This window comes from Pituophis catenifer, unplaced genomic scaffold (assembly GCF_029215685.1).
Source record: "Pituophis catenifer annectens isolate HBS135680 unplaced genomic scaffold, rPitCat1.0.hap2 SCAF_10, whole genome shotgun sequence".
Classification (NCBI taxonomy): Eukaryota; Metazoa; Chordata; class Lepidosauria; order Squamata; family Colubridae; genus Pituophis; species Pituophis catenifer.
Window position 1 is genome coordinate 22,134,103 of NW_027256890.1, and position 54,479 is coordinate 22,188,581.

The 54,479-nt window shown below is 45.2% G+C and overlaps 3 protein-coding genes across 4 annotated transcripts in view; 2 read left to right on the top strand and 1 right to left on the bottom strand.

The window, feature by feature from the left end:
* The first annotated feature begins 2,733 nt into the window (after positions 1-2,733).
* On the top strand, positions 2,734-15,209 carry FIBP (FGF1 intracellular binding protein). 2 transcript variants are annotated; one of them, XM_070950422.1, is made up of 11 exons: positions 2,734-2,770; positions 4,171-4,319; positions 5,567-5,765; positions 6,627-6,753; positions 7,655-7,755; positions 9,062-9,195; positions 10,797-10,905; positions 12,261-12,324; positions 12,911-12,997; positions 13,757-13,854; positions 15,056-15,209. In XM_070950422.1, exons 2-11 carry the CDS (start codon positions 4,235-4,237, stop codon positions 15,123-15,125), a joined length of 1,074 nt encoding a protein of 357 aa, XP_070806523.1. In that variant the 5' UTR covers positions 2,734-2,770; positions 4,171-4,234; the 3' UTR covers positions 15,126-15,209. The 2 variants fall into 2 exon arrangements, with proteins under 2 accessions (XP_070806523.1, XP_070806524.1); XM_070950423.1 differs by lacking the exon at positions 2,734-2,770 and adding an exon at positions 2,787-2,851.
* A 2,589-nt stretch (positions 15,210-17,798) lies between these two features.
* On the top strand, positions 17,799-40,458 carry EFEMP2 (EGF containing fibulin extracellular matrix protein 2). The gene is made up of 12 exons (XM_070950421.1): positions 17,799-17,856; positions 22,986-23,071; positions 23,470-23,518; positions 24,981-25,217; positions 25,668-25,790; positions 26,715-26,831; positions 28,958-29,077; positions 30,046-30,165; positions 33,557-33,683; positions 34,861-35,056; positions 37,179-37,393; positions 40,007-40,458. The coding sequence occupies exons 1-11, from the start codon at positions 17,853-17,855 to the stop codon at positions 37,338-37,340; spliced, it is 1,341 nt and encodes a 446-aa protein (XP_070806522.1). The 5' UTR covers positions 17,799-17,852; the 3' UTR covers positions 37,341-37,393; positions 40,007-40,458.
* Positions 40,459-43,799: 3,341 nt separating this feature from the next.
* The window catches only part of MUS81 (MUS81 structure-specific endonuclease subunit), a 22,164-nt gene continuing 11,484 nt past the window's right edge, over positions 43,800-54,479 (bottom strand). Inside the window, 6 exon segments of the mRNA XM_070950670.1 lie at positions 43,800-44,257; positions 45,731-45,814; positions 48,245-48,348; positions 49,994-50,116; positions 52,113-52,208; positions 53,593-53,709. Of these exon segments, the coding sequence (XP_070806771.1) occupies positions 44,191-44,257; positions 45,731-45,814; positions 48,245-48,348; positions 49,994-50,116; positions 52,113-52,208; positions 53,593-53,709 (591 nt within the window). The 3' untranslated portion in view covers positions 43,800-44,190.

A 54,479-nucleotide genomic window follows, 5' to 3' on the forward strand; every position in this document is an offset into this window, starting at 1 on the left:
CTGATTGGCACCATGGTTAGCCAAACTATGGTTTAACCTTGTTAAACTACAGGTAAACCTTGACTTGAGTGACCGTTCAAAGTTCTGAAAGACACTGAAAAAGTGACACACGACCGTTTTTCACACTTAATGACCATTGCAGCATCCCCATGGTCGTAATCAAAATTCAGATGCTTAGCAATTGATTCATATTTATAACCGTTGCAGTATCCCTGTCATGCGATCCCCTTTTGCGACATACTGAAAATCAACGGGGAAGCTGGATTCATATAACAACCGTGTTACTAATTTTAACAAGTGCAGTGACTCACTTAACAACTGGAGAAAGAAATAGCGATAGCCCTTAGACTTATATTCCGCTTCACAGTGCTTTTACAGCTGTCTCTAAGCGTTTTACAAAGTCAGCCTATTTGCCCCCAACAATCTGGGTCCTCATTTTACCGAGCTCGGAAGGACAGAAGGCTGAGTCAAGGTCGTAAAATGGGGCAAAAACTCACTTCTCAAAGGTCTCGTTTAGCAACAGAAAAGTTGAACTCCATTGTGGTTGAGGACTATGGAGTTCTTGGCAACACGCTGAAGCCTAAACTCTGCCTTGGGCTCCTTTTGCTCCTCCAAAACTTGGCCTCGATTCTTAGCACGCTGCCAAATTTGCCTCTGCACATTTCCCATTTTTTTTTTTTTTTTGTCCCTGTCGTCGGGAAAAAGACGGATAAGCGCGATTGCACAGGCAAGACACTTTTAATTTGTTTTTCTCCGGGGTTGCCAAGGTTCAAGAGGATGCGAGCCAGGCCAGAAACCTTTAAAAGAAAGGGAGCGAGAAAAATCCAATTTTATTTTATTTTTTTGACATGCCTGGGTGCCCTGCCAAGTAGAACTCAGTGTCTTCCTAGATGCTTTTGACTCCGGAGGGTTTTGACAGTTCTGGCATTCAAAGGAAAGCAGAAAGGAATTCCTGCCTGGATGGGGGATCTGCAGGCAGATATATAGGGCTGGGGGTTCGAAACACGGAGACCCCAATTTTGCTTGCGAAAGGGAGAAGATACCAGATGGTTCTACCGATGGACGGCTTGGGCTGTGTTGATTTACCATGCTCCTCTCCGGCTCCATCAACACCCCAGTTGTTAACTAAAAGCCACACGCAACCAGGCACCGCATAAATACAGGTTAGTCCTCGACTTACAACAATTGATTTAGTGACCGTCCGAAGTTACAATGGCACTGAAAAAAGTGACTTACGACCAGGGTGGGCTTCAAAAATTTTAGCAAGGGGTATTCTGCCCGGTTGCTGGGTGGATGTGGCCAAGGTGGGCATGGCCTAGTCAGGTGGGGGGCATTTTTGCCCTCCCCAGGCTCCGGAGGCTTTTCTTGAGCCTCCGGGAGGGTGAAAACGGCCTCCACAGGCTCCGGAGGCCCTCTGGAGCGTAGGCCCGTTTTTTGCCCTCTCCGAACCTCCACACGTATCCTGCACTTACCTGCATCCAAAACGGGCCGCGTGGGGAGTCCTAGGAGGGGAGGGGAGGGGTGGGTGGGACCAGCCAGAAGTGGGATTTGGGGGGTTCTCCAAACTGCACAGAATCTTAGCTAGAGGTTCTCCCGAACCCCTGCGAACCCCCCTGTTTACGACCACTTTTCACACTTGTGACCATTGCAAGCATCCCCATGGTCACGCAAGCAAAATGGAGACACTTGGCAGCTGTCTCCTATTTATGATGGTGGCACTGTCATTGTACTCTGTGTACATTGGCTGAGGATGATGGTCCTTGTAGTAGTGGTAGTTAGGGAAATCCCTATTTGCAAAGAACGGTGCTTATTCTGTGGATTACAAATGCAATACTTGGTTATAATGCGAGTAGCCAAAACTCGGGATGAGCCTCATGCTAAGAGATGGCAGAATAAGTGATGAATAAATGAGGTTTTATTTAAAAGCACGAAGGGATCGATGTTCTTCGATGCTCAAAACAATGAATTAATCATGCTTCTAGTCCTCAGCTTCACTATTTCCACTCCCAAAGCCCAAAGGGATTCACCTTTTTATAGGCACAAAACAATGAATTAATCATGCTTCTAGTCCTCAGCTTCAGCACTATTTCCAGTCCCAAAGCCCAAAGGGATCCACCTTTTTATAGGCACAACACAATGAATTAATCATGTTTCTAGTCCTCGGCTTCAGCACTTATTTCCAAAGTGATCCAGTTTTTTATATGCACACAACACTGAATTAATCATGTTTCTAGTCCTCAGCTTCAGCACTATTTCCAGTCCCCAAACCCAAAGGAATCATTTTTTTAAAAGGGCACAAAATCATGTTACTAGTCCTGTTATTTTCCAGTCTCATTTTAGGTCTCAAAATGTGCGTGTATACTTTATTTTATTTTATGCTGCTCCTTCCAGAAGGCTTAACCACGCTAAGGAAGCCTCCTCTGAAATGCATCGGATCACAACACCCATAAGCCCCATCCTAGGCTTATAGTTATGACCCATATATGAACTATAGGTATGGACGGAGTTTGCGCATGCGCTGCCTTTTCTTTTCCTCCCTCCCCGCCGTATTATCGGTTTCCATCTTTATCACTGGCAAGCGCGGACTAAGGTCTTCGTCAACCAGCCGTCTGTGCCAATAGTAAAGATGGAAACCGAGAATACCAGCCAGGGGGGGGGGAAAGGAAACGCATGCGCAGATCCCATCCAGGCTGGCGGCGACCCGGAAGAGATTCTGCCCGGAGTTGGTCACGTGAAAGGGCTCTATCTAAACAGTTGCAAATGGCTGCTGGTGGGTTTTTTGCAGCTGGAAAGGGGAGAAACGGATGGATATCGAGGGGAGCCGTTTGGGGCTTGGCTGGCCGGGCTTTTTGTGAGGAGATGGGTTGCTGAACGAGCCGGGAAGAAACGGGGAGACTCTATCTAGCAAGAGGGTGGGGGGGGGGGGTTCTGTCTTCCAAGGCTTGGGTGCCTCTGAGCATGTACAGAGTGCCTCGCCTCTTCCCTTTCTCAAGGGAGCAGAGAATGGCTGGCCAAGCTGTGTAAAGCGAGGAGGGGAATAATAATAATAATAATAATAATAATAATAATAATAATAATAATAATAATAATAATAATATAATATTTTAAAATATTAAAATAATAAAGCTGTAAAGCGAGGAGGGGAATAATATAATATATAATATAATAATGTTTTAAAATATTAAAATAAAGCTGTCAAGCAAGGGGAATAATAATATAATAAATATAATATATAATATATATAATATAATAATTTAAAATATTAAAATATAATATTAGCTTTTTAAATTGTCAATGGGTTTTAGTTTGAATGTTTTAAATTTTGGGCCAAAGTCATATAATTCTTTTTTAAAAAATTTTAAATTTTGTATTGGTATGTGTTTTAGTTCTGGCTGTGCACCGCCCTCAGTCCACTTAGAGAAGGGCGGGATATAAATTGAATGAATGAATGAATGAATGAATGAATGAATGAATAAAATAAAGCTGTCAAGCAAGGGGAATAATATAATATAATTAATATAATATAATATATAATATTTTAAAATATTAAAATAAAGCTGTCAAGCAAGGAGGGGAATAAATATAAAAAGAATAAAAACACAAGAAAAGAGGAAAAAAATGGCTATTGTGAATATGAATCAGATTTTTAACTCCTTCTATTAAAATAGCATTTATTAAAAATAAGACCTGCGCCTTTCCTAGAGTGCATTTTTTTTCATGTGACTGAATCTCCATCCCTTTCTTCGGAAAATAGGTTTTTTTTTAAAAGAGGTCCATCCCCCAAAATGTGTAAAAATTGAGCAGGATTTTGACGACTCTGCTGTGAACATGCACTGTTTTAAATGAATATTAAAAAAATAATAATAAATCTAATACATTTCGACACCGCTTGTGTTTGCTTTCGGACACAGGTTTCACCATCCTCCCATCTTCCTTTCTGTGGAGATTTAGAGTAGTTTTATTTTTAAAAAATATCCATCCTTCAGTTCAATATTTTGGGGGGCCTTTGTCTTTTGAATTTCCCCAAACACCCATAAAACACAAGAACTTAACAACCAGGCTGGGAAAACTTCCAAACTTCTTGGATGGAATTTACTATGGCTGGGAAGGTCTCGGAGAGGGAAAAAGAGCATGTGGACTAGAAACTTGACTTCTCTGCTTTCCTTGCAGGCTGTGAGGTGCAGCTTGATGCTAGCAAGAGATTCCATGCCAGAAGAGCGGGACTCCATTAATCATGACCAGCAATCTGGATATTTTTGTGGGCAACACTACCTTGATCGATGAAGAAGTCTATCAACTGTGGCTAGATGGATATTCTGGTAAGTCTCGGTCCTTCACCTCCGTTGTCTGTTTCTCATGAAAAAGACAATTATGAAACGGTGTTTCTCATCATTGGCAACTTGAAGATGAGAAGGACTACAACTCCCAGAATTCTTCAGCTGGTTAGGGGAACTCTGGGAGTTGAAATCCACCCCTGTTAAAGCATGCTGGCTGGGGAATTCTGGGAGTTGTAGTCCTCCCATCTTAAAGCATGCCGGCTGGGGGATTCTGGGAATTGAATTTCACCCATCTTAAAGCTGCCAAGGTTGAGGAATCCTAATCTAAGGCAGGGGTCCCCAACCTTTGCAATTTTAAGACGAGTGGACTTCAACTCCAAGAATCTCTCAACCAGCATGCTTTAAGGTGGGAGAACTTTATCTCTTAGAATTCCCCAGCCAGCAATTGGAAGTCCACCCATTTTCAAGCTACCTGTTGTGACCTAGGCTTCCCCAAAAAGCACGAAGCAGAATCCTGGTCCCGACAAAATCCTTTTTATTAAACGAACAATGAATTCTCCTCATTCACATCCAGCCAAGTCTTTCAAGGGAGAATTTAAAGTCACAGACCTCATCTGGCTTGGAGAGCTGCCAGGCCTGATATCTTCAAACCTTGGCAAGGAGTCTCGGAGAGTCACGAACCAATTAGACGAAGTAATTGTCTCCTGCAAACTCCACTCCCCTTTCGCTCCTCTTTTATTCCCTCTGGGAGGGGCCATTCATCGTCCACCTGTGGCTTTACTCCTGAGTCGACCCTTGTTCTTTAGTTCTCTTCGTCTGGCAATTCTGAGCATGGGCACACTGGGAACAGGTTCCAGCTATTCCTCTGCCTCACTGATGTCTGACTTCGAAGGCAGCTGATAACTGGCATCCAGCCCTGGCCCCCTCTCTGCCTCCGACACAGAGCCCTCATCAGAGCCTTCCCCAGACTCCAGGACTGGCCCAGGTTCCTCCCCAACCTCCTCACTGTCCGAATCTACTGCCAGCTCCGCTGGCCGCTGGCGGGCCACAACACTACCACGTTTGAGAAACAGTAGAATAGATGATCTCGAAAGTCCCAATCCTGGTAACCTCGGAGAACATGAACTGGATTCTTGCATGTGTTTCCTTGTGGCTCTGTGCATGCTTTTTCTTGGCTGTGATTAGTTACATTCGCCTTAACGCCTGGCAGAAATGTTTGCAGTCTATAAATCTTCCCTGGTGTGAATCTCACTTCTTGAGACAAACTTTTCCCTCTTGGCTTTCTCCAGTCGATGATGCCGTCTCTCTTCGGCTGCGTTCTGGCATCCTGGAGCAGACCGGCGCCACGGTTGACGTCCTTCAGAGCGATACCATGGACCATTACCGCACCTTCTACATGTTGGAGCGTCTCCTCCATTCTCCCCCCAAGTTGCTGAACCAGCTGCTTTTCCAGATCCCGCCTTGCCGGCAGACGATGCTGATCGAAAGGTGGGCTGGCAAATAGTGGGTAACATGGCCCCTGGGTCGGATTTGGGCCACATACTCACTTAGATAGACTGTGGCAACTCAGCTGTTGTTTAGAATAGAATAGAATAATAGAATAGAATAGAATAGAATAGAATAGAATAGAATAGAATAGAATAGAATAGAATAGAATAGAATAGAATAGAATAGAATAGAATAGTAAGGAATGGAATGGAATGGAATGGAATGGAATGGAATGGAATGGAATGGAATGGAATAGAATAGAATAGAATAGAATAGAATAGAATAGAATAGAATAGAATAGAAGAATAAGGAATGGAATAGAATGGAATGGAATAGAATAGAATAGAATAGAATAGAATAGAATAGAATAGAATAGAAGAATAAGGAATGGAATAGAATAGAATAGAATAGAATAGAATAGAATAGAATAGAATAGAATAGAATAGAAAAATAAGGAATGGAATGGAATAGAATAGAATAGAATAGAATAGAGTAGAATAGAATAGAATAGAATAGAATAGAATAGAATAGAATAGAATAGAATAGAATAGAATAGAATAGAAAAATAAGGAATGCAATGCAATGCAATGCAATGCAATGCAATGCAATGGAATGGAATAGAATAGAATAGAATAGAATAGAATAGAATAGAATAGAATAGAATAGAATAGAATAGAATAGAATAGAACAGAACAGAACAGAACAGAACAGAACAGAACAGAACAGAACAGAACAGAAGTGAAGTGTGAAAAACTCATAAGTTGCTTTTTTTCAGTGCCGTCGTAATTTTTGAACGTTCACTAAACGAACTGTTGGAAGTCGAGGACTACCTGTCGTAGCAATGTTTTTATTCCTTCCCAGGTACTATGCCTTCAATGCTGCTTTCGTCCGTGAGGTGCTGGGAAAAAAGCTATCAAAAGGAACCAAGAAAGATCTGGATGATATCAGTGCCAAAACTGGCGTGACTCTTAAAAGTTGTCGCCGGCAGGTAAGTTGGCGGCTGAATTCCCAAAACTAAGAATTTTTTCTCTGCTTTCTGTAACTCTTTTAACAGACTGGCGTGAAAGGCAAATACTTTTTCCAGATGCTTGATGATCCAGAATCTTGTAAATACAGGGCTTTTTTTTTGTAATGTTCTGACCTAGACTTCCTTAGAAAGTATAAAGCACAATCTTAGTCCTGCAAAACCTCTTTTAATTCATACAGCTGTAAATTCCTTTCATTTACAGTCCGCATAAAACAGTCTTTCAGAGGAAGGTTATCAACACCCACTTTATCTTATGTGGAACGCTGCCAGAGAGCTAATTTCCAGACACAGGGCAAGGCCAAACTTGGCACAGAGTCACAAACAGAATTTTCAAATCTGGAATCGGCCAGATGAACTAACTGCTTCCTGCAAAAGCTCACGCCCCGTTTGCTCTTCTTTTATGTCTTATGGGAGGGGCCAATCATCTCCAAGCCTTACTCCCAAATCGACCCTGTTTCCTTAATTGTTTTTGTCATCTGGCAGCTCTGTGCATGCACACACTGGGAACAGGCTCCCGCTGCTCTTCTGCCTCGCTGATGTCAGACTCCGGAGGCTGCACATAACTATCAGATGGCCTTGTCCCCCTCTCTGCCTCAGACGCAGAGCCCTCGTCCGAGCTTTCCCCAGCCCCCAGGACTGGCCCACATTCCTCCCCCACCTCCTCACTGTCCGACTCTGCTGCCAGCTCCTCATGTAAGAAGGGTGGGATGCAAACAAAATAAAATTGGTTAGTCGGACCAGGTGCAGGCCCACTCCTGATGGATTTATTTATTTATTTATTTTTGCAACCCCAGACTAGCGTGGTTTGTCTCCCACGGTGGCGTAAAGTGTTGTGGGTTTTTTTTTCCCCCTTCCATTTCAGTTTGACAATTTCAAGCGTGTTTTCAAAGCCGTGGAGGAACTGCGCGGGTCGTTAGTGGAAAACATTCAACAGCATTTCTTGCTTTCCGATCGGTTAGCCAGGTACGAAAATAAGCACGGGTGATGTAATTGTGCTCAAGGTAGAGTTATTAGGACTCTTACTTTGGCGGGGGGGGGTTGGACTAGAACAGGGAGCGGGCGAGGGGGGACACACGCACGCGTGCCCACATCCATAATTCTATGCGCCCTGCCCCACCCCTCATGCTCCCTCTGCTTTTGACACGTGATGGCACAGTGGGCTCAGTAGGCCCATTTTTTGCTCTCCGCAGAGTTCCCAGAGCCTTTCTAGGAGCCTGGGGAGGGCAAAAACAGCCTTCCCCACCCTTCCTAGAGGCCCTCCGGAGGCTGGAAACAACGTGTTTCCTGACTTCTGGTGGGCCCAGAAGGCCTGAAAATCAACTGGCCGGCGCACGCATGCTTGCCGGAGCTGAGCTCACGTGCCCACTGATATGGCGCCACGTGCCACCTGTGGCACCCATGCCATAGGTTCGCCATCACGGGACTAGAAGATCTCCAAGATCCCTTCCAGCCCTGCGATTCTATGAATCCCAGATTCTGGGCATCCAGTCCACCAGAACATCTCTGCTTCTCGCACATTCTCCCTTCCTCCCTCCAGGGATGAAATGCTACCAGTTCGCATTGGTTCAGAGAACTGGTAGCGGCGGCAGCGCGAGACTCCGCCCCAACCCCACCCCCGCCTGGACGTTGTTACTTCCTGGTTTTAACCAGGAAGTAACCTGTTTTTTATCCTCTGGAATAGGGAAATCTTTTTTTTTTTTGCATCTAAATTGCAGCTTGGAGAAGGAAGCCATTTTGTCTCTTAAGCAGAAATACAGCTTTTTGCGCGCAATGGACCTGCCGCAAAACACAAGACTTTGGGCCGATAGATCAAGGCTCTTTCCCTTTATCCTTGCTGACCAGCTGTCCTATTTATTTATTTATTTATTTATTTATTTATTTATTTATTTATTTCTATACCGCCTTTCTCCTGTAGGACTCAAGGCGGTGTACAGTCAAGAAAAAATATAGATACACAAACATCATAAAATTGCTAATTAAAATTATTATTATAACATAGTTTGGCCCAATTAAATAGGACCCAAAATTAGATAACATTTTAAAATCATTCACACGTTCATATGTTTAGCCCCGCCTGTTGGAACATCAGGGTCTTGAGGGCACGGCAGAAAGCACGGAGATCAGGGATATTTCGTATCTCAGGGGGCAGTTCATTCCAAAGGGTTGGAGCCCTCACAGAGAAGGCCCTCCCCCTAGGAGTCCTAATGGTTAAGCTGGCCTGACTTAAACCACCAAACTCTTCTCCACCCACCCCCCACCCCACCCCCAGGGACTACGCCGCCATCGTATTCTTCGCCAACAGCCGCTTTGAGACCGGGAAGAAGAAATTGCAATATTTGAGCTTCGAGGATTTTGCCTACTGCGCTGAGCAAATGATCGAGAATTGGACGCTGGGGGCGATGGGTAAGAGGGCAGATCCTTCAGGGTATGGGGTGAAGGGATCCTGGAGGAGACCAGGCCCTTCTCCAGTGGGAATTCAGGTTCTGTTGCACCCATAGCGATGGATTGCTGTAATCTTAAAAGCAGCACTGACCCCATTCTCAATCTCTCTCTTTAATTTTAGGGAGTTTTTTCATAACTTGCGTCAGCTTTACCAGACAGGAAATACGGCCAGATAAACTACCGTATTTTTTGGACTATAAGACGCACCTACATTTAGAAGAGGAAAAAAAAAAAAGTTTTTGACCTCTGTGCGCCCCATTTTTGGCCCTTTTCCAGCCTTTTGTTTTGTTTTGTTTTGTTTTGCCCGTTTTCAGAGCTTTTTTGGCCCTTTTTTTGAGAATTTTTTGGCCCTTTTTTTGAGAATTTTTTGGCCTGTTTTTTCTGAAAAAAACAGGCCGAAAAAAGCCTTGAAAACAGATCAAAAAAAGCCTTGAAAGCAGGTTAAAAAAAGCCTCGAAAATGGATTTAAAAAGCCTCGAAAGCGGGCTGAAAAAAGCCTCAGAAACGGGCCAAAGAAGCCCCGGAAATGGGCCAAAGAAAGCCTCAAGAACAGGCCGAAGAAAGCATTGAAAACGGGCCAAAAAAAGCCTCGAAAATGGACTGAAAAAAGATCTGAAAACAGGCCAGAAAAAAGGCCCGAAAGGCAAAAAAACAGCTGCTGGAGGCTTCAACAATATTCGGTCTATAAGACCCACAGATATTTTCACCCCCTTTTGGGAGACAAAAAATGTGTGTCCAAAAAATATGGTAATTCTGCTTTATTGTAAAGCTACATTAACAGAATCGTGCAAATCTGAAAGTACGATTCTTCCCCCTCGCCCCAATAATAACCTGAGAAACTTGGGAGGGTCCCTGCTCAGCATTTGCCCTACCTATAATCAGGGGTGGGATTCAAACATTTTAGCAACCGGTTCTCTGCCCAGTTGCCGGGTGGGCGTGGCCTACTCAGCCTCCTGCAACACAGCAGGGGAGGGCCGTTTTTTCCTTCCCCAGGCTCCGGAGGCTTTCTTCGAGCCTCCAGGACAGTGAAAATGGCCTCCCCGGGCTCCGGAGGCCCTCCAGAGGCCAGAAACAGGCTGGTTTCCCAAACTTCCGGGAGGCCCGATTTTCGCCCTCTCAGACCCTGCACTTACCTGGCATCCAAAACGGGCCACGTGGAGACTCCTGAGAGGGGTGGGGTGGGCGTGGCCAGCCAGTCCTTGCAACTACCGGTTCGGCGAACCGGATGTAAAAGTAGCAACCGATTCTCCTGAACCGGCTGAATCTCAGCCCTGCCTGTAATGCAGCTGAAGGCTGAGTAGTCTTTTATCTGACCATTCCACCATTCTTGTCTCCCAAGGTCTTCCCCACTTACACATCCCTGCACACACTCTGAACTCTTTCCATAGATCTAGATTCTCTCCCCCCTCCCCTCCTTTACCGCCTGAGAAACTAGGGAGGGTCCCTTCTGAGCCTCCTGAACATCCGTCATCACTTACGTTCATCGCCTCGGGTTCCTTCTAAAGGCAGAAAAACAAACAAACGGACCGATAATTGACTCACTTTTTAATCTGTCCTGGCAGATACCAACGTGGACGATATGGACGTCGATTTGGATAAAGAATTTTTACAGGGCCTGAAAGAGTTAAAAGTTCTGATTGCCGACAAAGATCTGTTAGATCTGCACAAGAGGTATATATATGGGGAGGGGTCCTGGGAAGAGGGCTTGGCAGGATATTCAAAGCTTTGGCGCAAGGCAAATGATAGAGCTTTGCACTTTTCCCGTAAGGCAGGCGAATAAGTTGTTAGGAGCTGGCCGGAGGCGCTACGAATTAAATATCATTTTACAACGTTTCATTCACTCTCAAGACTTTTGAGCGGTTCACCTCAGCCATAGAGGAAGGTAACAAAGCTCCTTAGCAAGCTGAGGGCAGTCTCATTTCTCGGAGAATGCTGAGGACTAGCGACTTGTCCCTCAATTTGGAGAGACAAAGAGCAGAACGCCGGGTCGAACTCCTCGACTTAACGACTGGTCCTTTTAGCAACCCATTCAGAGTTAAGGGACGTGGTGGCTCAGGGGCTAAGATGCTGAGCTTGTCGATCAGAAAGGTCGGCAGTTCAGCGGTTCGAATCCCGAGTGCCGCGTAACGGGGTGAGCTCCCGTAACTTGTCCCAGCTTCTGCCAACCTAGCAGTTCGAAAGCAGGTAAAAAATCCAAGTAGAAAAACAGGGACCGCCTTTGGTGGGAAGGGAACAGCGTTCCGTGAGCCTTTGGCGGTGAGTCATGCCGGCCACATGACCACAGAGACGTCTTCGGACAGCGCTGGCTCTTCAGCTTTGAAACGGAGATGAGCACCGCCCCCTAGAGTCAGGAACGACTAGCATATATGTGCAAGGGGAACTTTTACCTCAGAGTTATGACCTGCCTGATACTTACGACTTGGATCTGACATTCCACACAATTACCCTTTGAATGCCGAGCAACAAAGTCCGTCTTGACGGACATTTGCTCTGTCCTGCATTCGCGCCACAGATTTTGCCAAATAATCCGACTTTTCGGCAAAACCACGCCGTGGAGAACAATAGCTTTCCTCAACGACTGCCACACAAACACATTGTAAAATCATTGGTGGCCCTACAGCCAATCCCGTTTTACAACTGTTTCGAACTTACAACCGAAGCGGGCAGCCCCTGTTACAAGTCGTAACTTGAGGATCCCTTGTATTTTAACCTTTGCTGGGGGAGAATTGCCACCTTGGAGGGTTACACGTTTTGGGAGGAAGCTTGCGACGTTTTAAAATACTTTTTAAAATGTTTTTAAATAATTAACTAGTGGAACTGCTTGCCACCAGAAGTTGTGGTACTCCATCACTGGAGGTTTTTAAGAAGAGACTGGACAGCCATTTGTCTGGAACTATACAGTGAGCAGGGGGGTGGACTAGAAGACCTCCAAGGTCCCTTCCAACCTTGAAATAAGCACTTGGGTGGGGAGTTTAGAATTTCTCTAAAATTTCCTGCATTCTTCCTTTTTATACTTCACTCTACAGCCTGGTGTGCACAGCGCTGCGGGGCAAAATCTCGGTCTTCAGTGAGATGGAAGCCAATTTTAAGGTGGGTCCTGCTGGGACTCAGGCCCAGAGTTTGAATCCTGACACACCCCACAACCTCCTTGTTAGGTGGTAATAGAGAAAAAACCCCGGACAGAATCGGAGGTTTTCTCCAAGAATCATATAAATCGGGAAATGCTTGTGAGCTGTTATTTATTGGCTGGCCACACGGGGGAGCCATTGCGCTTTGGAGGGGGGGAAAATGTGGATTTTGTAGAAAAGAATTTTTTAAAAAATGCTTAAAAGGGTTTTCTGGTGCAGTGTGTCAAGATGGGTGGACTTCAACTCCCAGAATTCCCCAGCCAGCGTCCTTTAAGATGAGCGGACTTCAACTCCCAGAATTCCCTAGCCAACATGGCTGGCTGGGGAATTCTGGGTGTTGAAGTCCACAGATCTTTTAAATTGTTAAGGTTTGGGAACACTGTCCTAGTGATTCCCTTGTTTACATTATATTTTATTTTATTTTTATATATTTTTAAAATTTTACTTTATACGTTATTTTATGTTTATTTTACTTCACGTTGTTTAATTTTGTTTCATTGTTTTAATCAAATTTATATAGCCGCCCCATCTCTCTCTCTCTCTTGCAGAATCTCAGTCGGGCTTTGATTAACATCGCCTCGAAGCTTACTCACAGCAAAGACGTCCGGGATTTTTTCATTGATCTAGTGGAAAAGGTAGCGCGAGTCACTTCCAAGCCCTGGGAATGTGGGTTTTCAGCTGCCTAACATTTATACTTTTTAGAACTCCCAACTCTCAGAATTCTCCAGCTAGCCTGCTTTAAAATGGTGGATAGAATTCCCTAGCCAGCACATTTTAAAATGAGAGACTTCCACTCCCAGAATTCCTCAGCCTGCATGCTTTAAGATGCTTTAAGATGAGTGGACTTCAACTCCCAGAATTCCCAGACAGCATGCTTTAAGATGGGTGGACTTCAATTCCCAGAATTCCCCAGCCAGCATGCTTTAAGATGGGTGGACTTCAACTCCCAGAATTCCCTAGCCAGCATGCTTTAAGATGGGTGGACTTCAACTCCCAGAATTCCCCAGCCAGCATGCTTTAAGATGGGTGGACTTCAACTCCCAGAATTCCCCAGCCAGCATGCTTTAAGATGGGTGGACTTCAACTCCCAGAAATATTAAATATTAATATTAAAAGCAAGCGAACACGGTTAACCCAACCGAAGGCCCCTTCAGGCCCTGCATTGAATCCACTCAGATTTATTTGAGCCGCCTCTGATTTCATGGGATCCGGGATCCAAATCTCCTCCTCCTTCTGGGAATGCAGCCTCGGTCCCTTTTCCAAACCTCACCGGGGGATCCGAGCCCAATCTCGCTCCCTTTCCAAAGCTCGTAAATTATCACTTTTCCTACCAGGAAAAGCTTGATTTTTATTCTTTTTTCTCTCTTTTTTTTCCCCCCCAAAACCTCCCAAAGTTTGTAGAACCGTTTCGGTCCGATAAATGGAGTTCCAACGACGTGCAGCTTTTCCTGACCCACTACACGGCCAGCGCACACTCGCTGGAAGTGTTCAGGTGTGTATAAAGCGCCTTTCTCACACTCCTTTGTTGGCAGTACGGGTAGTCCTCGACTTACGACCTCCGCCGAGGCCGAACTTTCCGTTGCTGAGTGAGGCCTTGGCTGAAGTGAGTTTTTGCCCCATTTTTATGACCTTGGGAGCGAATTCCTGCCGTCGTTAAACGGGTGACACAGTTGTTAAGCGAATCTGGCTTTCCCCAGAAAGGTCGCAGAAGGGGATCACGGGACAGTGCAACCGTCGTAAGTGTGAGTCAGCTGTCAAGCATCCGAACGTAAATCACGTTGACCGTGGGGGAATGCTACAACAGTCGTTAAGTGTGAAAATCGGCCATAGGTCACTCTTTTCAGTGCCGTTTTAACATTGAGCGGTCACTAAATGGACCGTCGTAAGTCGAGGATTACCTCTATTGGCAGAGCCTCTCGTGTCACAGGAAGTCCTCGACTTACGACTGGTCATTCAGCAGCCGTACAAAGTTACGATTCGCCCGAAAAAGGGGACTTACAACCCAGTTTCAAAGTTGTGACGGTCGGGGCCCCCTCCGCAGTCCCTGCGATCGACCTTTGGGCCCTCAGCAACACAGCTGCATTTACGTCCGGTTACAGCATCCCGCTGTCACATGAACCACGGGGATGCAGTGACGGTCATAAGTCTGAGGACCCAGCTGTAGGTCACTATTTCCAGTGGCATTTGTAACTTTTGAACAGTTGCTAAATAAATGTTTGTAAGTCAAGGACAGATTTTTTCTTCAGTCGAGCTAAGTTACCTCTCATCGGTCGTCCTCGACTTACGACCACCACTGAGCCCAAAATGCATGACGCTAAGCAAGACACAAGTGAGTTTTTGCCTTATTTTACGACCCTTCTTGCCTCGGTTTGCTAATCACCGCCGTCGTTAAATTAGTCACCCTCGGTTGTTAAGTGAATCGGTCTTCCCCCCCCCATCGACTTTGCTCGTCCGAGACGGTCGCAAAAGGGGGAATCACATGACCCCCCCCAGGACTTTTGCAACCGTCATAAATACGAGCCCATGGTGCCAAGCGTCCGAATTTTCATCGCATGACAATGAAAAACAATCGTAAGTTACTTTTCCCCCCCTTCTGAACGGTCACTAAAGGAGCGCTCGCAAGTCAAGGACTACCTGCATTTTATCTGCAATCCTCCCAACTTTTTCCGACTTCTGGCTTTCTCCTCTTGCAGGCATCAAGTACTTTGGGAACGCTACATGGGCACCCTCAAGGCCTGCCTGCTGAAGATATATCACGATTAAACCCCCCCCCCCAGATTTTGATTATTTTCTTTAAATTAAAAAATAAAAACACCAGATGTTCATATTTATTTCGGGAGAGACACCCTCAAGGCCAGAGTTGCCGTGTTCCTCCGTGGCTCCTCTCCTCGCACCCGTGACCTCCAAAGCTCATCCTTCCTCTCCCCCTTATCTTTTTTTATTCCCCTTCCTTTTGACAATGAGGACTAGTCCATTATTTTGAGTTGTTGTTGTTTTTTTTTTTTTGGCTCGGATGAAATAAAGAATCCGTTTCGGTCCCAAGCTGGCGCGTGACTTGATTTTTGGCTTGGCTGCTTGAATGAGGAGCACTGAGTCTTAAAAGACCGTGCCTGGTGGGTGGGGGATTATGGGGGTTGTTGTCCAGCCGATCCGGCAAGGGAAGAGAAGGGTTTCGGCTCTCTGAATTAAAATTGGGGGGGCTGTCTGTCTTTTGAGGGTGCTTTTGCTGAAAAGAAAATCTCTCCCCGCAAGAAGGCTCCGGCTCGATTTGGCTGGCCCGGTTGTGTTGAATTAGAGCAGGGTTTAAGGGGAGAAGGCCAGGCCTGGTGGGGGATGATGGGAGTTGTCATCCAATACATCTGGCAAGGGGAGAGAAGGGGAACTGCGAAGTGTCAGAGTTAAAACTGGATTTTATCGCTCTTGGATGATGCTGGTTTTTGGTTCTTGAGGGTGTGAAAGCACCTTCTAAAAGTTATAATGGCAGAATAGGATTTTTGAGCCAGAAACCCGGGAATGCAGATTCAGACGTAAGCCGGATCCCAACATGGAAGAATGGGGAAAAATTGTGCTGGATGCTCAAAAGAGAGAGAAGTTTAGTTGGAACAGAACAAAATAAGATCTTCCTCATTTTACAACCATTCACACAAAGAAAGAGAAAGAAAGAAGGAAGGAAAGGAAAGGAAAGGAAGGAAAGAAAGAAAGAAAGAAAAGAGAGAGAGAGAGAGAGAAAGAAAGAAAGAAAGAAGGAAGGAAGGAAAGGAAGGAAGGAAGGAAGGAAGGAAGAAAGAAAGAAAGAAAGAAAGAAAGAAAGAAAGAGAAAGAAAGAAAGAAAGAAAGAAAGAAAGAAAGAAAGAAAGAAAGAAAGAAGAAGAAGAAAGAAAGAAAGAAAGAAAGAAAGAAAGAAAGAAAGAAAGAAAGAAAGAAAGAAAGAAAGAAAGAAAGAAAGAAAGAAAGAAAGAAAGAAAGAAAGAAGAAAGGAAGGAAGGAAAGAAAAGGAAGGAAGGAAGGAAGGAAGGAAGGAAGAAAGAAAGAAAGAAAGAAAGAAAGAAGAAAGGAAAGAAAGAAGAAAGGAAAGAAAGAAAGAAAGAAAGAAAGAGAAAAAGAAAGACAGAAAATCTTTTCAAAGCACCTGAGGGCAGGACAAGGAGCAACGGATGAAAACCAATTAAGGAGAGAAGCAACCTAGAACTAAGGAGAAACTTTCTTAACAGTGAGGACAATTAACCAGTGGAACTGCTTGCCACCAGAAGTTGTGGCTGCTCTAACACTGGAGGTTTTTAAGAAGAGACTGGACAGCCGTTTGTCTGAAATGGTATATAGGGTCTTCTGCCTGAGCAGGGGGTTGGACTAGAAGACCTCCAAGGTCCCTTCCAACTCTATTATTCTCTGAAAATGCAAGTGAGCTCCATGCCTAATGAAGAGGCGGTTTAGATGTAATACAATAGCAGTCTTCCAACATTTGAGGGTCTGCCACAAAGAAGAGGGGGGGGGTCGACCTATTCTCCAAAGCACCTGTACCCATAATTCCATTCCTCCCCGCTCTCCATGCATGCGTGCGCGACCCCTTTTCCCACGCTCCACCCACTTTTGACACGCGATGACAAAAAGGTTACCGGTAGGCCTGTTTTTTCACCCTCCCCAGGCTCCGGAGGCTTTCTTGGAGCCTGGGGAGGGCTAAAACAGCCTTCCCCAACTCCCCTCCGGAGGCCGGAAACCGCCTGTTTCCTGACTTCCGGTGAGCCTGGAAGGCCTGAAAAATCAGCCGGCTGGCGCGCGCATATGTGCTGGAGCTGAGCTAGGGCAATGCTCGCGTGCCCACCGATACTCCGCGTGCCACCATCATGGGCATAGGGTCTCCTGCTCGAGCAGGGGGTTGGAGTAATAGTAACAGTAACAGAGTTGGAAGGGAGCGTGGAGGTCATCTAGTCCAACCGCCTGATTTGAACTGCCGAATTGCCGACTTTTCTGATCGACAAGCTCAGCGGCTTAGCCGCTCGACGGCTTCCGAGGTCCCTTCGCGCTCTTGTTATTCTGTCATGCTGTTAAATCGCTTTCAGCAACAACATCCAGATTTCTCTTAATGCCACCCTGCAAGGAGGGAGGGAGGGAAGGGGGGTGTCTTCCCCTCCCAGAGGGGCTCAACGAATATGGGGGTGCAGCCAATGGAAAGGGACAAAAACTGGCACGGAGAGGCCGAGCCCGCTTAACGGATGCAAACAGCTGGCTGGTCCCGAAAGGGTGTTTACTGCAAGCTAAGTGAAAACAGATGTTGGCTTCGAGCCTTTGACAACATCTGCTTGTCTTGGGGCCAAGAATTCGGGGTGGGGGGCTGAGTGTGTGTGTGCCGGGCGGGGGGGGGGGCAAACCAGCCAGCGCACTCTCCCAGGGCACACCCGCCCGTTACTTCTCTCTCTCGCTCCGCAGCCCAGCCAGAATTGGGGGGTGTTCGCCCGAAGAAGGGGTGCCAGAGTCCGTGCCAAGCGCTTGTCAATGAGTGAGTGATGGGAGGTTTCTTTCTGGGGGGGGGGCTGGAGGGGCTGGGAAAAGGGGGCTGAGAAGGGGGGGATAGAGGAACAAGCCAGGCCTGGGAGAAAGAGCAGGAGTTGGGAAGGGGAGGAAGGAAGGAAGGAAGGAAGGAAAGTTGTGCGTAAGTGGCAGGAAAAGGGTGCATTTTTCCGTAAATGGTGCTCCAAAGGGACTTTGCTCCATTCGTGGGGGTCCAGGCCCCGAAGGAAAAAAAATCTAGGGGTGCCCCTGCTCAATTCTGGGGGCGGAGGGGGTTTTGCACCAGAGAGTGTGAATAAATTTATGTCCGATGCCTTAATTTTGTGCCTAGCCCTTCTAAGACATGATCTTTGCCAATCGTGGTTTGTTCTGCTGCCCGAATGCTCCAGATGAGTTTTAGGGTAACGGAAAACTGGTCTAATCACCCTCAAGGCTCTCTTTAAGTTTGTGGGGAGCATTGGTAGATAGTCGTACGAGAGAGTCTGTGGGGTGCTGACTGCCCCCCCTCCCCCCCCCCCCGAGAGCCTCTAAAACCCCGCCAGCAAACTGGGATCGCGTGTCGTTGCAAGCAAATGTTTATATATCTGGAATGGATGTTCGTTCTGATTCTGCTCCGGGCCGTTTTTTCCTTCTCGCCGGCTCGGTTCAAAACCGAGAATAATTAGACGGTTATCAAAAAGTTTATTCTGCGCTTGAAACGAATAGCTGTATCCGTGTCGCTTTATGTCCCAGGCGCATAAAATGCAAAACTATTTTAATTCACCTGATTTGCACTTCAAGGACCCCTTTCCGGATTGTTCAAGCTTCGAATCATACATATATAATATAAAAATATAAATATTAAATGTAAATATAAATATAATTGTGTGTGTGTATGTATGTATATATATATCAAATTTATATTTTGCTGATAAAGAAATAAAGGGAGACTAGCTAGCTGATGAAAGCTAAAAAGCTTGAAATAGATCTATACTAGTCTCCCTTTATTTCTTTATCAGCAAAATATAAATTTGGTATAAAATGGTTTGTCATGAATGCGACTGCTTGAGGGCTCCTGGATTGGAGCTGAAAGGCGAAAGGGAAGCAGGATGCTCCCTCCCACATATTGGGGTAGACCAGGTGCTTTGATCGAAAAACACTTTATATATTGTGAGATGTTTCTCACAATCGTTCATTTAGTGATCATTCAAAGTTGCAACGGCACTGAATAGAATAGAATAGGATTCAGAATAGAATAGAGTAGAATAGAATAGAATAGAATAGAATAGAATAGAGAAGGAAGAGAAGAGAAGAGAAGAGAAGAGAAGAGAAGAGAAGAGAAGAGAAGAGAAGAGAAGAGAGAAGAGAATAAGATTCTGGTTAGAAAAAGAATAGAATAGAATAGAATAGAATAGAATAGAATAGAATAGAATAGAATAGAATAGAATAGAATAGAATAGAGAAGGAAGAGAAGAGAAGAAAAGAATAAGATTCTGGATAGAAGAGAAGAGAGAAGAGAAGAGAAGAGAATAAGATTCTGAATAGAAGAATAGAATTAGAATAGAATAGAATAGAATAGAATAGAATAGAATAGAATAGAATAGAGAAGGAAGAGAAGAGAAGAGAAGAGAAGAGAAGAGAAGAGAAGAGAAGAGAAGAGAAGAGAAGAGAAGATTCTGGAGAGAAGAGAAGAGAAGAGAGAAGAGAATAAGATTCTGGTTAGAAAAAGAATAGAATAGAATAGAATAGAATAGAATAGAATAGAATAGAATAGAATAGAATAGAATAGAATTCAGAATAGAATAGAATAGAATAGAATTCAGAATAAGAATAGAATAGAATAGAATAGAATAGAATAGAATAGAATAGAATAGAATAGAATAGAATAGAATAGAATTCTTTATTGGCCAAGTGTGATTGGACACACAAGGAATTTGTCTTTGGTGCACATGCTCTCAGTGTACATAAAAGTTACTTATGACTGCTTTTCACACTTAACGCCCATTGCAGCATTCCCACGTTCACAGGATCAAAATTCACCCGCTTGGCAACTGACTCGTATTTATGACGGTCGTAGTGTCCCGAGGGTCATGTGATCCCCTTTTTTGCAACCTTCCGAGAAGCAGAATCAATGGGAGAGCCCAGATTCGCTTAACAACTGGGTTACTAACATAACAACTGCCGTGGTTCACTCAACGACGGTGGCTAGGAGGGTCCTAAAATAGAGCAAATTCAAATCAGCGATGTCAAAGGCTGGGCTACTTAACTGGATAGCCATAATTAGCTGTTTAAAAGAAAATGTATTTAAAAGCCGCCTAGAAATGCCTCGTCGAGATGGGCATCACAAGAATTTAATACATACAGGTGGTCCTTGACTTACAACAGCTCATTTAGTGACCGTTTCAAGTTACAACAGCACTGAAAAAAAGCAGCTTATGACCGTTTTTCATAGTTACGACCATGGTCCTGCAATCAAAATTCGGATGCTTGGCGACCGACTCATATTTATGACCGTCACAGTGTCCCAAGGTCACACGATCTCTGTTTTGCGACCTTCTGACCAGCCAAATCAACGGGGAAGGCGGATTCGCTTAACAACCGGATTGCTAAATTTAACAACGGCAGTGATTCATTGAACAGCTCGGGCGAGAAACGTCGTAAAACGGGGCTTAAACAAATGTCTCGCTTAACAACAGAAATATTGGGGTCAGTTGTGGTCATAAATCAAGGACTACCTGTAGATAATATATATATATTTTTCTTTCTATCTAGACATAAACAATTAGCCTGATAAGCTATATCCATTTCTGCAGGTAGACCTGATTTATGACAATCGGGCCAATATGAAGGCCAATATTTCTGTTGGCCTCAAGTGATCGATGTTATAACCTTTTTGTAACGGTTGTTAAGCAAATCACTGCAAATGTGAGCCACGCAACGCACAATCTCATTGACTTTGCTTGTCAGAAGCCGGCTGGGAAGATCGCAAATGGCAAATCACGTGAGCGAGGGTTGTAAGGACGAGGACCGGTCGTAAGTCTGCCTTTTCAGCGCTGTTGCACCTTTGAAAGGCCGCTAAACGGATCGTCCTAACTCAAGGACTGCCTGCCTAGCTTCCCCTTATTTTCGCACTGCCAGCCGCTTTGAGCCAGGGAGGATTGTGCGGCAGGGTTTTAAAATAAAAATATAAAACCCTGGATAGAACTTAAGTGGCAGGTCGACTTTGACATATATTGTGTACCTTTGTCTGACAAAAGGGTGTATTTAGCCTTCCTGGGAGACAGTAGCTCTGTTGTGTAAATATACACACAGGCCTTCATCCGTGTTTTCTTGCAATCGACGTCCTCAGATTCATCCAGGCACAGAAAACAGATTTAAAACTAAATAAATCCCAGCTTTTGGGAGGTAGGTGTCCCTCCGTTATCTCTATACGGTAAAGGCTCCCCTCGCACATATGTGCCAGTCGTTCCCGGCTCTAGGGGGCGGTGCTCATCTCCGTTTCAAAGCCGAAGAGCCAGCGCTGTTCGAAGACGTCTCCGTGGTCATGTGGCCGGCATGACTCAACGCCAAAGGCGCATGAACGCTGTTCCCTTCCCACCAAAGGTGGTCCCTATTTTTCTACTTGCATTTTTTTTACGTGCTTTCGAACTGCTAGGTTGGCAGAAGCTGGGAAAAGTCATGGGAGCTCACCCCGTTACGCGGCACTCGGGATTCGAACCGCTGAACTGCCGACCTTTCTGATCGACAAGCTCAGCGTCTTTGCCGCTGAGCCACCGCATCCCTTTCATTACTATGTATACTGTTACATAAAATAACATATTATAATTACCATGTATACATCAATCTTAGAAGTTGAAAGATTATTATTATTATGTATATCGAAACAGCATTATCAGCAGTGGTGGTATTTAGGCTGTAAGTGGCGAGCTGCAGGTGAGCCCTGCCCCCCGCCCCACCGTTATGCCGTCCTATTTAGCCACGTTTTCTAAGCTGCGCACACGCGTGCAAGCCACGCGTGTGAGCAAAGAGGTAGTAGAAAAAATGCTTTTAAAAATTAAAAAAAAAAAGCCTCTGATGATTGTGTGGCTCAGCAGGGCGTGGGGGGGGCGGCAGCGAATTTTTCCTACTGGTTCTCTGAACCATCCACCGCCATCGCTATATTATTATTATTATTATTATTATTATTATTATTATTATTATTATTTAATCTTTAGTGAGATTCACAGCCTTTGAGGCTGGTTAATAGCTCAGCAGCTCGAGTCCTAACCAAGGACCTAGGAACTGTTAAGGTATCGTCGGAGGATGTCAGCTGTTCCGAGTAAGGTGGTTTTTTGTAGAGTCAAAATGTTCAAGTCCGGCAAATTTAGAATTTCTAAATAGCGGGGTAGCCCTTTGGGTATTGCTCCAAGGGCTCCAATGACAATCGGGACAACACACAATTTCTTTTTCCCACAGTCGCTCAACTTCAATTTGCAAGTCCCGGTACTTTGTGATTTTTTCTTGCTGCTTATCTTCAATTCGTGCATCACCAGGTATTGCAATGTCAATGAACCATCCTTTTTTCTTTTCAACTATTGTTGAAAAAAGCTCCTCGGAGGGGTTATTATTATATATATATATATATATATATATATATATATATATATATATATATATATATATTATAAATAATATAAAAGATATGTATATATGTCCTCCTGGTTCCTGTAGTCTGCAATTTTTTTCCTCTGGAAATCCATTCCTACACGCACTCCCAATTTTTTCTCTGGATCTCCAGAGAAAAAAATTACAGACTTACAGGAAACCATTTGCACCACTCCGGTGACCCCAAGGACACAGATAAAACCTCCAAGTGGCCTCAAGGACCCTCTAAAAAAGGATGCAAATGACCAGCTGTCTGCAAGGCGTATCAATCCTTCCGTTCCCCACCATCCAGTCAGAGCTGAAGAAGCTTCTGCGATGAGAAGCGAAACGTCTTCAAAAGAAAAAAAAAATCAAGACAGTCCAGTTGCCTCTTGAAAAAAAAAAAATCACCTTTGGGATAAGCATAACCTTGGATGACTGGGAATCTCTACAGAGGCTGCAAATATTTTGAATTTTTAAATAATTTTTTTAATTGCTCGGTTTTTCCTCTCCCAGGTGTGAAAATGAAGCTGGTTTCCTGCATTTTCCTGGCCACACTACTGAAAGCTGCTTTTGCCCAAGAAGACCCCAATACTTACACGGTAATAAAGGGGCTGAATTGAAGCTCGGAGGCTCCTAAATTCCTAAAAGAGGAGAGAAACAAACTTTGTAGGAAAAAAAAATTGTCTTCCATGAGCCCAGAATTGCGTTCTTAGTGGGGATATCAAGAACAAGGTGATTGAGGGAATGCGGGATTTGAACCGGGGAAACCTCCTTGCTTGGTCGTTGAAACGCTGGCCCCAGTTCTTGTCGTTCAGTCGAGGACTACCTGTGAAGGGGAGCTCTGAACATATGCAGAGGGTGCCTCTTCTAGTCATTTATTTAGAATTTAAAATTGCCTTTTTTTTAAAAAAAAGGGATAAAAATGTTTGCAATCCAGTCCTAGATCCGGTAATCTCACCAGTTTCTTTCAAATTTTTCCAATTTCTCCCCGTCGTAGGAATGCACCGACGGCTATCAGTGGGATGCCGAAACTCAGCACTGTAAAGGTAAAACACCAGCCCTCAAAGCAGTGAAAAACAGATACAGATGAACGAAGTTGGAAGGGACCTTGGAGGTCATCTAGTCCAACCCCCTGCCCAAGCAGGAGACCTGACACCGTTTCTGACAGATGGCAGTCCAGTCTCTTCTTGAAACCTCCAGGGATGAAGCTCTCACAACTTCCGAAGGCAGCTTCTGTTCCATCCATTGATTGTTCCCACTGTCAGGAAATTTCTCCTTATTTCTAGGTTGAATCTCTCCTTGGTCAGTTTCCATCCATTATTTCCATTCATTATAACAGTGTTTAGTGCCCCCTATTTTAGTGATTGGGTTAAAGTGGTTGTGTGAATGGGACTTGTGAGTCTACGGTATGATGTGGGGATGGGAGGGGGGGGAAACTGGAAAAGGGTGGGTTTTTGCAAAATGTCCAATCTGCCTGCCTCGAGGAACAACGGATGGAAACTAATCAAGGAGAGAAGCGACCTAGGACGAAGGAGGAATTCCCCGACAGTGAGAAAAATTAACCGGTGGAACTGCTTGCCACTGGAAGTTGTGGGTTCTCCCTTGCTGGAGGTTTTTAAGAAGGGATTGGACCAGGAGGTTTGAAGTCAGTTGGGTTTGTGGCAGTTTTGCATGTGCAATCCCTGTTTGATTAATTTGTGTGTGTGTATGTGTGTGTGTGTGTGTGTATAGTGTTTTGTGACTTTAGAAATCAGGAACTAGGTGTAGCCAGCGGGGTGAACCTACCTGTGATATCCTGAAGATTGGGTCCTCATTTTACCGACTTCGGAAGGACGGAAGGCTGAGCTAACCTTGAGCCGGTCAGGATCGAACTCCTGGCAGTCGGCAGAATTAGCCTGAAATGCTGCATTCTAACCACTGAGAAGGAAGGGAGGGAGGGAGGGAGGAAGGAAAGGAAGGAGGAAGGAAAGGAAGGACGGGGGAAGGAAGGAAGGAGGAAGGAAGCAAGGAAGGAAGGAGGAAGGAAAGGAAGGAGGAAGGAAGGAAGGAAGGAAAGGAGGAAGGAAGGAAGAAGGAAGGAGAAAAGAAGGAAGGATGGAAGGAAGGAAAGGAAGGAGGAAGGAAGGAAGGAAGGAAAAAGGGGAAAAGAAAGGGAAAGGGAGGGAGAGACAGAGGAAAGAAAGATAGAGGATAGAAGGAAGGAAGGAAGGAAGGAAGGAAGGAAGGAATAGCACCTAGACTTATATGCCACTTTACAGTGCTTTTACAGCCCTCTATAAGCGGTTTACAGAGTCAGCCTCTTGCCCCCCAACAATCTGGATCCTCATTTTACCAACCTCGGAAGGACGGAAGTCTGACTCAACCTTGAGCCGGTCAGGATCGAACTTCTGGCAATGGGCAGAGTCAGCCTGCAATCCTGCATTCCAACTCCAAGGCGGAATCATCGCAACCGGACGATTTTTTTTTTTTTTTAACTTTATAACTTCAGCGCCGTTTCTTCCTCTCTAGATATCAATGAATGCGAGACCATCCACCACGCCTGCAAAGGGGAGATGAAATGCATCAACCATTACGGGGGATACCTGTGTCTTCCGCGTTCCGCCTCGGTCATCAACGACGTCAATGCCGAACGGGCCCCTCTTGACAGTCCCCCCAGGCTGAGACCTCGCCTGCCGGTCCAGCCCTCCAGCCGACCTCACACTTGCTCCCAGGGCTACGAGCCTGACCACTATGGATCGTGCGCGGGTGAGTTAGCCGGGCCTGAATTCCACCTTAAAAAGCAGGAAGCAGAGTCTCGGTCCCGGCAAAACCTCTTTTATTTACACGACAGAGAATTCCTTTCATTCACAGTCAGCAAGACCTGTCCAAACAGTCTTTCAGAGGAATACTTATTAACACAGAACTTATCTTGCTTGGAAAGCTGCCATGTAACTTGTTTCCAAACGCACTACAAGGCAAAACTTGGCACAGAGTCATGGAACGAAGGGATTGTTTCCTGCAAAAGCCCCCTCCCCGTTCGCAATCGAAAATCCCAATTTTCTTCCCGGTTGGAGTGAGGAATTCCCACTAGATTCCTGGAAATTCCTACTCCCCTTCCTCATCCCTTCGCTTTTCGCCCCGTTGGCAGTGGCTCCCCCCATTTTTTTCCCTCACAATCTTTGATTTTCCGCTCTGCCTTTTTGTTTTCCCGTGTAGACGTGGATGAGTGTGAGTACGATTTGCACGACTGCCAGCCCAGCCAGCAGTGTATCAACACCATTGGTAGTTTTCACTGTCAGTGCCCGGAGGGCTACCGGAAGATCGGCACAGAGTGTGTAGGTAAGCTAGTGGCACACGCGCTGCCTGAAATGGGGTTGTGTCATTCACTGCTTAGTGCCTCGTCGGGGCTCAGGTATCGCCTGTACTTACAGCTGGAGTCTCCAACTTGGCTGCGGCCCACTACTGGAATGTCTGGAATGGTATAGGGCCGATGGCGAACCTATGACACGCGTGCCACAGGTGGCACACAGAGCCATATCTGTGGGCACACAAGCGTTGCCCTAGCTCAGCTCCAGCGCGCATGTGTGCGCTGGCCATCTGATTTTTGGACCTTCCGGGCCTACCGGAAGTTAGGAAATAGGCCGTTTCCAGCCTCCGGGTGGGGAAAAGGCCGTTTTTGCCCTCCCCAGGCTCCTAGAAAGTCTCTGGAGCCTGGGGAGGGTGAAAAATGGGCCTACCTGGTGATGGTTAGCCATCACTGGTATAGGGTCTCCTGCTTGAGTAGGGTTGGACTAGAAGACCTCCAAAGTCCCTTCCAACTCTGGTATTCTGTTACTGTGACGTTGTTTAGTGTACGGTGTAAACCTTAATGATCACAAATGTCTTTTCAGACATTTTTCCACCTTGGGTATAATGGCACCACACATTTTACCAGACCCTCAAAATGTACAAAACCTAGGAAACTTAGTTAGAATTTAAACCAGCTTCATTCCTGATTTCTTTGGGGAGCGTCGTATGTTGTGCAGGCCTAAACCTAGCTTGCTGGAGCCTTCCCCGGTTTCTACAAACCTTGAAAGCAGGTAAACCTGCCTGTATTTTCAGAGAGTAAAAACCAAACAAACCCAAATCTGAAATGGATCAAGTCAGTTTCTCAGAGAAGAAGGCAAAACCCTCTGCGCATGCCCAGAGGCAGAGCAGGGTGGATATGCTTTTATAATTTAGAAATTCCTTCTCGTTTTTTTCCCCCCCTCTTTTCCGCTACAGACATCGACGAATGCCGTTACCGCTATTGTCAACACCGTTGTGTCAATTCCCCAGGATCTTTCACCTGCCAGTGTGAATCTGGATTTCAGCTCGCCAGTAATAACCGCTCGTGTGTGGGTAAGAGAAAATCCATCTCACCGCACCCCGGAAATCCTACACAGGTAGTCCTCGACTTATGACCACAATTTCGACTTACGACCCAAAATTTCTGTTTGGAAAGAGAGAGTTTTGCCCCATTTTCCGAGCTTTCTTGCCCCCGTTGTTAAGAGAATCCCTGCGGTCGTTCAATCAGTCACACCATTGTTAAGCGAATCTGATTTCCCCGTGGACTTCGCTTGTCAGGAGGTCGCAAAATGAGGATCACGTAACTCCGGGGACACTGCGACCGTTATAAATGTGAACCCGTGGCCAAGTGTCCGAATTTGGATCCCATGGAGATGCAGCAACGGTCATAAGGGTGAATACCAGTCCTAAGTCACTGTCTGAGTGGTTGTAAGTCGAGGACTATCTGCCCTGCTCAGAATTGTTCAGAAGACAACAATTTCTAATCAAACTCGCATTCAGGTTTGAGACAGATCGACAGAATTCAAAATCGTAACATAGGAAGCTCATCTCCCCCCCTCCCCACGCCCCGGGATAGACTACTACAATATTGTCTACCTGGGGCTGCCCTTGAAGAGTATCCAGAAGTTCAGGCTGGTGCAAAAGGCAGCATTGTAGGCAGTTTTGGCTATCTACAGGACCGGCGGGGTATATGTCACACCTCGGTTCTGGCCGCTGCGTAATTTGCCATTTTGGTCAGGGGTGGGATTCAGAAATTTTAGCAGCCGGTTCTCCAACGGGTTGGTGGGTGGGTGTGGCCATGGTGGGCGTGGCCTACTCAGCCTCCTGCACCACAGGAGGGAAGTCGTTTTCACCCTCCCCAGACTCCGGAGGCTTTCTTTGAGGTTCTGGGAGGGCGAAAACGGCCTCCCCAGGCTCCGGAGGCCCTCTGGAGGCCGGAAACAGGCCCGTTTCCAGACTTCCAGAACTTCTGGTAGACCCGTTTTTCGCCCTCCCTGAGCCTCCACACGGCTCCTGCACTTACCTGGCATCCAAAAAGGGCTGTGTGGATACTCCTGGGAGGGGCGGGGCGGGGTGGACGGGGTCAGCCAGTCCTTATAACAACTGGTTCGGCGAACTAGATTAAAATTAACATCCAATTTGCCCGAACCGGCTGAACTCCATCCCTGTTCCGGGTTCATGTGTGGCCTAAGGAATTCTGGAAGTTGAAGTCCACGCATCTTTAACGTTGCCAAATTTGGGGGCGGGGAGGCGGGGAAACAGTAGTAAATCGTTATTTAATGGCCCTGGGGCAGGTGTTTTAAAGGCCCTGCAACCCAGATGCTCCCTATTTTACACCTTTTAGCGAGGATTATATTTGCACAATATTGGAAAAATGAAGAAACACCACGAGACGAGTAGATAATTAGGAAGATGCTAGATTGTGCAGCAACGGACAGACGTACGCTGAAGAGTAAACGGATTAAAGACACGGAATATTATCAAATGTGGACCTTATTTTAACAGCGGTTGGGAACAAAAGAGGTGTAGATTAAGAATGTAATACTGTATTGTTATATGTGTGTGTGTGTGTGTGTGTGTGTGTGTGTGTAAAAAAAGAGGCAGACATACTGCGAACTCCGGAACTTAAGATTTTAAAATTTTAAAAGAAATTAAAATTTTATTTTACTAAGCTTTCGTCAGCCATCTGCTGTCATCGTCAGAGTACTAAACTGCCTCTTTTTTTACTAATATACCTGGAACTCGTATTTTTAGAATAGTTTGTAATTGTTATATCTATATATATATATCTATATATATATCTATATATATCTATATTATATACATATATTGTTATATGCCTGGCGAGGTGGCTCAGCGGCTAAGACGCTGAGCTTGTCGATCAGAAAGGTCGGCAGTTCGGCGGTTCGAATCCCTAGTACAGGTCTCCTGTGTGAGGAAGGGGGTTGGACTAGATGACCTCGAAGGACCCTTCCAACTCAGTTACTGTTATTATTATTACTGTTAAGCGAATTAAATAGCCCAGACAACGGGATGTTTATCAAGCATTAACAAAACGTAAGCATTAGAAAAATCAATAAAATCTTTTGTTTTTAAAGTCTTTTACCACTCAGGGTCCATTATTATGGGATTTTTTATTTTTTTATTTTTTTATTTTTTTTGCAACTTCCCTTCCCCAGATGTGAATGAGTGCGAAATGGGAGCTCCTTGCAAGCAACGCTGCTTCAACACTTATGGCACTTTTATCTGTCGGTGCAACCAAGGCTACGAGCTGGACCACAACGGATTTACCTGCAAAGGTAGGCGGGGCCTAGCTTAGCCCCACCCCTTTCTCCTTCCCATGCCTTGTGGCAAGCTCCTCCCTCCCCCGCCCCTTGGCTCTTCGCTGGTTGGGGAAAACATGAGGAAGGAAAGAAAGAAAGAAAGGAAAAAAAAAAACAGATCAATTTACCGTCTTGAGTTTTTATTAATTTATTTAATTTATTTTTTTAAAAAAAATATTTTTTATTAAACAGGGTTTTTCAAAAGAAAACAAAAAAACAAAAAAAAGAAATGTTTACAATTTTCTTCTTTTCAACAATTTTGCATCAGTAAACATTTCTTACCTATCCATTTTTTCTCCCTTATTTCAAGTTGCCACTTATACATATAATTCATATATTGATTTATATACATACTGATAACAGTGTACTCAATAGCGATCATACATTCTTTGTCCGTGAAAGAAAGAAAGAAAGAAAGAAAGAAAGAAAGAAAGAAAGAAAGAAAGAAAGAAAGAAAGAAAAAGAGCTAAAGAAAAAGGAGAGAGAGAGAGAGAGAGAGAATAAGAAAAAAAGAGAAAAAAAAGAAAGAGAAAGACAGATTTGTAATTCTCAATTTACAACCATTTATTTAAAGTTACAACAGCACTCAAAAGGGACTTAAAACCATTCCTCGCACTTACGACGGTCACAGCATCCCCATAGTCACGCAATAAAAATTTGGTTGCTTGGCAACCGGCATGTATCTCCATTGGCGACCTTCCCCGGGGGGGGGGCTTCTGACAAGCAAAGTCAGTGGGAGGGGCCAGATTCGCTTAACGACCGCTTAACTGCAGTGATTCGCTTAAGAACCGTGGGGGAGGGGGGAAATGTTTGTAAAATTGGGCGCGGCTCCCCGAACAACCTTGCCTTGCTTAGCAACCGGAATTTTTTTCTCCGTTGTGGTCGTAATTCGAGGACGACCTGTATAACGATCCTGCTTTTTTTTTCCCCCCTCTCCTGCTCAGATGTGGATGAATGCAGCTATTCGAATTATTTGTGCCAATATCAGTGTGTCAACGAACCCGGTCACTTCTCCTGCGTTTGTCCTCAAGGTTACAATCTCGTGAGCACCAGGCTTTGCCAAGGTAACCGGAGGGATTTGGGGTTGGCACCGGGGAACAGGGGCGGGTAGAGAAAAAAACCCCAAAACCCAGATACCAAGACCCAGCTGAATCAGGTTTGAAGAATAGAATAAGAATAAGAAAGTGGGATGGAATGGAATGGGAGATAGAGAAAAGAACAGAAAATAGAGAATAGAAAATAGAATATAGAATAGAATAGAATAGAATTAGAGCAGAATAGAATAGAGCAGAATAGAATAGAATAGAATAGAATAGAATAGAATAGAATAGAATAGAATAGAATAGAATTAGAGCAGGATAGGATAGGATAGGATAGGATAGGATAGGATAGGATTAGAGCAGAATAGAATAGAAAGAATAGAATAGAGAATAGAATAGAATAGAATAGAATAGAATAGAATAGAATAGAATAGAATAGAATAGAATAGAATTAGAGCAGGATAGGATAGGATAGGATAGGATAGGATAGGATAGGATAGGATAGGATAGGATTAGAGCAGAATAGAATAGAAAGAATAGAATAGAGAATAGAATAGAATAGAAAGAATAGAATAGAGAATAGAATAGAATAGAATAGAATAGAATAGAATAGAATAGAGCAGAATAGAATAGAATAGAATAGAATAGAATAGAATAGAATAGAATAGAATAGAATAGAATTAGAGCAGGATAGGATAGGATAGGATAGGATAGGATAGGATAGGATAGGATAGGATAGGATAGGATAGGATAGGATAGGATAGGATTAGAGCAGAATAGAATAGAAAGAATAGAATAGAGAATAGAATAGAATAGAATAGAATAGAATAGAATAGAATAGAATAGAATAGAATAGAATAGAATAGAATAGAATAGAATTAGAGCAGGATAGGATAGGATAGGATAGGATAGGATAGGATAGGATAGGATAGGATAGGATAGGATAGGATAGGATAGGATAGGATTAGAGCAGAATAGAATAGAAAGAATAGAATAGAGAATAGAATAGAATAGAATAGAATAGAATAGAATAGAATAGAATAGAATAGAATAGAATAGAATAGAATAGAATAGAATTAGAGCAGGATAGGATAGGATAGGATAGGATAGGATAGGATAGGATAGGATAGGATAGGATTAGAGCAGAATAGAATAGAAAGAATAGAATAGAGAATAGAATAGAATAGAAAGAATAGAATAGAGAATAGAATAGAATAGAATAGAATAGAATAGAATAGAATAGAGCAGAATAGAATAGAATAGAATAGAATAGAATAGAATAGAATAGAATAGAATAGAATAGAATAGAATAGAATAGAATAGAATTAGAGCAGGATAGGATAGGATAGGATAGGATAGGATAGGATAGGATAGGATAGGATAGGATAGGATAGGATAGGATAGGATTAGAGCAGAATAGAATAGAAAGAATAGAATAGAGAATAGAATAGAATAGAATAGAATAGAATAGAATAGAATAGAATAGAATTAGAGCAGGATAGGATAGGATAGGATAGGATAGGATAGGATAGGATAGGATAGGATAGGATTAGAGCAGAATAGAATAGAAAGAATAGAATAGAGAATAGAATAGAATAGAATAGAATAGAATAGAATAGAATAGAATAGAATAGAATAGAATAGAATAGAATTAGAGCAGGATAGGATAGGATAGGATAGGATAGGATAGGATAGGATAGGATAGGATAGAAAGAATAGAATAGAATAGAATAGAATAGAATAGAATAGAATAGAATAGAATGCGCGCGCAAACACCCCCCCCACTCCCCCCGCTCCTGGCATGCAATGGCCCAGTAGGCCCGTTTTTCTCTCTCATCTAGCTCCAGAGCCTTTCTTGGAGCCTGGGGAGGGCAAAAACGGACACACACACACACACACACACACACACACACACACACACACACACGGAGGCCCTCCGGAGGCTAGAAACAACCCGTTTTCCGACTTCCGGTGGGGCTGGAGCTGAGCTTGCGTGCCCACTGATATTGTTACGCGTGCCACCATTTAGGGAAACTCTAGAGAAAATCCAAGAATGGCGACTGGGGAATATTGATTTTGGCAGCATTTTAAGGCTGGATTTTTAACGTTCCTTCTTTCTTTTCTCTCCTCCTCTTCTTCTTTCCTTGGCCTCTTTTCTCTTCCTTCCTTCCTTCTCCTTTTTTCCTTTTCTCCTTCCTTCGAATTCTTTTTCCCTCCTTGCTTCCTCTTCTTCCCTCTCTTTCAATTTCCTTCCTTCCCAATTCTTACTCTCTTTGTTTCCTCCCTCCCTCTCTTCAATTCCTTTTCTTCCTTCCTTTCCTCTATTTCTTCATCCTCCCTCTCTCCCTTCCTTCTGTTTCTTCATCATTCATCCATCCCTTTTCCTTCTTTCCTTCCTTCCCTCCCTTCATCCTCCTTCCATTTCTTCTTTTCGTTCCTTCCTTCTTTCCTTCCTTCCCTTCCTTCATCCTCCCTCCATTTCTTCTTTTCCTTCCTTCCTTCATTTCTTCCTTCCTTCCCTTCCTTCATCCTTCCTCTCTCCTTCCCTTCTTCCCTTCCTTTTTCTTCTCTTTTCCTAACTTCTTCTTTCCTTCCTTCATCCTCCCTTTCTTCTTTCCCTTCCTTCCTTCCTTCCCTTCATCCTCCCTCCATTTCTTGTCTTTTCATTCCTTCCTTCTCTTCCTTCATCCTCCCTCCATTTCTTCTTTTCCTTCCTCCCTCCCTCCCTTTTTCTTCCCTTTTCCTAACTTCTTTTCTTCCTTCCTTCCTTCCTTCATCCTCCCTCTGTTTCTTCTTTTCCTTCCTTCCTTCATTTCTTCCTTCCTTCCCTTCCTTCCTTCATCCTCCCTGTTTCTTCTTTCTCTTCCTTCCTTCATTTCTTCCTTCCTTCCCTTCCTTCCTTCATCCTCCCTGTTTCTTCTTTCTCTTCCTTCCTTCCTTTCTTCCCTTCCTTCCTTCATCCTCCCTTTTTCTTCTCTTTTCCTATTCTTCCTTCCTTCCTTCCTTCCTTCCTTCATCCTCCCTGTTTCTTCTCTTTTCCTAACTTTTCTTCCTTCCCTTCCTTCATCCTCCGTTTCTTCTTTTCCTTCCTTCCTTCATTTCTTCCTTCCTTCCCTTCCTTCCTTCATCCTCCCTGTTTCTTCTTTTCCACCCTTCCTTCCCTTCCTTCCTTCATCCTCCCCTGTTTCTTCTTTTCCTTCCTTCCTTCATTTCTTCCTTCCTTCCCTTCCTTCCCTTCCTTCATCCTTCCTCCCTCCCTCCCGTCTTCCCTCCCTTTTTCTTCTCTTTTCCTAACTTCTTTTCTTCCTTCCTTCCTTCCTTCCTTCCTCCTTCCTCCCTCCCGTCTTCCCTCCCTTTTTCTTCTCTTTTCCTAACTTCTTTCCTTCCTTTGTCTGCCTATCTCCGGCACCCACAGACATTAACGAATGTGAGTTAGACAGCAATCAGTGCACAGAGTCTCAGAACTGCGTGAACTATCACGGGGGATATCGGTGTGTGGAGAAGAAACTCTGCCAAGAGCCTTACATCCATGTCTCGGAGAAGTGAGTGGCGACAGGTCCGGAGGGTTGGTTGAGAGGAAAGGAGGAGAGGAATTGTAAACAGGCCTTCCTGGGCTTGGATCGGGGCACAGAGGCTCCTTTATACCGCCCGGAGTCAATCCGAGGCAGCAATTTGTAAACGCCATTCGGTGATTAACTAACCCGCAGAATGAGGAAGAAGAACAATTCCTACCGTGTTTCCCTGAAAATAAGACCTCTCCAAAAAAATAAGCCCCAGCTTGATTTTTACACGTGCACCCAATATAAGCCCTACCCCCTAAATAAGCCCTAATTAAGACAAGTTTATCCATGTTCAATCATGCTTTCTGGAGAATTCTGGGAGCTGACGTCCATGCATCTTAAAAGCATGTTGGCTGGGGAATTCTGGGAGCTGATGTCCATGCATCTTAAAAGCATGTTGGCTGGGGAATTCTGGGAATTGAAGTTTATCCCTCTTCAATCATGTTGGCTGGGGAATTCTGGGAATTGAAGTTTATCCCTCTTCAATCATGCTGGCTGGGGCATTCTGGGAGCTGAAGTCCATGCATCTTAAAACAAGCTGGTTGGGGAATTCTGGGAGCTGAAGTCCATGCATCTTAAAAGCATGTTGGCTGGGGAATTCTGGGAATTGAAGTTTATCCCTCTTCAATCATGCTGGCTGGGGAATTCTGGGAGCTGAAGTCCATGCATCTTAAAAGCATGTTGGCTGGGGAATTCTGGGAATTGAAGTTTATCCCTCTTCAATCATGCTTTCTGGGGAATTCTGGGAACTGAAGTCCATGCATCTTAAAACAAGCTGGCTGGGGAATTCTGGGAGTTGAAGTTCATTCATCTTCAGTCATGCTTTCTGGGGAATTCTGGGAGCTGAAGTCCATGTATCTTAAACCAAACTGGCTGGGGAATTCTGGGAGCTGAAATTCATTCATCTTAAAAAAAAAACAGCCATGGCTGAGAAACCTTGGTTTAGCAACCAGCGGAGACCAAGCAGTGCTCATGGCACAGCTGGACCACAACCTACCTCCTTGTAACAGTAACAGAGTTGGAAGGGACCTTGGAGGTTATCTACTCCAACCCCCTGCTCACACAGGAGACCTGTAACTAGGGATTCGAACTGCCGACCTTTCTGATCGACAAGCTCGGCGCCGTCTTAGCCACTTCAACCAGTTTCTTCCTGTTGCAGCCGCTGTCTGTGCCCGACCACGAACCCCCTTTGTCATGACAAACCTTCCTCCGTTATCTACCGATATATGAGCATCTTAGCCGATCGGCCGGTGCCCTCGGATATTTTCCAAATTCAAGCCACCACCTTCTACCCAGGAGCCTACAACACCTTCCAGATCCGTTCAGGCAACGAAGATGGAGAATTTTACATCCGGGTAAGTCTGTATCCTAGCAACAGCCAATCGCAGTCATTTTTTCTGTAAGGATGCCGGCAGGTTTACTCTGGTACTTTGCTTTCCTAACGCTGATGCCTTTTAGGACAGGGATCTCCAAACATGGCAGCTTTAAGACTTGTGGACTTCTGGCCAGGGGGAGTTCTGGGAGTTGAAGTCCACAGGTCTTAAATTTTGCATCCTTAGGGGAAAAAAATGTTCGGATTACAGGTAGTCCTTGACTTACGACCATAACTGAAACCAGAATATGCTGTCAGGGTTCCGACGGATGCCCTAATTAAATCATGAGCCTCGAGCCAAGCTTCAAAAGAAATCCAGTTATTTATTAGGAGCTTCATGTCTGCACGAACCAAGTGAAGCCAACTCTGAACCCACGTAATTTACGGCCCAGGCATGACCCTGTTTCCCCCTCCCCCCCCCCAGGGTGTGTCATCAGTCACATTCGCCAACGGAGCAATTTCGCGGGTTGTAGAGATCACTGCCCTACGGCCGCTGTGGGTAACCCTGGGAGACAGCCTTGAGAGAGATATGTCTGGAGTGTGCTTTTGTTTTTGGCTGCTGTGCTGCTTCGCCATTTTCCCATTCCCCTTGCATTACAGATTGTAATTTGTAATCGATCGATGTAATCCATCCATTGCCCCAGGTTGTTATGCAAATCACAATGAATCAATTGTCCCTCTGTCCGCAGTGTGACCACATGGCTGCACTTCAGACATTGGCCACACAGTGACATTTACAGATAATAAAAAAACCATCACTTCCATTTTTCTGGCCAAACCACACCTATGACCAATCCTTAAGTTTGCACTTACAACCGCCGTGCTCGCTTAAAGACCTCTGCAAAAAAAAAAAAAAGAAAATCGTAAAATCAGGTCAGTCCACTATGGACTGCTCATTTGATGACTTGCGATTTAGGGCTCTCTTACGGTCGTAACTTGAGGACTAACCCGTAAGACTTAGAGCAGGGGTGTCGAATTCAAATTTCATTGAGGGCCGCATCAGGGTTGTGTTTGACCTCGGGGGGGGTGGATCTGGGGGGGACGTGGCCAGCTCAACGTCACTCGTGTTGGGGGCACCAGTGGTGGCCAAGTCCTAAGACAGGACTTCCCTCAGACCCTACCACCCTCTCATTATAGTTTCCTTCCTTCCTTCCTTCCTTCCTTCCTTCCTTCCTCATTCTCCTGTTTGCCTTCCTTCCCTCCCTCCCACCTCCCTTTTCTTTCTTTCTTTCTTTCTTTCTTTCTTTCTTTCTTTCTTTCTTTCTTTCTTTCTTTCTTTCTTTCTTTCTTTCTTTCTTTCCTTCCTTCCTTCCTTCCTTCCTTCCTTCCTTCCTTCCTTCCTTCCTTTTCTTCCCTCTCCATTCTCTTTTCTTCTTCCTCCCATTCTTTAATTTTTCCTTCCTTGCTCTCTTCCCATCTTCCCTTCTTTTTCTTCGTCTTTCCTCTGTCCCTTTCTCCTTGCCTGTCCTTTCTTGCATGGGCAAACGCAAAAGGGGAAACGTTTCTCCTTTTGTCTTATTTTGCTTTTAGTTTGTTTTGCTACCCTTTGCTAGCGAAAACGGAGCTCAGTGTGGGCTGCACGCGTGCGCCGCCCCCCCCAGTTCCATTTTTTGGCCGCAATGGCCCCCTGCAGCCCTCTGCCAGCAAAAACAGAGTTCGGGGAGTGGGGGGAAGGCATGCGCGGCCCTCCCGAGCTCCGTTTTCGCTGGCAGAGGCACCGCGGACCGATCATTCACTGTTTGAATGGGGCGCAGGGAGGGACGTGCCACCCGCATCTCATTTTGGGCCTAGTAGGCCTCCCTGCAGCCTCCTGGGAGCCAAAATGGGGCGCATGGGGACTCCTGGAAGGGGTGGGGACGGCTACCAGCCAGCCAGCAATTTAACTACCGGTTTTCCCGAACCGACTGAATTCCACCACTGGCCAGATCTAAGCACCTCGCAGGCCAGATTCGGCCCGTGGTTCCTCGAGTTTGACACCCCGACTTAGAGGGTTGAACCGATGTTGCAGGCTAGGTGGGTGAGCTTCGGTTGGTTGGATCGTTGAAACTTAAAATTGGTCTCTCGGGAAATCACGACGAGCTTTTTCACGTCTGTTTCCTCTGCAGCAAATCAGCAACATCAGCGCCATGTTGGTCCTGTCACGGGCCGTGGTGGGTCCCCGTGAGTTTGTGCTGGATTTAGAGATGGTCACCGTCAACAACCTGATGAGCTACCAGGCCAGCTCGGTGCTCCGCCTCACCGTCTTCGTGGGGGCTCATCCGTTCTAGTGGGGGGAGGGCAGATCTCCCCTCCCCCTTACCTGCCGTGGCAAGGAGAGGGGGTAAGCTGGCTTTGGGAATAGGGTGGAAAGGGGGTTGAGGGTTTCCGGTGGGGCGGAGAGAATGCACAGCACTGGGGTTAGAGTCGGTGCTTGGAATCGAGTAGAGTATAGAACAGAAGGGACGCGGTGGCTCAATGGCTAAGACACTGAGCTTGTTGATCGAAAGGTCGGCAGTTCAGCGGTTCAAATCCCTAGTGCTGCGTAAACGGGGTGAGCTCCCATTCCTTGTCCCAGCTTCTGCCAACCTAGTAGTTCGAAAGCACGTAAAAAAAAATGCAAGTAGAAAAATAGGGACCACCTTTGGTGGGAAGGTAATAGCGTTCCGTGCGCCTTTGGCGTTGAGTCATGCTGGCCACATGATTACGGAGACGTCTTCGGACAGTGCTGGCTCTTTGGCTTTGAAACGGAGATGAGCACCGCCCCCTAGAGTCAGGAACGACTAGCACATAGGTGCGAGGGGAACCTTTACCTTTTTAGAGTAGAGTAGAGTGGAGTAGAGTAGAGTAGAGTAGAGTAGAGTAGAGTAGAGTAGAGTAGAGTAGAGTAGAGTAGAGTAGAGTAGAGTAGAGTAGTAAAATATAATCAGTATAAAGTAGAGTAAAATATAGAATAAATATAGAGTAGAAATTAAAATTCAGAATAGATTAGAAGAGAAGAGAATTCTGGAATAGAAGAGAAGAGAATTGAGAAGGGAAGAGAAGGGAAGAGAAGAGGGAAGGGAAGGGAAGGGAAGAAAAGAGAAGAGGGAAGGGAAGGGAAGAGAAAATTCTGAATAGAATAGAATAGAATAGAATAGAATAGAATAGAATAGAATAGAATAGAATAGAATAGAATAGAATTCTGAATTAAAATTCAGAATAGATTAGAAGAGAATTCTGGAATAGAAGAGAAGAGAATTCTGGAATAGAAGAGAAGAGAATTGGGAAGGGAAGGGAAGAAAAGAGAAGAGGGAAGGGAAGGGAAGAAAAGAGAAGAGGGAAGGGAAGAGAAGGGAAGAGAAGAGGGAAGGGAAGGGAAGGGAAGAAAAGAGAAGAGGGAAGGGAAGGGAAGAGAAAATTCTGAATAGAATAGAATAGAATAGAATAGAATAGAATAGAATAGAATAGAATAGAATAGAATAGAATAGATGGAAGGGACCTTGGAGGTCTTCTAGTCCAACCCCCTGCTTAGGCAGGAAAGGCATACCGACTTCGGCATGCAGCAGTCATCAGGGTGCTGCAGTTGTAGAAAAAGCCAACACAGTTCTGGGCTGCATCAACAGAGGGATAGAATCAAGATCACGTGAAGGGTTAATACCACTTTATAAGGCCTTGGGAAGGCCACACTTGGAATACGGCATCCATTTTCATCTGAAGTAGAAAATGATGCACAGACGGATTTGCATTTTGAGATTATCTTCTCCCACACCAAAACAGTGCCAAGAAACCCTCTTGCCAACACACGAAACTTCACTAGCTTACACAAGTGTTTTCAAACAGCAAATCATCCCTTCTAGAACCGTAGAAGAGGCACTACCCCTTCCAGTAAATGCTTGGGAGTTGTGGACTTTAGTTAGAATTCACAACCTTTGGACCAAGGATCATGGATGGTTGGTGGTATCAGGAAGAACTTCAAAACTAGCCTCCAATGTCTACTCTACCCTAAAATACTAGCAGAAGGGAAATCCTTTCAACTGAAATCTCTTCAGCCTGCCAGCCTGCAATGAATGGCCACGATGTAAAAAAGTTGTTGAGACTCTAAAAAGAATGCAGAGAAGAGCAAGAAAGAGGATTAGGGGACTGGAGGCTAAAACATACGGGAACTGAGTATGTCTAGTTTAATGAAGAGAAGGACTAGGGGAGACAGGATAGCAGTCTTTCAATATCTCAGGGGCTGCCCCAAAGAAGAGGGAGTCAAGCTATTCTCCAAAGCCCCTGAAGGCAGGACAAGAAGCAACGGATGGAAACTAACCAAGGAGAGAAGCAACTTAGAACTAAGGAGAAATTTCCTGACAGTGAGAACAATTAATCAGTGGAACAACTCGCCTCCAGAAGTTGTGAATGCTCCAACACTGGAAGTTTTTAAGAAGAGGTTGGACGACGATTTGTCTGAAATGGTATAGGGTATCCTGCCTAAGCAGGGGGTTGGACTAGAAGACCTCCAAAGGTCCCTTCCAACTCTTTTATTCTATACCCGTGATGGTGAACCTATGGCACGTAGGTACATACAGGTAGCCATATCGGTGGGCACGCAAGCTGAGCTCCAGCGTGCATGTGCGTGCCGGCCAGCTGATTTTTGGGTCTTCTGAGCCTATTGGAAGTCAGGAAACAGTCTGTTTCTGGCCTCCAGAAGACTTCTGGCGGTGGGGGAGGCCCTTTTTGCCCTCCCAGACTCCTCGAAAAGCCCTGGAGCCTGGGGAGAGCAAAAAAATGGGCCTACCAGGCCATCACTGTTCTATACCATTCCAGACAGGTGGATTTCCAGTTTTTTCTTTAAAACCTTCAGTGATAGACCACCTGCAACTCCTGAAGGCAAGCTGTTCTACCTGTATATCGACAGCTACGACGACTGAATAAAATTTAATTCAGAGTGTGGAATCCGGCTGGTCTCTTTTTATCCCTTTCTCTCTTGTAGAAACGTCTGTCCAAGATGGAGAAACAAATCAAACAACAAAGGACCACAACTCTACAGGTGTGAAAAAAAAATGGAGTCAGATGGCACTCACGGACTTCCCCACCAGCTATCCACCAGAATCACCCATCTCCAGACCTGGACACGTCCCGCAAAACCAAACCCCGTAGCTTAAAAAAAAAGTTTGCGGCCATCCTGGACCCAATTCCCCCTCACCCGCCTATCTTAGCATCGTTTCCTTGATCCGTCACGCCGGCCACTAACGCAACCTTTTTCTCCTATTGCCCAAGGAGAACAACTTGGAGAAGTCATCCCTGTCCTTGGGATGGTCAGAGGACAATTTGAACCTTTCAGTAGAATTCCATTTTTTTATTTCTCTGGTTTAAAGAGAAAACGAGAGAAAGAGAGAGAGAGAGAGAGAAAAACAAGAGCAACGAGGCTTAGTAAAAGTTTGTTTTCTGGAAAAAAGGAAAGACGGCGAACGAGGAAATTTGTGGGGGTCTGCGTCGCCGCCTGGTTTGGGGAGGATTTGAACCGGGAGCAGCAGGGCGGAGGTCTTGTAAATGTTCCCCTTGGAAAAAATACAGCTCAGGTGTTTAGGGTCAGCTATGGAAAGAGTCAGCTATGGACGTGGTGGCTCGGGATAAAACGTTGAGCTTGTCGATCAAAAGGTTGGTGGTTCGGCGGTTCGAATCCCTGGTGTGGCGTAACGGGGTGAGCTCCCGTGACTTGTCCCGGCTTCTGCCAACCTAGCAGTTCGAAAGCAGGTAAAAAATGCCAGGAGAAAAACAGGGACCACCTTTGGTGGGAAGGGAACAGCGTTCCATGCGCCTTTGGCGTTGAGTCATGCCGGCCACATGACCACGGAGATGTCTTCAGACAGCGCTGGCTCTTCGGGTTTGAAACGGAGATGAGCAGCGCCCCCTAGAGTCAGGAACGACTAGCACATATGTGCGAAGGGAACCTTTACCTTTACCTATGGAAAGAGTGGCTTTACTCAATTGTGGCTTTTACAGAAGTTTGGGTAAAGTTATCTATGTTTTAGGGGAATGGGAGAGTAGAACAGTGCACAGGAGGTGGGCCTACCAGGTTGATCTTGCTCAACTTGGTAGCTAAGTAAGATGAGATGTCACCTGTTCACCTGGGAGATGATCAAACAGAGGTTTCGTTCAACCTTGGCAATGTTACGCCTTGTGGACTTCATGGCTGGCTGAGGAATTCTGGGAGTTGAAGTTCACAAGGCTTAAAGATTGCCTTACGTTTCTCAACCTTGGCAGGTTTAAGAGAGGTGGACTTCAACTCCCAGAATTCCCTAACCAGCATGCTTTAAGATGGACTTCCACTCCCAGAATTCCCCAACCAGCATGCTTTAAGATGGACTTCAGCTCCCAGAATTCCCCAACCAGCATGCTTTAAGATGGACTTCAGCTCCCAGAATCCCCCAGCCAGCATGCTTTAAGATGGACTTCAACTCCCAGAATCCCCCAACCAGCATGCTTTAAGATGGGTGGACTTCAACTCCCAGAATTCCCCCATTAGTATGATTTAAGATTGGAAGAGTTCAACTCCCAGAATTCCCTAGCCAACCTGCTTTAAAATGGGTGAACTTCAACACCAGGATGGCTGGAGAATTCTGGGAGTTGAAGTCCACCGATTTTCCAGTTGCCAAGGTTGAGAAATCTTATTGGGTAGCCTTCGTCTTACAACTGTTCCTTTAGCGACCATTCGAAGTTCCAACAGCGTTGAAGAAAGTGACGTACGACTTATCCTCGGACTTGTGTCCATCCCTGAATCCCCATGGTCATGTGATTAAAATAGGGCTGCTTGGCAATCGGCATGTATTTACAACGGTGGCAGCCTCCTGCCACCATTTGGGACCTTCCCGCAAGCAAAGTCAATGGGGGCGGGGGGGGGGGGAGAGGCTGGATTCGCTTAACGACCACCTGATTCACTTAACAACCAGAACAAGAAAGGTCATAAAATCAGGCACAACTCACTTCACAGCAATGAAAAATCTGGTCCCGATTGTAGGTCATAAATCAAGGACTCCGTATATATACTTAACCAACTATTTTGGAATGAATGAGTATTCAGGAGTCACTTTAAGAGGTGACTGAAAATAGCCTCGCAGCCTAATTAAATTTGTTCTCCCAAGGTATGAAAAAAATCCTGGGTGGAATTAGAGCATCACGACTAAAAACAGATGTTAATTTGGACTCTGTAAGAAATAATATTTGCCTTTCGAATATTACAAATTCTTCCAGGGGCTAAAGAAAGATTGCAAGCTGTTTATTTTTCTCTTGACTGGCCGAAAATTTTTGCTGTTCTTCCCACTTATAATATTTGAAAGCATCAAACAAACAAATGACTCATCCTTAAATTTGAGTATTTACTGGGGATCGTAAAACAGAAATTTCTTTCTGGTTTATTAAAGAAACCGTAATTGAGTGGCTTCACCCATGACGCTTGGGACACCGTTGGAAATTGAAAAAGGGCACGGCTGTGTCAGAGCAGAAGTTCTATTTTCCTGCATTTGTCAACTATAGGTAGTTCTTGACTTATGACCAAAATTTGCAATTTGGAAGGAGGGAGGGAGGGAGGAAGGAAAGAAGATATTGCGGGAAGGAAAGGAGGGAGTAGGAAGACTGGGAAGGAAGAGAGGAAGGGAGGGAAAGAAGGAAGGAAGGAAGATATTGTGGGAAGGAAGGGAGGGAGGCAGGAAGACTGGGAAGGAAGTGAGAAAGGAAGAGAAAGGATGAAGGAGACATTATGGAAGGAAGGAAGGAAGGAAGATATTGTGGGAAAGAAAGGAGGGAGGGAGGAAGACTATGGGAAGGAAGAGAAAGGGAGAGAAAGGATGAAGGAGACATGGAAGGAAGGAAGATAGATATTGTGGGAAGGAAAGGAGGGAGGGAGGAAGACTGGGAAGGAAGAGAGAAAGGGAGAGAAAGAAGGATGAAGGAGACATGGAAGGAAGGAAAGGAAGGAAGATATTGTGGGAAGGAAAGGGAGGGAGGAAGACTGGGAAGGAAGAGAGGAAGGGAGAGAAAGGAGGAAGGAGATGTGGGAAGGGAGGGAGGGAGGAAGGAAGGAAGATATTGTGTGAAGGAAAGGAAGGGAGGAAGACTGGGAAGGAAAAAGGAAGGGAGGGAAAGAAGGAAGGAAGGAAGATATTGTGGGAAGGGAGAGAAAAGGGAGAGAGGAAGGGAGAAGGGACGGAAAGAAGGAGACATGGGAGGGAGGGAGGAAGACTGGGAAGGCAGAGAGAAGGAGAGGAAGGAGGAAGGAGAAATTGTGGGGAGGGAGGAAGGAAGGAAGGTATTGTGGGAAGGAAAGGAGGGAGGGAGGAAGACTGGGAAGGAAGAGAGGAAGGGAGAGAAGGAAGGAGGAAGGAGATGTGGGAAGGGAGGGAGGGAGGAAAGAAGGAAGGAAGACATTGTGGAAAGGAAGAAAGAGGGAGGAAGACGGAGAGAGGGAGGGAGAAAGGAAGGAAGGAAGATATTGTGGGAAGGAAAGGAGGGAGGGAGGAAGACTGGGAAGGAAGAGAGGAAGGGAGAGAAAGGAAGGAGACGTGGGAAGGGAGGGAGGGAGGAAAGGAAGGAAGGATGATACTGTGGAAAGGAGGAAGGAGGAAGACTGGGAAGCAAGGAAGAGGGAGGGAGGGAGGGAGAAAAGGAAGGAAGGAAAGTGGGGGAGGATGGGAGGGTGGAAGGAAGAAAAGTAATAATCCTTGTTGTTAAAAAACTACTAGAAACTTTATTGGAATATGAAGACAATTAGGATTTTATTAGCATGTTGAGGTAGTATATTTCTTAGGTTCTTTTCGGTCAAACAGGCAGGATTGGGCACTGAAGGGAACACACAACGAGAGCATTTGTCCAAACCCTTTTCTGGGGAAAGTGTATACGTGTGTGTGTGTGTGTGTTTGTTTGAGTGTAGGCAGAGATGACAAAAACCCTCCCAAATTGTGCAAGGAAGTGCAACTTGGGGGGAAAAAAAAACCCTCGCCTACGTGATTTGATGCACGCTCCTTTCCTTGTTTTACAAAACGGTGACAAATGGCGGGAATCTTCCTCTTCATCGACAGCACAGTAAACGTCATTATTTCCTCTCTCTCTTTCTCTCACACAAACACACACTGGCCCACACACACAGCCAACGCACAACTTCTCACAACCTCTGGATGTTCAAGGCAGCGGCCCAGGGGTGCAGTACAATTGAGCCAAGGTCTTGCTAAGAGAAGGACCCAGATTTCTGTAGGGGAAAAAAAAAAAAAAGGAAAAAAATAGAGGCAGGGGTCGTTTTAAAAAGCAAATTCCCAGGATAATTAATTCATTTATTCATTAATCCGTCCAATTTACAGGGTGCATCTCTCTTTAACAATAGAATAACAGAGTTGGAAGGGACCTTTGGAGGTCTTCTAGTCCAACCCCCTGTTATCCAACCTCTTCTTAAAAGACTTCCAGTGTTGGAGCATTCACAACTTCCGGAGGCAAGTTATTCCACTGAACAGGTAGTCCTTGACTTATGACCATGATGGGAGTTTATGCATCGTGGTCGTAAGTCAGGAGGGTTGCACCAAGGGGTCAGTCACGTACGCGACCCAATTTTATGACGCAGTTTCTTGCAGTGGTCGTTAAGCAAATGCGGAAGTCGTTCAGCAAACCACGGGCGTGGTTTGTTTGGCGGAAAACCTGAAGTCCCGTGATCAACATTGGGAGGCTTGGCAACTGGCGTGTACTTATGACGGATTATATGATAGCTACCTTCCCAACAAGCAACGTCAACGGAGGAAAAGTGGATTCTCTTTTAACGGCCATGTGACTCGCTTAATAACTGTTAAGTTGCTTAACAACTGGAGCAAAAAAAGTTGTAAAAATCAGGCACGGCTCACTTAATATGCTCCTTGCTTAGTTCAGGGAGTCCTCAGCTTACGACAGTTCGCTTAGCGACCGTTCGAAGTCACAACGGCACTGGGAAAAAAGGGACCTACGACCGTTTTTCACACTTACGACCGTTGCGGCCTCCCTGGGGTCACGTGATCAAAATCCAGACACTTGGCCACCGACTCATATTTATGATGATTGCAGCTTCCCGGGGCCACATGATCCCCTTTGGCGGCCTCCTGACAGTCAGTAGGGGGAGCCAGCTTCGCTTAACGACCGTGTCCCTAACTTGACAATGGCAGTGGTTCACTTAACGACTGCAGCAAGAAAGGTCGTGAAACGGGGCCAAAAAACTCACTTAACAAACTTAAGTTTGCCACATAAGCAACATAAATTTTAGGCTCCATTGTGGTCCTAAGCAGAGATGGGATTCAGCCGGTTTGGGCGAATCAACTGAATTGTTGAACCGGTAGTTCTCACAACTGGCTGGCCCCACCCCACCCCTCCCAGGAGTCCTCCCGGACCCATTTTGGATCCCAGGTAAATGCAGGGGGCGCGTGGAGCCTGGGGAGGTTGAAAATGGGCCCTCCACAGCCCGTTTTTGCTCCCGGGGGGCGTGCAGGAGGCCGAGTGCTGCCTGTCACACCCCCTTGGCTACGCCCACCATGGCCACGCCCACCCAGCCCATCATTAGGGCAGAGAACCAGTTGTTAATTTATTTGAATCCCACTTCTGGTTGTAAGTTGAGGACTACCCATATTTAGGGGCAGGGGCTGAGGGAGCTTGTGTAAAGGAGGGGGAGCGGGAGAAGAGAGGAAAGACCACCAGCTCCGGTCCTCACCTCTGCAGCTGGCCACACTTGATGGTACTCAGAAGATTCTCCTGGCTTTCTGAATCCGGACACTCAGCGTAAGCCCCCATCAGGCTGAGAATGAAGAAGGAACACCAGGGAAGGTCATCAGCCCCACCGTTGACATGCCAAGGAAAAAAATCCCTCCATGTTTCATTGTACATGTGAATCTTTCACTTCACCATGAAGGATGCTGGTTTAAACCAGGTTACAGCATGGTCTGTTCCACCAGTAACCAGCCTCTAAGACAGTGTTTCTCAACCTGGGCAGCTTGAAGATCTCTATGGTGATCTCAACATCATCATCTTTTAACGAACCCATAATCCCTTGTGGGGTGGAGTCTGGGTGACTGAATGGAGCTAGCAGAGTGTTTTACTGGCCGGATGCCCTTCCTGACACCAGAGCGGAGTTTTGTTCAGCAGATAAATTCTCAGTGTGCTCAGAAAGGCCTGATTGTGAGGCCAGAGCTCCACCTCTAGGCCACCGCACCACTCCTAGGGTGATCTCAACATCCAGAATAAATAAAGCAATAATACAGAAGGTTATTCCTAATACCATATTTTCAAATGGCTAGCTGAAGAATTCTAGGAGTGGAAGTCCACCTCTCTTAAAGCATGCTGGCTGGGGGATTCTGGGAGTTGAAGTCCACCCATTTTAAAGCATGCCGGCTGGGAGATTCTGGGAGTTGAAGTCCACCCATTTTAAAGCATGCTGGCTGGGAGATTCTGGGAATTGAAGTCCACCCATCTTAAAGCATGCTGGCTAGGGGATTCTGGGAGTTGAAGTCCACCCATTTTAAAGCATGCCGGCTGGGAGATTCTGGGAGTTGAAGTCCACCCATTTTAAAGCATGCTGGCTGGGAGATTCTGGGAGTTGAAGTCCACCCATTTTAAAGCATGCTGGCTGGGAGATTCTGGGAATTGAAGTCCACCCATTTTAAAGCATGCTGGCTGGGAGATTCTGGGAATTGAAGTCCACCCATCTTAAAGCATGCTGGCTGGGGAATTCTGGGAGTTGAAGTCCACCCATTTTAAAGCATGCCGGCTGGGAGATTCTGGGAGTTGAAGTCCACCCATTTTAAAGCATGCTGGCTGGGAGATTCTGGGAGTTGAAGTCCACCCATTTTAAAGCATGCTGGCTGGGAGATTCTGGGAATTGAAGTCCACCCATCTTAAAGCATGCCGGCTGGGGGATTCTGGGAGTTGAAGTCCACCCATTTTAAAGCATGCCGGCTGGGAGATTCTGGGAGTTGAAGTCCACCCATTTTAAAGCATGCTGGCTGGGAGATTCTGGGAGTTGAAGTCCACCCATTTTAAAGCATGCTGGCTGGGAGATTCTGGGAATTGAAGTCCACCCATTTTAAAGCATGCTGGCTGGGAGATTCTGGGAATTGAAGTCCACCCATCTTAAAGCATGCTGGCTGGGGGATTCTGGGAGTTGAAGTCCACCCATTTTAAAGCATGCCGGCTGGGAGATTCTGGGAGTTGAAGTCCACCCATTTTAAAGCATGCTGGCTGGGAGATTCTGGGAGTTGAAGTCCACCCATTTTAAAGCATGCTGGCTGGGAGATTCTGGGAATTGAAGTCCACCCATTTTAAAGCATGCTGGCTGGGAGATTCTGGGAATTGAAGTCCACCCATCTTAAAGCATGCTGGCTGGGGGATTCTGGGAGTTGAAGTCCACCCATTTTAAAGCATGCTGGCTGGGAGATTCTGGGAGTTGAAGTCCACCCATTTTAAAGCATGCCGGCTGGGAGATTCTGGGAGTTGAAGTCCACCCATTTTAAAGCATGCTGGCTGGGAGATTCTGGGAGTTGAAGTCCACCCATTTTAAAGCATGCCGGCTGGGAGATTCTGGGAGTTGAAGTCCACCCATTTTAAAGCATGCTGGCTGGGAGATTCTGGGAGTTGAAGTCCACCCATTTTAAAGCATGCTGGCTGGGAGATTCTGGGAATTGAAGTCCACCCATTTTAAAGCATGCTGGCTGGGAGATTCTGGGAATTGAAGTCCACCCATCTTAAAGCATGCTGGCTGGGGAATTCTGGGAGTTGAAGTCCACCCATTTTAAAGCATGCCGGCTGGGGGATTCTGGGAATTGAAGTCCACCCATTTTAAAGCATGCTGGCTGGGAGATTCTGGGAATTGAAGTCCACCCATTTTAAAGCATGCTGGCTGGGAGATTCTGGGAGTTGAAGTCCACCCATCTTAAAGCATGCTGGCTGGGGAATTCTGGGAATTGAAGTCCACCCATTTTAAAGTTGTAAAGCTTGAAAAACATCGATCTAAGGTCACCATCATAAACTGATTTTTTTACCACCAGCCAAATTTTAACCCCGGAGAGGTGAAGAACGGAATCTGAGAAAAAAAAAAATAACACAGCCGAGCTATTTTTGCTGTTCCCTGCAGTGTAGGGAAAACTACAGATATTAGTTTAGTTCCCACATTATGCGAAATCCAGGTTAACAGAACTAACCACCCCCCAGGCCCTCTTCCCCATCTTCATACCTAGTGGGCGTTTTGTATTTTTCCAAAATGGCAGCCGCTTTTTCTCCGCTGAGGCCGCTGACCTGCATCAGTTGCCTTGCGAAGACTTCGTACACCGTCTGTGCCTGGGGAAACGGAAGCGGGAACGGGGTTTAAAAGAAGCGGGTTTGCTGATTGTGTGAACGTAGCTCGCGACCTGGTTCAGCGAGAGGGAATCTGTTTTTTTGGTTAAATATCTGGACTAAAAATTCAGTAGAAATCGGGAGACCCTCAATTCAAATCCTGCCTCAAGCCGGCTTCGAGCCAGCCACGCTCTCTCCGCCCTAGGAAGGAGGCAATGACAAACCAAATTTTAAAAACCCTTCCGAAGAAAACAGTGCAAGGGCTCAAGTCAGCCCATTAGACCTGACCGAACGAAAGAAAACAAAATTAAAAATAAATATTAAGCACCCTGGAAAAGCTGAAAAAAATTCTGACTGGGTTTCGTTACTCACTAGGTTTGCACTTAGTGCAAATTGGAAAAGCAAGCAGAGAATAGGGTTTTGCTATTTGCAAGTTTTGCTATTCATAGGGCCAGATTCTGACCTAACTTGTTTGTTTTGACTTGTAGATTCCTGGGCTAACAAACCACAATGCTCTGCGAGACGTGGTTTGCAAACGAATCACAGTCAGGATTTGTGGAAAGCTAGGAAATCGGCGATGTGTAATAAACCCATCCTTTTCAGACACAAAAATTCTTTAGGGCCATGATGGCGAACCTTAAGAGGTTGCAGAAAAAAAATGCTTTTAGAAGCCTCTGACGATCAGGCAACTCAGCTGGGATCACCAGAGGCTTTTAAAGGCTTTTTTTTTTCCTACAGCCTCTTTGGCTGAAGAGGTTGCAGAAAAAAATGCTTTTAGAAGCCTCTGATGATCCCAGTTGAGCTGCGCGATCATCAGAGGCTTTTTTTTTTTTTTTTTTTTACTTTTAAAAGCATTTTTTCGCCCGGAGAGGTTGTAGGAAAACATGCTTTTAAAAGTTAAAAAAAACAGCCTCTGATGATCGCGCGGCTCAGCTGGGCATGGGGAGAGGCAGGGAATTTTGCTACCGGTTCTCTGAACCACCCAACACCATCGCTACCGGATCGGGCGATCCGGTCTGAATCGGGAGCATTTCACCCCTGCTCCAGAGGCTGACAACAGAGAGGCAGAGGAACAGGAGGAGCCTGTTCCTAGTGCACACATGCGAAGAGCTGCCAGAAGGCAAGAGCAGCTAAAGCAAAAAGGACGACTCGGGAGTAAGGCCAGGAGATGATTGGCCCCTCCCAGAAGGCTTAAAAGACCAGCAACAGCTCTTGGGCTCTTTGTCGGAAAACAATGTTGATAGTCTTGCTGCACTTATCTCTTGTCGGCGTCTTCTGCGTTTGAACTTTTGCCAAGAAAAGTCTTTGACAGGTTGCCTAATTAGACCAAGGTTGGTGATAAGGCGGAAGGATTGTGCTATGAAGAATTTGTTTGGAATTAGTTCTGACTACGCTGAGAATGAGTTAATTCTCAGCTGTTCCAATAAAGTCTGTCTGTTTGTTTCGAACTGGTTGCGTCTGATAATACCTACTTGGGCCTGGGTCACAACACGCGCCTCCTGCCAGCCAGCTGATTTTCGGGACGTATGTCGAGGACTACGGACTGGATTTTTTTTTTTTCTGTTTAATCTGGGATCTTCCACATGGAAAGCTGACATTTTCCTTCTTGAGGTCCTGGATTTTCACTCAAGGATGCAAATATTCTCACCTTATTCTTAATGGCTCCTTCGTTAAACTCAGCAAATGTCAAGAGCCTGCAGATACCCTCCTTGGGCTGCAGGGGGCGCTCGTCCTCCAGTTCTTGCTTGGTACAGCTCAAAAGCATTTTGTCCTACAGGGGAAAAACAGGGAAAAAAAGTAGTAATTCTTAGAGAGAAACTCCTATCTTTAAACTCGTTTTTTCCCCCACCGTTGCTCTGTGTCTTTACAAGCAGTCCTTGACTTATGGCCGGTTTACAGTCGGTCTTTGATTTACGACTTATCCCCTCGCCTCAGGGGAATTCTGGGAGTTGAAGTCCACCTGTCTTAAAGCATGCTCGTTGGGAATTCTAGGAGTTGAAAGTCTTAAAATGGCTGGGGTTGAGAAATATTGATTTATACAAAAAAAAAAAAAAACTGATTCACTTCCCCTGCTTTCTATGAATTTGCATTTGTATTAAAAGCAATTGATAATTGAGAGGGGGAGAGAAGAAGATAAAATATAGTATAGAGTTAGGGTTAAGTATAAGTATAGGGTCTCCTGCTTATAGTCCCTTCCGACTATTCTATTCTATTCTATTCTATTCTATTCTATTCTATTCTATTCTATTCTATTCTTCTATTCTATTCTATTCAGAATCCTATTCTATTATTCTATTCTATTCTATTCTATTCTATTCTATTCTATTCTATTCTATTCTATTATTCTATTCTATTCTATTCAGAATCCTATTCTATTATTCTATTCTATTCTATTCTATTCTATTCTATTCTATTCTATTCTATTCTATTCTATTCTATTCTATTCAGAATCCTATTCAGAATATTCTATTCTATTCTATTCTATTCTATTCAGAATCCTATTCTATTCTATTCTATTCTATTCTATTCTATTCTATTCTATTCTATTCTATTCTATTCTATTCAGAATCCTATTCAGAATATTTTATTCTATTCTATTCAGAATCCTATTCTATTCTATTCTATTCTATTCTATTCTATTCTATTCTATTCTATTCTATTCTATTCAGAATCCTATTCTATTCTATTCTATTCTATTCTATTTCAGAATCCTAGTCAGAATATTCTATTCTATTCTATTCAGAATCCTATTCTATTCTATTCTATTCTATTCAGAATCCTATTCTATTCTATTCTATTCAAAATCCTACTCAGAATCCTATTCTATTCTATTCTATTCAAAATCCTATCCTATTATTCTATTCTATTCTATTCTATTCTATTCTATTCTATTCTATTCTATTCTATTATTCTATTCTATTCTATTCTATTCAGAATCCTATTCTATTATTCTATTCTATTCTATTCTATTCTATTCTATTCTATTCTATTCTATTCTATTCTATTCAGAATCCTATTCAGAATATTCTATTCTATTCTATTCTATTCAGAATCCTATTCTATTCTATTCTATTCTATTCTATTCTATTCTATTCTATTCAGAATCCTATTCAGAATATTTTATTCTATTCTATTCAGAATCCTATTCTGTTCTATTCTATTCTATTCTATTCTATTCTATTCTATTCTATTCTATTCTATTATTCTATTCTATTCTATTCTATTCAGAATCCTATTCTATTCTATTCTATTCTATTTCAGAATCCTAGTCAGAATATTCTATTCTATTCTATTCAGAATCCTATTCTATTCTATTCTATTCTATTCAGAATCCTATTCTATTCTATTCTATTCAAAATCCTACTCAGAATCCTATTCTATTCTATTCTATTCAAAATCCTATCCTATCCTATTTCCATTCTGTTAAAATGATCTCCTATTTTAAAATATTGTTTTAATCAATTTAATTTAATATAGCAAACCGTCATTTTTATTTTCCCCTCATTTTTTTTTTACAAGAAATCTGTAGAAATAGGCTTGGCTGAAGAGCATTGCATCTGATCCAAAACTAGGCAATTGTCCTTGACTTACAACAGATCTACTTAGTGTCCGTTGTGAAGTTACAACGGCACTGGGGGAAAAAAAGTGACTTAAAACTGGAAGGTTTCACATCCAAAGTTAGAAGTCTTAATGCTGAGGTAAAAAAAAAAAAAAGTAAGAGGCTAGTCCTCATGAGGGTCAAGGAGCCCATATTGCTCCAAACTTACCCTGTATTGTCTGGTCAAATGACGGGTCATGATGGTCAGATATGCAGCAGATTCCCGAATGTCAGCGGTACGTTTGACAAAGAAGCCATCGATCACCTGCGGGAAATAAAGATGATTGACACGGGCACCTCCAAGTGATGTCCCTCAAAACCTCTTCGGAGATAACAATTAATGCAGCTAAAAGGAACAAGTTAAAAGAAGAAGCAAAATCTGGGGCCAGATTTAGGGTCAGAATAACAGAGTTGGAAGGGGCCTTGGAGGTCTTCTAGTCCAACCCCCTGCAGGAGATCCTATACCAGTGCTGGTGAACCTGTCTGTGCTTTGTGTGCTTTGCACGCTTTGCGTGCCATCTGTGCCAACATGCGGCTCCTCCCCCATGCGCGGTGCACGCAACCACGCCATCTGCGCGCATGCAAAGTTTTTGTGCGCTCCCACCGTGCGCTGTGCCCACAATCGCACCATCTGTGCATGCACGTGGTTTTCGCACGCGCAGGAGAGCTCTGAAGACCAGCTGGGTCCCCTGAATTGCACACGCATGCACACCGGTGGCCCAAACACCAGTTGGGGCATGCGCGCATGTGCAGCTTCAGGTGGGTTGGGCGACAGCTCGCGTGCCCAGAAAAATGACTCTGCGTGCCACCTCGGGCACACAGGCCATAGGGCCGTGATGGCAAACCTATGACACGCGTGCCACAGGTGGCACACAGAGCCATATCTGTGGGCACGCAAGCGTTGCCCTAGCTCAGCTCCAGCGCGCATGCGCACGCTGGCCAGCTGATTTTCTAGCCTTCCAGGCCGACTGGAAGTCGGGAAACTAACCGTTTCCAGCCTCTGGAAGACCTCCGGTGGGGTGGGGAAGGCTGTTTTTGTCCTCCCCAGATTCCAAGAAAGTCTCTGGAGTCTGGGAAGGGCAAAAAAATGAGCCTACTGGGCCCACCGTGCCATTGTGTGCCAAAAGCGGAGGGGTTGCTCAGGGCACATTGAATTATGGGTGTGGGCATGCGCACCCTCGACCCCCCCACACTCCCCCTTGCTTTTGGCACGCGACAGCAAAAAGTTTAGCCATCTCACCATCATGGTCTTATACCATTTCACACAAATGGCCGTCCAATCTCTTCTTGAAAACCTCCAGTATTAAAGGACTCACAACTTCTGGTGGCAAGCCGTTCCACGGGTTAATTGTTCTCCCAGTGAGGAAATTTCTCCTCAGTTCTAGGTCCTTGATTAGTTTCCATCCATTGCTTCTTGTTGCTGCCTTCAGGTGCTTTGGAAAACAGGTGGATCCCCTGTTCTTCGCGGCAGCCCCTCAAATGTTGGAAGATGCCATCATGATGTCACTCCTGGTCCTTCTTTTTACTAGACTAGACATACCCAATTCCTGCAACCCATTCTTTATATATTTTAGCCTCCAGTCCCCTAATTGTCTTTGTTGCTTCCGGAGTTTGAGTCACAAGGATTCACCTTCGCAGGTGAGCCTCACCTGAGTATTGATGATGGCTTGTTGCAGAGTCTTTTCGGGAAGACTGAGATGCTGCGCGGAATTCGCGTCTTCTACCAGGTAGATGGGGTGGGAAAGACCGCACTGCCGCAGGCGGAACTGGATTCGAGACATGACAAAGGAAATAGGGAGGGGTGGATAGATGGTTAGGAACCCGAGATTAAATCATGAATGGAAGGCGAACAGGTAACCCTCTCAACCTTACCTGGAACTGGAAGATCTATTGCTAAGAGATGTTAAGAAAAGTCATCATGTGACCCTGACTGCTTCAACAATCTTTTTTTGCCATGGTTGTTAAGCGAATCACTGCAATAAACTGAACTGACTACCATACAGATAGTCCTCGACTTACAATGGTTCGTTTAGTGTCCGTTCGAAGTTACAATGGCACTGAAAAAAGCAGGGTTCCGGATGCCCTAACTAAATCATGAGCTTCGAGCCAAGCTTCAAAAGAAATCCAGTTATTTATTAGGAGCTTCATGTCGGCACGTTCCCAAGTGAAGCCAGCTCTGACCCTACGTAATTTACGCCCCAAGTCACTCCCCTCTGCCTGCTGTAGGTAACTCTGGGAGACAGCCTTGAGAGAGATAAGCATGGAATGTGCTCCTGTCTTTGGCTGCTGTGCCATTTTGCCCGTTTCCCATCCCCCCTGGCCTATGGCAACTCGAGAGCGGGCCAGCGATGCTTTGTGAGTTGGCAAGCGATTTAGGACCGTTTTTCACACTTGCACACATTTGGATGCTTGACAACTGACTCATAGTTATGACGGTTGTAGCGTCCCCAGGGCAGGGTTGGCGTGATCCCTTTTTGCGACCTTCTGAAATGCAAAGTAACAACCGGGTTACTAACTTATCGACTGCAGTGATTCA

What these genes read in the sequence shown, in the direction of transcription:
- FIBP (XM_070950422.1), top strand. Translation starts at nt 4,235, where the DNA reads ATGACCAGCAATCTGGATATTTTTGTGGGCAACACTACCTTGATCGAT. An exon ending in CAGACGATGCTGATCGAAAG is followed by an intron (nt 5,766 to 6,626) that starts GTGGGCTGGCAA and finishes ATTCCTTCCCAG; the next exon opens with GTACTATGCCTTCAATGCTG. An exon ending in TTGGACGCTGGGGGCGATGG is followed by an intron (nt 9,196 to 10,796) that starts GTAAGAGGGCAG and finishes CTGTCCTGGCAG; the next exon opens with ATACCAACGTGGACGATATG.
- EFEMP2 (XM_070950421.1), top strand. An exon ending in AAGACCCCAATACTTACACG is followed by an intron (nt 23,072 to 23,469) that starts GTAATAAAGGGG and finishes TCCCCGTCGTAG; the next exon opens with GAATGCACCGACGGCTATCA. An exon ending in CGAAACTCAGCACTGTAAAG is followed by an intron (nt 23,519 to 24,980) that starts GTAAAACACCAG and finishes CTTCCTCTCTAG; the next exon opens with ATATCAATGAATGCGAGACC.